This window comes from Triticum aestivum, chromosome 1A, assembly GCF_018294505.1.
Source record: "Triticum aestivum cultivar Chinese Spring chromosome 1A, IWGSC CS RefSeq v2.1, whole genome shotgun sequence".
NCBI lineage: Eukaryota > Viridiplantae > Streptophyta > Magnoliopsida > Poales > Poaceae > Triticum > Triticum aestivum.
Genome location: NC_057794.1, coordinates 199,562,500 through 199,634,588, shown reverse-complemented (window position 1 = coordinate 199,634,588; position 72,089 = coordinate 199,562,500).

The window sequence follows — 72,089 nt, the reverse complement described above, 5'->3', positions numbered from 1 at the left end:
CCCTTAGGGCGTCGTTTAGACTTTGGGTTTTGTTTAGATTAAAAGTTCGCCATAGCTGCAACTTCTCGTACTTCGTTTGTGTCCAACGACCAGACCAAGACGTCATAGAACCCCACCTTGATCAATAAAGCTTTCATCTTATATTCGCAATATCCAGATTGCAATCTCAGTTTCTTGGTTGTTCTTCGTTTGCTCACAGGAAACAAACCCTCGTGGTCAGGTTGATCGTGCTCCGGCGTGGTCAATAACCCCTCGGAAGTTGGTTTAGCGATTGCTAAGGCGCGACGTCTCGCACGTTCGTAGTCGGATCGTCAAGGTCGACTCCAACAGAAAACGATAGCCACCATCTCATCGAAACATTGGGACACCTTTGCCTCTATCAGTCAGCAATAATCAATTTAGAGATACAAAGTTGAATAAACGCTCAACGAACGTACTATGCTGGTCCTAGGCTAGACCGTGCTAGAGACGCGAGCCTAGAACACTAACAAAATCATGGCGCGGCACGTAAACAATGGAGGAGCACACGCTGAATTTTTTTCATTTTTCACTTCTTTTTGCACTTTTTTTCCTCTTTTCTTTGCTCCGCAACAATTTTTTTTCGAAAAAGTCTACTAATGGTCTAAAAACTGCCTAGCCAGAATTTTCCAGACTTAGTTTTTTTTAAGTTTGGAACTATTTTTCTTCTGCGAGTAGCATGGAATATCGGGAGTCCTACTCTGTCACGACTCGGAGTATGTCGTGATCTGGAACTCGAAAACAATGCAACAATTACTGGACTCGGACTAGGACTGGTGGCGGAGATGAATCTGGTGGAAATCGGACAGGTGGTGGATATATGTTGTAGGTGAACTCGGATTGGCGTGTTGGCGGCGGATATGTGGTGGCGTATATGGACTCGGATTGGTGGTGAATATGGTAGCGACGATGAAGTTGGGTGTGGTGGTAGTATATGGCAGGAGCGATGATGATGATGCAGTGGTGATATATGGCAGCGGCGACGTGACAACCTGTGAACAAAACTCGAAACTCTAAAGGACTTGATGCTAAGACCAGCAACTTGACACGACGATGCAACCAAAAATTCAACAAAGCAAATACAGAAAAGATTATGCAAAGGCTCAGATTGGTTTGGATAGGATGAACTAACCCTAATTTTTTGTGGCTTTTTTGTGGACTATAGGTACGAAGAATAGACTCGATCTAAACTTCAAAAAACTATAAAATCTCAACGAGCAACTTGAAAATTTGACACCACTTGATAGAGGCAAAGGTGTCCCGATGTTTCGATGAGATGGTGGCTACCGTTTTCTGTGGGAGTCGACCTTGACGATCTGACTACGAATGTGCGAGACGTCGCGCCTTAGCAATCGCTAAACCAAATTCCGAGGGTTATTGACCACGCCGGAGCACGATCAACCTCACCACGAGGGTCTATTTCCTGCAAGCAAACGAAGAACAAGCAAGAAATTGAGATTGCAATCTGGATATTGCAAATATAAGATGAAAGCTCTATTGATCAAGGTGGGGTTCTGTGATGCCTTGATCTGGTCGTTGAACACAAATGAAGTACGCAAAGTTGCAGCTATGGCGAACTTTTAATCTAAACAAAACCCAAAGCCTAAACGATGCCCTAAGGGCTGTATATATGGAGGAGAGAGGGGGAATTTCGTGGCCCTTGGTGGAGGGGTCTGAAACCAACCCTAACTCTTGTTTCCCCACACATAAAGACTCTAAAAACAGCCTATACATAAGTACTTCGAAAATACATGGGCCTGGCCCAATAATAAAGTGACGCATCACCTAAAATAGCCTCTGGACGAAATTTATGAAGTGGCATCTTGTATATTTCGTCCCATGCTTCATGCACTCATTATGGTGGCTTCAGAGTCCTGGAATCATCACTTGTAACTCCATTCTTGTTCCCCTTGCGCATGCCATCATCTCCATGCTTGAACTTGCTCCAAGGTTCATCTTTCTTGTCCAAGCTAGGCCCTTCATTTGTAAGCAAAACAAATGTATCCAATTTAGGCAGCATCATATTCTCATGAACATTAGAATCGTTACCAAGAAACGGAAGTACCTGATAATTCAATTGGCGTGCGCGAGCTCTAGTAATCGGTCCAGTATGTATTGCAGCAGGGGCTATGGGTGAAACAATGGTATTGATGTCCTCATCAATCACTGTTCGCTATAGGTACCCCATTCCACGCGCTTGATGATATGCTTGATGAGCTTAGCAGTGCCACTATATTTTCTAAAATTGATCTTAAAAGTGGTTACTATCAAATCCGCATACAAGAGGGTGATGAATGGAAAACCGCATTCAAAACAAAGTTTGGTTTGTATGAGTGGTTAGTACTGCCTATGGGTCTCTCGGAAGCACCGGGCAATTTTATGCGCCTTAGGAATCATGTCTTTCGCCCTTACATTGGTATATTTGTTGTGGTTTATTTCGATGACATTCTTGTGTTTAGCAAATCTATCCAAGAGCATGTCAACCATGTCCGCACCGTTTTGCAAACTATTAGGAAAGAGCGTCTCTATGCTAATATGGAGAAATGCCTTTATGGTGTTGATAAGCTTGTTTTCTTGGGTTTTGTGGTCTCTTCTAAGGGTGTTCATGTAGATGAGTCCAAGATCAATGCTATTAAGACTTGGCCGCAACCAACCAACTTGCATCAAGTGCGTAGTTTTCTTGGTCTTGTGGGTTTCTATCATCGCTTTCTGAAGGATTTTAGCACCATTGCTTCGCCTTTGCATGCTTTGAGCAAGAAGAATGCGCCGTTTATTTGGGGACCATCCCAAGATACTGCATTCAATGAGCTTAAGAATTTTCTTACTCATGCTCCCGTGCTTGCTTTACCCAACTTCGACAAGCCTTTTGAAATTCATTGCGATGCAAGTAGTAATGGCATAGGAGGTGTGTTAACGCAGGAGAAGCGCCCCATAGCTTACTTTAGTGAGAAACTTTCCGGAGCGCAACTCAATTATCCCATCTATGACAAAGAGCTATATGCTTTAGTCCGTGTTTTGCATGAATGGGAACACTACCTTCGTCCCCATGAGTTTATCAGTCATACCGATCATGAGACTCTCAAGTATCTTAAGGGACAAACTAAGTTGAACAAGCGTCATGCTAAATGGAGTGAATTTATTGAGTCTTTTCCCTATGTCATCAAGTACATCAAGGGTAAAGAAAACATAGTAGCGGATGCTCTTTCCCGCATTTGCATGCTTCTCACACAACTTGAGTTAGATGTCATTGGCTTCGAGCATATCAAAGACTTATATGAGCATGATACAACTTTTGCAATTCCTTATGCCAAGTGTTTGTCGAATACATCTTGGGAACGCTATTACATCAAAGATAGCTACCTTATGAGAGCTAAAAAACTTTGCATTCCCGAGTCCTCTCTTCGTTTGTTGCGTTTGCAGGAATCTCATGGAGGAGGCTTAATGGGACACTTCGGACGCGACAAGACATTCGCCACGCTCTCGAAAAGCTACTTTTGGCCTAAGATGTTTCGGGATGTCAATCGTTGCACCAACCGGTGTTCTACATGTCGCAAAGCTAAGTCCAAAGCTCAATCTCATGGTCTCTATATGCCTTTACCGATTCCATACCAACCTTGGGAAGAAATTAGCATGGACTTTGTACTTGGTTTGCCTAGAACTTGAAATGGGAAAGATTCCATATTTGTTGTTGTGGACCTTTTCTCCAAAATGGCACATTTTATTCCTTGTCACAAGATAGACGATGCTTCACATGTTGCTAATCTCTTTTGTAGGGAAATATTGCGTCTCCATGGTGTGCCAAAGACAATTGTCTCGGACAGCGACGTCAAGTTCCTTAGCTACTTTTGGAAGACCCTATGCGCCAAGCTCGGAATCAAGCTACCCTTCTCCACGGTGTACCATCCTCAAACCGACGGCCAAACGGAGGTGACAAATCGAACACTCTCCGCTCTACTTCGAGTACTCATCAAGAAGAACATCAAGGAGTGGGAGGAGTGTCTACCCATTGCTGAGTTCGCCTACAACCGAGCAAGACACTCCACAACCGGCAAGTCCCCTTTTGAGATCGTCTACGGATTCAACCCTTTGTCACCATTGGATATTCTACCTCTTCCACTCCAAGAGCGAATCAATTTCGACGCAAGTGCATGAGTGACCCATCTCAAGAAGGTGCATGAAGATACAAGACACACCATCGAGCGCCAAGTACAACGCCTTGCAACCAAGCTCAATGTCAACAGTCAACCTAAGGTCTTCAACATTGGTGATCTCGTGTGGCTACACCTTCGCAAGGAGCGCTTTCCACAAGAACGCAAGTCTAAGCTTCGACCACGAGCAGATGGACCCTTCAAGGTGCTCGCACGCTTCAACGACAACACTTACAAGATCAACCTCCCGCGCGACAAGTACAACATGAGCGACATCTTCAACATCAAAGATCTCTCTCCCTTCCATGGTGATGAAGAACTCGATCCGAGGACGGATCTTCCCCAAGGGAGGGGAGATGATGCGGAGCATCCCACGACCATCCCCATGGACGCCACATCAACTATCCAAGCTCCAAGTGGACCAATGACAAGGGCTAGGGCACGTGCTATTCAATCCGAGGTGACATCACTCCTACTTGAGTTTTCTCCCTCTTCAAGTGAGACATGGCTACTGCCTAAATTCGAGATACTATTTGTCATCAGGTACAACGCTCAAGACATGGAGCCGAGGACTGTAGATGAAGAGACAGGCGTCAACACTCTAGACAGCCCGGAACTTCGGCTAGAGCCCGGAACTTCTGGCCCCGGGACCTTCTAGCCGACCCGGAGCTTCCGGCCGCCGATGACTTCGACCAGCCCAGGCGTGCCAACTATCGGGTTAGCCCGGACCCCGTCCCGGACCTTCCGACGCCCGGAGCCTCCGGCCGGCCCGGACCTTCCGACCCCCGGATGCCAGCAAATCTCCTTCGCGCCAACTCTCTGGTTAGGCCGGACCCTCCCTGGAACCTCCGGCGCCCGGAAATTCCGGCCCTGCCTGAGCGCAGCCACTTGGGCCGAGGCTCGTGTACCCTTTCGTCACCAATATATACTCTATCCCATACAACTTTCTAGGGTTAGCATTGGTTTAGCTCATACTCAGAGATAGAGATTCGCTCATCCATCCGGATCTACTCCACGAGAGAGATGACGGCCCCTCTTCGGAGAAGATCCACTTGGATTCAAGACCTCCTTGCGGAGAAGATCCCCCCGTGGATTCAAGACCTCGTCACGAAGAAGAACCGGCTACCCTTTGTATCGTCTTTAGTTGTCCGTGGATTCGTGTATCGTTCTATGTACCCGAGGATCTAGCACATGTGTGACTTGTTCTTGTTAGTTTGAGTGTTCCTCTTGTGTTTCCCCTTGTGTTTTCCCTCGTTTCCTTCCTCGTGTTCTTCGCGTTCTTTGCGGGATCCGCTCCTTTCGTGAAAGATTGGACTATTAGGGTTCTACCCTACATCAGTTAACCCCTAGCCCATTTTGCGTTACTTGCCTATCGAGACTAGCCATTTGAGTATTGCCGGCAACGTTACTTGTGCACATTAGTGATCTACACCATACATTGCATACATACCATATCATATTGGTATCATACCATCTCGTGTGCCTCAAGTTTGTTCCTGCATATACACAATTGCTATCTTGGTTTGTGCATTGTGCAAAAGTGGCCATACAAAAAAAAGAATAAGCTTTTAAGCAAAGAAGCTTGTAAGCAAGCGCCATAGCATCATACCAATTGCATAAGATTGTCATATCCGATCATCTTGGATCATACCACCGGAACATCATACATATATAGCATACTTGGGATAGAAAGTTCATACATTTGGCATCTTATAGGTTGTGCACAACTGTCGTATCCGCCTATTGAGCAATCATGCTGGCGTCTCTCTTGAGCTGTGCGACACGAGCATTTTTCGTGGATTCCACATTTTGTTCTCATCCTTGGTTGCACGACCCCATTTAGCTATCCGTGTGTGCGTTTCCGTGTGCCACCCATATTGCTGTTGGTCTACTTGTTACACTTGCGAATTTGTGAATCTCTTTCAACATTATTGACTCTTGCTAACATTTTGCATCAAATCTTTGTGCCACTATTCTCACCGAGCTCCACCATAAGCCTTATTTGTGTAGGTGTGAGAAACCGACAAGAATTGGTACCAATTGTGCTATTTCCTTGTCCACATTGGAGTGATCAATGATCCACTTTCAACTTCGGTCAAGGTACATTTGGTATTCGTTCTTCTCTTTCTCCCACTCATATTTGCTCGCTCTTGTGATGGATAGGCAAGGAGTTTCATCTTCGGTCTTGATAGAGGCAAAGGTGTCCCGATGTTTTGATGAGATGGTGGCTATCATTTCTGTGGGAGTCGACCTTGACGATCCGACTACGAACGTGCGAGACGTCGTGCCTTAGCAATCGCTAAACCAACTTCCGAGGGGTTATTGACCACGCCGGAGCACGATCAACCTGACCACAAGGGTCTGTTTCCTACGAGCAAACGAAGAACAAGCAAGAAACTGAGATTGCAATCTGGATATTGCGAATATAAGATGATAGCTTTATTGATCAAGGTGGGGGTTTTGTGACGTCTTGGTCTGGTCGTTGGACACAAATGAAGTACGCGAAGTTGCAGCTATGGCAAACATTTAATCTAAACAAAAACCAAAGTCTAAACGATGCCCTAAGGGCTGTATATATGGAGGAGAGATGGGGAATTTCGTGGCCCCTTGGTGGAGGGGTCCGAAACCAACCCTAACTCTTGTTTCCCCACACATACGGACTCTAAAAACAGCCTATACTTAAGTACTTCGAAAATACATGGGCCTGGCCCAATAATAAGGTGGCGCAGCACCTAGAATAGCCTCTGGACGAAATTTATGAAGTGGCATCTTGTATATTTCGTCCCATGCTTCATGCACTCATTATGGTGGCTTCAAAGTCCTGGAATCATCACTTGTAACTCCGTTCTTGTTCCCCTTGCGCATGCCATCATCTCCATGCTTGAACTTGCTCCAAAGTTCATCTTTCTTGTCCAAGCTAGGCCCTTCATTTGTAAGCAAAACAAATGTATCCAATTTAGGCAACATCATATACTCATGAACATTAGAATCGTTACCAAGAAACGAAAGTACCTGATAATTCAATTGACATGCGCGAGCTCTAGTAATTGGTCTAGTATGTATAGCAGCAGGGGCTGTGAATGGTATTGATGTCCTCATGAGGTCTACAACAACAACGACGTGTTCGATGCCGCGAACAACTCCACTGACACCAAGATGCAAGCTCAAATGGAGGACATCAAAGCCCTCATCAAGTCCTATAAGCGGTCTTCCTCATCTTCGGGAAGACGTTCAAGAGCACATGCCTCCGAGCTACCATCTCCGACAAGGTCACATCGGCATCGACACCATCACCACCCTGAACGTGAAGGTCAAGGGCTCAACACCAGCAATCGCTCAACGACTTCAACATCGCCCTTGGCATCTTCGCCAAGCGACTTCAAGGCATCTTCACCTATGGACATACGACATCTTCGCCCACAAGCACCTCAAGAGAATCTCCCCAAGCTCAAGTCCGCGTATTCCACGAGCTACTATGACCTCGACATCGACCATGCAATTCCTTTTTATGGGACTCAAGAACCCGAGGAGTATCTCGAGTGGGAGGGTTTGATGGACGACTACCTCAAGCTACATCAAGTTCCTCCCGAAGATCAAGTGAAGTTCGCCACAAGGAACTTCCACGACTACGCGTCCACATGGTGGCTTCACGCACCTTCGAAGACCTACGACTTGAGTAGGCCCAAGACGAAGAGCGCTTTGCGGTGAGAGTTCGTGCCTCCAACCTACACGGAACAACTTCAACACCTATTGGAGAACACCATCCATGGATCCAAGTCCATCGACAAGTACTTCAAGGAGATGAAGAAAGCCTTGCGACGAGCCGGCGTGGACGACCCCATTTCGATGAAGTTCCACTTCATGATGGGATTGCACAACGACATCTCCAAGACGATCTTCCTCGAGAACTAAAAGTCCCTCGACGACAACTACATTGGTGCTCTCATGGCGGAACAAGAACTTGTGAAGGCCAAGGCTTCTCGACCCCAAGCACACTTCTCGAAGACCAAGCTCCAAGAAGAAGAGCATGAGGATTGTACCACAAAGATGTCCAAGCCCGACGAGCTACAAGACGATGCTCCCAAGTTCAACTTCACCACCATCCCTCTTTGTGGCATTGATGATGCCGAGTCTACTTTGACTCTTTTTCAAGATGGTGCGGCAACAAGTACGACTACGGAGAACCTCAAGGACCAAGCTTTGGAGGCGAGCGACAAGGTGGCGAGCAAGGATGATGTTTCCATCTTATGAGGCGAGAGTGATGATGTGCCATCTTCGGCCTTCATCCACGGCGACAACAACGAGATGGTTGAGCATGGGATTTTCCATTCGACCACGGTGATGTATGATGACTTGAGTGACTTGTGCCACCATATTGAGAGTGAGCGGGACTTCACCACTAGCCCGATATATGATGTCTTGCCACGATTCCCATGTGAGGAGAGTGATGCGGAGCATCCCAAGGTCATCCCCATGGACCTACCATCATCTCATCAAGTGCCTAGTGGACCCATGACTCGATCACGTGCAAGAGCTCTTGAAACCGAGGTGACATCTCTCCTCTCACAATTCCACTTCGATGCACATGAAGCATGGCTACTACCTCATATGGACACTTTGTGCATACTCAGGTACCATGGAGAAGCTATGGAGCAGGGACAAGAAGAAGAGGAAGATGGACGAGAAGACGGAGAGGAAGGAAGGCTGAAGGAAAAGTCCCAGCCACCGGACGACCGGCCGGGACCGGACATCCGGCGCCTGAAGCGTCAGCTGAGCCCCAGCGAGCGGACGTTCGGTCCAGGCCGGACGACCGGTGCCTCGACACCCGAAGCAAACGAGCGGACGTCCGGTCCGGACCGGACGACCGGTGCACCTGCATCCGAACCAACATCAGCGGAAGTCCAACGTTTCCGGATGTCCAGCACCCCCATCACAGAGCAGAACCAGCGGACATCCGGAGGACACCGGACGACCGGCCGCTCCTGAGACACTGGACGACTGGCCACCGGCGGACGTCCGATATCTGGCTGCGTCCAGATTCGGGCCCGAGGCCCATGTACCCCTACTTTCGCCCCCGTTTGCACTTAGACTATAAATAAACCTCTCCCACCTCCTTTATAGGGTTAGCAAATGTTTAGCTCATAGTTGTGAGAGAGATTTGCTCATCCACTTGGTTACCTTCTCCTCGGAGATTCGAGCCTCCACCGGATAAGATCCCCCAAGCGGATTCAAGGCCCCTTTACGGGAAAATCCCCTTGTGGATTCAAGACCTCCTCACAGAGAAGAACCGATTACCGTGTATCATCCTTAGTTGTCCATGGATTCGTGTATCTCTACCTATGTACTCGAGGATCTAGCCCATGTGTAACTTATTCGTGTCGGTTTAGTGATTGCCTCTTGTGTTTTCCCTCCATTCTTCCCCGTGTTCTTCGTGTTTTCCCCGGGATCCGCTCCCTTCGTGAAAGATCGGGCGATTAGGGTCTCTACCCTACACCATCTTGGTATCAGAGCAAGGTTGATCATGATTTCGGAGCCCCCTCTTTGTTTTCTAGCTTGATTTTGTTGTTTTTCGTCCTAATCCGAAAATCCCCACAAAAATAGCCCCAAATATATTTCTTGTGTTTTGTGAGTTTTGACGATGTTTTGTTGGTTTTGATCCGTGAATTTGTTGTGTTGCAAGTGGATCTAGCCTTTCCCCCACCATCTCCACCTCGACATCCATCCAAAATCCACGAAAGCATATCAATTTTGACCCTGACCCACCGGACGACCGCAACTTACCGGACGTCCGGAGCCGCAGGAACCACCGGACGTCCGACCTTACCGGACGACCGGAACCTCTAAACCGAGCTGAAATTAGCGGATTTCCGACCCTACCGGACGTCCGACGACTGGGCATCCGTCCTTTTCCGGACGACCGCTACTCCAAAAACTGATTTCGCACAAATTTTTGTTTAGGCTTCCACCACATCATCCGCTACACCACCACCGACTTCCGCAAACATTTCCAATATCCCAACCCACACCGCCATACCTACTCCAACGCTTTTGGTCGCCCTTGGTTTTGAGAATTTGAGTTGCGGTACCATATCCTTTTGTGTTTCGGCTATCTAGGTACGGTTCGACATCGACATAACCGCCGCTCATTTTCGCCACGGACGCGTCATCAACAACGACCTCCTCGACTACGACTTGGTATTCGTGCCACCATTTTGACACCTTACCGGAAGCAAGACCCATAACCTCATCTTGGTATTGGACATATCACTCTTGCCATTACATGGATAGCCATCATAGCCTTACTCCTTTGTATTGCTTACCCATCGAGACTAGCCATTGAGTATTGCCGGGAACGAGACTTGTGCACATTAGTGATCATACTTCCCATAGCATACATACATCATTGTTGCCTATATTGGTATCATTTCTTGTGTCACAAAGTTTTCACCGCATACTCACTCGCTATCTTGGTTCGTCAAGCAGTGCATGAGAAAAGAGCTCAAACATCAAGGAGCCAAACAAGCTTTTAAGAAAAGAGGAAAGATAAGCAAAGAGCTTTTAAGCAAGAACCATAGCATCATACAACAGATTGTCATACTTGATCATCTTGGATCATATCATAGCAACACCTTCCATAGAACATATTTGGGATACAAGTCGTTGCATTTTTGCTAAGTAGGTTGTGCACAAGTTCTTGTATCTCCCTATCGTGCAATCGTGCTAGCGTCTCTCTAGTGTTGTGCAACAAGAGCATTTTTGTGGATTCCACATTTTGGCTCACCCTTGGTTGCACAACCCCACTTATCTTTTTGCGCGTGTGTTTCCGTGTACCTTATATGTTTGGTCTACTTGTTACATTGCATCTTGCGAATCTTCCCCAACATTATTGAATCTTGCTTACATTCACATTAAAAATTGTGCCACCATCCTAACCAAGCTGCACCATAAGCTTTTACTTGTGTAGGTGTGAGAAAACGACGAGAATTCATACCAATTGGGCTATTTACTTGTCCTACATTGGAGTGATCATCGATTCACTTTCAACTTCGGTCAAGGTACATTTGGTATTCGTTCTTCTCTTTCTACCACTCACATTTGTCTTGGAATGATGGATAGGCCAAGTAGTTCTACCAACCCACTGTTCATGGAGCAAGACGACGACATGAACTCCTTCGTCACCAAGAGTCACCTCTTTGGTGCACAACGTGCTTTGCATCAAGAGCAACAAGCTATGAGTGAACGCATCGACAACCTTGCCGCTGACTTGCGACTTTCCGAGCAACGTACAAGGGACTACTTCGACAACAAGCTTGATGATCACAAGCAAGAGAATGATGCAAGGATGGACGAGATTCGTGCTTTGTTGCTCAACCGCTCTTCTTCCACTTGAAGAAGGAGCCGTTCAAGTCACCATTCCGACTTTACCCTCTCCGGCTCAAGTACCCCGTCTTCAAACACTCTTCGACGTGCCGCGCTCAACGAGCGTCAAGAAAACCTCAATCCACTTCGAGACACCGACTCGCAAGAACATCGACGACGTCAAGCCGAAGAAGCCTTTGCGCTAGCTCGAGAACGGCAACAACAACGCCAACATGAAGAGGAAGAACACGCGCGTCTACACCGAAATGCACAAGATGCCGAGGCTCAACGTCAAGAACAACAACTCTGTGACGCTCAAGCACTCGAGGCACCACGAGCTCTACGCGTTTCGGGTTGAGCCGTTGCCGACTGAGGCCGACAAGCCCGTGAACAAGAGGAAGCACTTCGCGAAGAAATTCATGAACGACGATTTCAAGCTCGCCTGCATCGTCTAGTTCCTCCTCGTGCTCAACATGCTCCTCCACAAGCTCGCCAAGACCATCAAGTTCATCATGAGCATGAAGACAATGGGAATCCTCCGCGACAAGAGCAACACGAGGTTGACAACCCTCCGCGTCAAGAGCACCACGAGTTGAACAATAATCTACAACATGGGCGTCATCATCCCCGACCCCAACACATTGAAGAGCAATGCTACCGCAAGCTCAAGTTCACCATGCCCAAGTTCAACGAAATCAATGATCCCGAAGAATACCTTTCATGGGCATTGAAAGTTGACAAAATCTTCCGTTTGCACAATTATGAAGAAGATAAGAAGATCGTGATGGCATCCCTTGAGTTGCAAGACTATGTCCTCATTTGGTGGGAACAAATCATAGAGCGCCGCGAGGCAAGAGGTGAACCACCCATCACTAATTGGGCACAAATGAAGGATGTCATGAGAGCACGCTTCGTGCCTAACTACTACAACCGCGACCTCGTCAAGAAACTCCAACAACTCAAGCAAGGAACCAAGAGCGTTGAAGAATACTACAAGGAGATAGAGATTGCAATGATAAGAGCCAATTTGACGGAAGATGATGAGCAAACAATGGCACGTTTCTTGAATGGACTCAATCATCCTATCAAAAAGATCGCTGACTTCCAACCATACTCAAATCTCATCGAGCTCGTGCACCAAGCTACCAAAGCAGAACGCCAAGTGCAAGATGATTTCAAGTATACCAAGTTCTCATCCAAGTCCTACGGTTTCTCCAATAACCAAGCTTTAACGACTCCAACACCGACTACAAGACCCTCTACTTCCAACATCGACAAGTCGACTTCCAAGAAAGCTTCGCCAACTACAAGCAATCCTAATACGAACAACTTCAAGCCGAGAGCTTCATCATCATCAAACCCTACCAATGGGACCGTCAAGACGAGCTCCTTCAAGTGTTTCACTTGCGGCGGCCGAGGCCACAAGTCCTATGAGTGCACCAACAAGCGCACCATGATCTTCAACGACGATGGCACTTATGATTCCATGAGCGAAGGAGAAATGGAAGCCCTTGAGCAAGTCGCCATGCACTTCCAAGTGAACAATGAAGAAGAACAAGTCTTTTGTGATGAAGATTCAAGTCCCGCACTTGTTGTCTCCAAAGTCTTGACTCTCCAACATCACCAAGAAGAAGACCAACGATGCCACATATTCCACACCAAGGCCGGCATCAATGGATGATCTGTCAAGGTCATCATCGATGGAGGGAGTTTTCATAATTTCGCAACTAAAGAACTTTGCTCTAAGCTCCAATTTCCCAAGACGAAGCATCCATATCCATACAAAGTGCAATGGCTTAGTGACTCCGGTACCATCCAAGTCGAGCACCGAGTGCAAGTCTCCTTCAAGATCGGCGCCTACGAAGACACCTTGGAGTGCGACGTCATCCCAATGACCGTTTGTCATCTTCTCCTTGGACGGCCATGGCAATTCGATAGGGGAGTCGTCCATAATGGGCGTACAAACCACTATAGCTTCAAGATGCAAGGAAAGGAGTTTGTGTTACGACCTATGTCCCCAAGCCAAGTGATCACCGATAAGCAAGCCACCCATCATGGAGAGAATGGTGAGAGAGTGAGCCACCAAAAAGAGAGTGAGCGCCACAAGCCCAAATTGAGTGCCTCCACGATGAGCAAAAACAAGAACCTCATTCTATTTGCCACCAAACGTGAGATGAGAGAAGTATGTGAGAACCCATCTAGTGTCCTACACTACGTCCTCGTGTGCAAGGACAATGCACCACAAACTAACACTTCTCACACTCTTCCTCTAGTGTTGTCTTCTCTCTTGTAGGAATTTCAAGATGTTTTTCCCGATGAGCTACCTCCGGGACTACCTCCACTATGAGGCAATTAGCACCGCATCGACCTCATCCCCGGAGCACCGCTTCCGAACAAAGCTCCCTACCGCATCAACCCCGAAGAAACCAAAGATATTCGAAGGCAAGTAAAGCATCCCATAGACCATGGACATGTGCGTGAAAGTTTGAGCCCTTGTGCCGTACCGGTCATTCTTGTGCCAAAAGGTGACGCTAGTTTTCGCATGTGCTCCGATTGTAGACCTATCAATGCTATCACCGTTTGCTATAGGTACCCCATTCCACGCCTAGATGATATGCTTAATGAACTTAGTGGTGCCACTATATTTTCCAAAATTGATCTTAAGAGTGGTTACTATGAAATCCGTATACAACAGGGCGATGAATGGAAAACCGCCTTCAAAACCAAGTTTGCTTTGTATGAGTGGTTAGTCATGCCTATGGGTCTCTCGGAAGCACCGGGCACTTTTATGCGCCTTATGAATCATGTCTTTTGCCCTTACATTGGTATATTTGTTGTGGTTTACTTCGATGACATTCTTGTGTTTAGCAAATCTATCAAAGAGCATGTCACCCATGTCCGCACCGTTTTGCAAACTCTTAGGAAAGAGCGTCTCTATGCTAATATGGAGAAATGCCTTTTTGGTGTTGATAAGCTCGTTTTCTTGGGTTTTGTTGTCTCTTCTAAGGGTGTTCATGTAGATGAGTCCAAGATCAATGCTATTAAGACTTAGCCGCAACCAACCAACTTGCATCAAGTGTGTAGTTTCCTTGGTCTTGCGGGTTTCTATCGTCGCTTTGTGAAGGATCTTAGCACCATTGCTTCACCTTTGCATGCTTTGAGCAAGAAGAATGTGCCGTTTGTTTGGGGACCATCCCAAGATACCGCATTCAATGGGCTTAAGAATTTGCTTACTCATGCTACCGTGCTTGCTTTACCCAACTTTGGCAAGCCTTTTGAGATTCATTGCGATGCTAGCGGTAATGGCATAGGAGGTGTGTTAACGCAAGAGTAGCGCCCCATAGCTTACTTTAGTGAGAAACTTTCCAGAGCGCAACTTAACTATCCCATCTATGACAAAGAGCTATATGCTTTAGTCCGCATTTTACATGAATGGGAACATTACCTTCGTCCCCCCATGAGTTTACCATTCATACCGATCATGAGACTCTCAAGTATCTTAAAGGTCAACCTAAGTTGAACAAGCGTCATGCTAAATGGAGTGAATTCATTGAGTCTTTTCCCTATGTCATCAAGTACATCAAGGATAAAGAAAACATTGTAGCGGATGCCCTTTCCCGCATTTGCATGCTTGTCAAGCAACTTGAGTTAGATGTTATTGGCTTCGAGCATATCAAAGAATTGTATGAGCATGATGAAACTTCTGCCACTCCTTATGTGAAGTGTTTGTTGAATACATCTTGGGAACACTATTACATCAAAGACGGCTATCTTATGAGAGCTAACAAACTTTGCATCGCCAAGTCGTCCCTTCATTTATTGCTTTTGTAGGAATCACATGGAGGAGGCTTAATGGGACATTTCGGACGCGACAAGACATTCGCCACGCTCTCGAAGAGCTACTTTTGGCCAAAGATGTTTCGGGACGTCAATCGCTTCACCAACCGATGTTCGACATGCCGCAAAGCTAAGTCCAAAGCTCAATCTCATGGCCTCTATATGCCTCTATCGGTTCCATACCAACCATGGGAAGACATTAGCATGGACTTCATACTTGGTTTGCCTAGGACTCGCAAATGGGAAAGACTCCATATTTTTCGTTGTGGACCGTTTCTCCAAAATGGCACATTTTATTCCTTGTCACAAGATAGACAATGCTTCACATTTTGCTAATCTCTTTTGTAGGTAAATATTGCGTCTCCATGGTGTGCCAAAGACAATTGTCTCGGACCGCGACATCAAGTTCCTTAGCTACTTTTGGAAGACCCTATGCGCCAAGCTCGGAATCAAGCTACTCTTCTCCACGGCGTATCATCCTCAAACCGACGGCCAAACGGAGGTGAAAACCCGCACACTCTCCGCTCTACTTCGAGTACTCATCAAGAAGAACATCAAGGAGTGGGAGGAGTGCCTACCTATCGCCAAGTTCTCCTACAACCGAGCAAGACACTCAACAACTGGCAAGTCTCCTTTCGAGGTCATTTATGGATTCAACCCATTGTCACCATTGATCATTCTTCCTCTACCACTCCAAGAGCGCATCAATTTGGACGCAAGTGCGCATGTGACACATCTCAAGAAGGTGCATGAAGATACAAGAAACACCATCGAGCGCCAAGTTCAATGCCTTGCGACCAAGCTCAACTTCAACAAGCAACCTATGGTCCTCAACATTGGTGATCTCGTGTGGCTACACCTTCGCAAGGACCGCTTTCCACAAGAACGCAAGTCCGAGCTTCGACCACGAGCGGATGGACCCTTCAAGGTGCTTGCACGCTACAACAACAACGCATACAAGATCGACATCCCACGTGACAAGTACTCTGTGAGCGACATCTTCAATGTCAACGATCTCTCCCCATACCATGGTGATGAGGATTTCGATCCGAGGTCGGATCTTCCCCATGGGAGGGGAGATGATGCAGAGCATCCCAAGGTCATCCCCATGGACCTAACATCATCTCATCAAGTGCCTAGTGGACCCATGACTTGATCATGTGCAAGAGCTCTTGAAACCGAGGTGACATCTCTCCTCTCACAATTCCACTTCGATGCACATGAAGCATGGCTACTACCTCATATGGACACTTTGTGCATACTAAGGTACCATGGAGAAGCTAAGGAGCAGGGACAAGAAGAAGAGGAAGATGGACGAGAAGACGGAGAGGAAGGAAGGTTGAAGGAAAAGTCCCAGCCACTGGACGACCGGCCGGGACTGGACGTCCGGCGCCTGAAGCGTCAGCCGAGCCCCAGCGAGCGGACGTCCGGTCCAGACCGGACGACCGGTGCCCCGGCACCTGAAGCAAACGACCGGACGTCCGGTCCGGACCGGACGACCAGCGCACCTACATCTGAACCAACATCAGCGGAAGTCCGATGTTTCCGGACGTCCGGCACCCCCATCATAGAGCAGAACTAGCGGATGTCCGGAGGACACCGGACGACTGGCCGCTCTTGAGACACCGGACGACCGGCCACCAGCGGACGTCCGGTACCGAGGCCCATGTACCCCTACTTTCTCCCCCATTTGCACTTAGACTATAAATATACCTCTCCCACCTCCTTTCTGGGGTTAGCAAATGTTTAGCTCATAGATGTGAGAGTGCTTTGCTCATCCACTTGGTTACCTTCTCCTCGGAGATTCGAGCCTCCACCGGAGAAGATCCCCCAAGCGGATTCAAGGCCCCTTTACGGGAAGATCCCCTTGTGGATTCAAGACATCCTCACGGAGAAGAACCGGTTACCGTGTATTGTACTTAGTTGTCCATGGATTCGTGTATCTCTACCTATGTACTCGAGGATCTAGCCCATGTGTGACTTATTCCTGTCGGTTTAGTGATTTCCTCTTGTGTTTTCCCTCCGTTCTTCCCCGTGTTCTTCGTGTTTTCCCCGGGATCCGCTTCTTTCATGAAAGATCGGGCGATTAGGGTCTCTACCCTACACCAGAGAGCCACAACCCCCACCACTTGAGTGAGATGAGTGATTCCACCATATGTGACATTGAGTGCACCTACCTTGAGCGAGTGAGTGAACCACCACATAGAGAGAGTGAGAGAGTTGATAGGTCATGTGAGGCAACTTTCAACACTAACGACTTGACCTCTACCTCTATTGTGTCTTCTCATTTGGTGCTAGGTCCCATCTATGATGACGCACCGATTCGCGATGACTTCGTCCTCCCTTTGGACAAGATGATGGCCATGGTGGAATATGATGCACCCCCCACATGGTTCCATCAAGATGAAGATTACCACCATTTGGTCTTTCCCACCTCACCTACAACACTTGAGTGGAATGAAAACGGTAACATATGTGACGGTGATGCTCTAGTCCCACTAGTGGACATTCTTGACATTGATTGCTTGCATGATGTTGATCAACCTATTTCCATGCTTCATGCTAGTGTGACTTCCCCATGCGATGATTTACTCATTTATGATGAGTATGATGATTGCCATGTGGAGTCTATTAGTTGTGATGCCATGTTACATAGGATTTCTTGTGCTAATTCTCTCGGTCACATAATGTTTGCCAATCCGCTTGACTTATCATATGCTATGCATGAGATCAATCATATGTCATATTTGCAATCTCTTCGTAGTGAGACTATGCAAATGCCATTAAAATTAACCCAATTTGCACATATGACATAGATGACAAGCCTATGGTTATTGGCATTTGTTTCTCTTCGCACATTTCCTCTACATGACCCTCACTTGGCTATGGGTTATTGTCCATTATATATCATTCTATGCCCATCTTGCCATGTTCACTTTGCATGATATGCTTATTCCTATGCCTTTGCCATGCATTTGTGACCCATGCTTTGCATTACACCTGATGATTGATTTTCATACTTGTATATGTATTTGCAAGCTTGGTGGAGATATTCCTTGCTGTTGCCATGTTTGCTTTGTGCCCCATGCCTATAATGATACTATGATCTTGCTTTGTGTTCGTGCTTGCGATATGTCATGTGCATTGTTTATGCCTATTATTTGCACACATGACATGATTGTCATGATTTCCTCTAGTATGGTGCATCTTCGCACTACTAGCTTGCACAACTTGATTACTATGATTGCTTATGTTGCATCTCCGATGTCTCAAACTTGCTCGTTTCATGTGGTTGATGACAACCATCTTCATGCTTTGCACATGTGATAGATGCGAAGGTGTCCTGATGTTTCGATGAGATGGTGGCTATCGTTTTCTGTGGGAGTCGACCTTGATGATCCGACTATGAATGTAAGAGACGTCGCGCCTTAGCAATAGCTAAACCAACTTCCGAGGGTTATTGACCACGCCGGAGCACGATCAACCTGCCCACGAGGGTTTGTTTCCTGCGAGCAAACGAAGAACAAGCAAGAAACTGAGATTGCAATCTGGATATTGCGAATATAAGATAAAAGCTTTATTGATCAAGGTGGGGTTCTGTGACGTCTTGGTCTGGTCGTTGGACACAAACGAAGTACGCGAAGTTGCAGCTATGGCGAACTTTTAATCTAAACAAAACCCAAAGTCTAAACGACGCCCTAAGGGCTATATATATGGAGGAAGAGGGGGGGAATTTCGTGGCCCTTGGAGGAGGGGTCCAAAACCAACCCTAACTCTTGTTTCCCCACACATACGGACTCTAAAAATAGCCTATACTTAAGTATTTCGAAAATACATGGGCCTGGCCCAATAATAAGGTGATGCAACACCTAAAATAGCCTCTGGACGAATATTATGAAGTGGCATCTTGTATATTTCGTCCAAGGCTTCATGCACTCCTGATGGTGGCTTCAAAGTCCTGAAATCATCACTTGTAACTTCGTTTTGGATCCCCTTGCGCATGCCATCAACTCCACGCTTGAACTTGTTCCAAGGTTCATCTTTCTTGATGCGGAGCATCCTATGGACATCACCATGTCAAGAGTTCATTCGGCAAGTGACACGTGCGACATCTACTTCACATACATAAAGGTGAATCCTCTCCTTTACACGTGCTCACTTGACCACTTCAAGGATGGTATACTACTTGACCCTCCATCGTGGATGCATAGGTATTGTTGGAGCTTCACGGATGACGAGGAGTGCAAGCGCCAAGGATCACCTGGAAGCGTGGAAGAGAAGGAAGAAGAAGCTTGGACAAGTTTCTGGAAAGCCCGGAACTTCCGGCCACCGGAACGTCCGGCCATCCCGGAGCTTCCGGCCCTGCTGCAACGAAGCCGTCCGAGAGTGTGCCAACTCTCTGGATAGCCCGGACCCTACCCGGACCTTCGCCTGGAACCTCCGGCGCCCGGACCTTCCGGCCGTCCCCGGAACTTCCGTCCCTGCCTGCACGCAGACACTCAAGCTGAAGCCCATGTACCCTTTCGCCCCTCACTTACCCCTTCGTGGACCTAGACTATATATACTCCTCCACCTCCTCCTTTCTAGGGTAGCGTTGTGATAGCTCATTTGAGAGATAGAGCTACGCTCATCCATATCGGATCTACTCCTTGAGAGAGACCGCGGCCCCTCTTCGGAGAAGATCCACCTTGGATTCAAGACCTCCTTGCGGAGAAGATCCCCTTGTGGGTTCAAGACCTCCGCATAGAGAAGAACCGGCTACCTCTTGTATCGTCCGTTGTTGACTTTGGATCTTGTATCTCCCTTTGTTATCATGGATCTAGCGCATGTGTGATCATTCTTGTTGGTTTGAGTGTTCTCTTGTCTTCCCCTCGTGATTTTCCCCTCGTTTCCCTCCTCGTGTTCTTCGCGTTCTTCGCGGGATCCGCTCCTTTCGTGAAAGATCGGGCCACTAGGGTTCTATGCTACATGATCTTGGTATCATGAGCCACATTGATCACGAATTTAGAGCCTCCCCTCTTTGTTTGCTAGCCTAATTTTGTTGATTTCGTCCTATATTCGATAGTCCCCACCAAAAATGGCCCCAAATATTTTTGTGATTTGTTGGTTTTGATGATGTTTTGTTGATTTTGATCCATGGATTCGTTGTGTCTCAAGTGGATCTAGCATTCCCCATCTTTTCCCCCATTTATATCCATGAAATCTTCCCAATTTTGACCCTGTAAATCGAGTTTTTCTGCCCACATTCTCAGATCTGGAATTTAGGGTTCGTCCCGGAAGAAATTCCACGACCCCCGGAACTTCCGTCCCAGCCCCGGAACTTCCGGGCTAAACAGAGAGTTTACCCAAAATCCCCCGGCTTCCCCGAGACTTTTTCCGCGACCCCCAGAACTTCCGGCCACCCCCCGGAACTTCCGGAGCCCGGAACTTCCGGCCAACCCCCGGAACATCCGGCCCTAGGCCCGGAACTTCCGGCCTAACCAGAAACATTCCCCGAAATTTCAGCATCAGGCTCTTTCACCGTTTTGGTCACAACTTTTCGCTCCGAACTTCGATTTGAGTGTTCTTTGGCTCGTTTTGAAGCTATCGACGTGCCTGAGGACCTCACCTTGGTTTAATGACCTTTTGACACCATCAAATTTTGTGCATTTTGGCATCTTTGCCTAGGGTTTCATCCGCTACACCTCCGCAGACTTCCGCAACCTAACCAATTTTGTTCCCCGTCGCATATGTGGTTGCTTGAGGAGTGATTTGAGTCTCCTAAGGTGTCTAGGCTACTTAGGGACGGTTGCTTCTTCATCAACCACCACCACCACCATAACTTCCGCATAGGCTTACCAACCATACACTTCTTCCACCCCAACTTAACCCAATTTTGTTTGTGTTGTGAGTTGTGTCTCCTAAGGTGTTTCGGCTACTTAGGGACCGTGCTTCCAACTCCGACTCACATAACCCAATAACCCTCCACTTCCGCATTGCCTACTCTCATAACCCATCATTGCATTGTCGCAATCCCATTGAGCTTCCGCAACACCACCACCGCATCCCACTACCACCATTTTGACATTTCAGATTTTGTGTTCGCGGTTTTTCCGTTTCCTAAGGTGTTTCAGCTACTTAGGGACGAGTCTCCATCATCTTGATATCTCCATCAAGATCACCACCACTCATCATCGACAAGGACGGTAACCTCCATATCATCTTGGTATCGTGGTATCCCTCCATTGTATATTCCCTTACAATTGCATTGATAACCCCTAGACCATTTTGCGTCACTTGCCTATCAAGACTAGCCATTTGAGTATTGCCGGCAACGTTACTTGTGCACATTAGTGGTCTACGCCTTCCATTGCATACATACCATACAATAGGTATCATCTTGTTATCATATCATCTCGTGTGCCTCAAGTTTGTTCCCGCATATACACAATAGCTATCTTGGTTTGTGCATCGTGCAAAAGTGGCCATACAAAAAAACAATAAGCTTTTAAGAAAAGAAAAGGAGAGAGCAAGAAGCTTTTAAGCAAGTGCCATAGCATCATACCACGTTGCATAAGATTTTCATATCCGATCATCTTGGATCATACCACCGGAACATCATATACATAGCAAACTTGGGATAGAAGTCGTTGCATTTTTGTCTCCTATAGGTTGTGCACAAGTGTCGTATCCGCCTATTGAGCAATCGTGCTAGCGTCTCTCTAGAATTGTGCAACAAGAGCATTTTCCGTGGATTCCACATTTTGAGCTCATCCTTGGTTGCACGACCCCATTTATCTATCCGTGTGTGTGTGATGAGGACATCAATACCATTGTTACATCCACATCCCCTACGGTTACATATACTGGACCAATTACTAGAGCTCGTGCACGCCAATTAAATTACAAGGTACTTTCGTTTCTTGGTAATGATTCTAATGTTCATGAGAATATGATGCTGCCTAAATTGGATACATTTGTTTTGCTTACAAATGAAGGGCCTAGCTTGGAGAAGGATGGACATTGGAGCAAGAACATGCATGGAGTTGATGACATGCGCAAGGGGATCAAGAACGTAGTTACAAGTGATGATTTCAGGACTTTGAAGCCACCATAAGGAGCGCATGAAGCCTTGGACGAAATATACAAGATGCCACTTCATAATATTCGTCCATAGGCTATTCTAGGTGCTGTGTCACCTTATTATTGGGCCAGGCCCATGTAATTTCGAAATACTTAAGTATAGGCTATTTTTAGAGTCCGTATGTGTGGGGAAACAAGAGTTAGGGTTGGTTTCGGACCCCACCCTCAAGGGCCACGAAATTCCCCGCCCTCTTCCTCCATATATACAGCCCTCAGGGCGTCGTTTAGACTTTGGGTTTTGTTTAGATTAAAAGTTCACCATAGCTGCAACTTCTCATACTTCGTTTGTGTCCAACGACCAGACGAAGACGTCACCGAACCCCACCTTGATCAATAAAGCTTTCATCCTATATTCGCAATATCCAGATTGCAATCTCAGTTTCTTGCTTGTTCTTCGTTTGCTTGCAGGAAACAGACCCTCGTGGTCAGGTTGATCGTGCTCCGGCATGGTCAACAACCCCTCGGAAGTTGGTTTAGCGATTGCTAAGGCGCGACGTCTTGCATGTTCGTAGTCGGATCGTCAAGGTCGACTCCCACAGCAACGATAGCCACCATCTCATCGAAACATCGGGACACCTTTGCCTCTATCAAGTGGTATCAGATTTCCAGGTTGCTCTGTGAGATTTTACAGTTTTTCGTAGATTAGATCGAGTTTGTTCTTCATACCTACAATCCACGAAAAAGCCACAAAAAAAATAGGGTTAGTTCATCATATCCGAACTAATGTGAGCCTTTGCATAATCTTTTTAGGGTTTTTGCTTTCTTGAATTTGCGGTTGCATCGTCGTGTCAAGTTGCTGGTCTTAGAATCTAGTCTTTTAGAGTTTCGAGTTCTGGTCACAAGTTGTCACGCCGCCGCCGCACCATCATCATCGCCTTGCCATCTACCACCATTGCTTATCCGCCACTGCTCTGAATCCGTATCCATATACCACCACCAATCCGTATCCGTATACCACCACCAATCTGTATCCATATACCACCACTGCTACCATATACCACCACCGCTGCCATATACCACAACCATATATCCACCACCAATCCGAGTTCTTCTCATATTAGGTTTGTTTTTGAGATCAATCTAAATTACGATTCGTGTTTCCTTGCCTGCGTAGGTCTCGGAAAAAAAACGAGTCTGGAGACCCCCGGGCAGTTTTTAGGCCAAAATTTCGGCGACCAAAAATATTTTTCCCTATCCTATTTTTAGGCTTTTCTGAGTCTTTTGAGCCACGTGCCATTATAGTGATTTTTTGTCGCACTTTTTCGTCGTCGCTGCCCTGATTTCCGGAAAAAAAAGTCGAAAAAAAAATTTTGTGCCCATCCTATCAGTTTGACGAGGGAAGAGTTTTGAGACACTCTCCATTATAGTGATTTGTCGCAAAAAGAAGAGAGGAGCGCAAAAAAAGAGCGAATTTTTTTTCATAGTGTAATTTTCCCTTTGTTTACGTGCAGCGCCGTCATTTTGTTAGTGTTCTAGGCTCGCGTCTCTAGCACGGTCTAGTCTAGGACTAGCACAGTACCGTCGTTGAGCATTTATTCAACTTTGCATCTCTGAATTAATTATTGCTGACCCTTTTTGCTACCATACTATAAGCCTTCCCAGCTCCACATACATCTACGTCGTGCGTTTGACTCTCCCTGGCAATCGCTCTATCCAAGCTTTTGAGAGTTTTGACTACAAAGGTTGCTGATCAACGCCTGCTGCTGGGTAAGAACTGGTAAGAATTTGAGATTTGCTTGATGGATTTGTGACACCCGCCACCACCATATTCTCGTGTGTAGTCTGTAGGATCATATTCTTGTGTGTTTCTATTGCTGCTAACCATGCCAAGATCACAAGCCGACGAGACTGACTAGGAGAACTTGACGAACAAGGATCTTCATGATAAGTTTCAGCAAATGATGAGTGGACAGGTGCAAGATGTGCTAAACAGATTTGAAGAGGCCATGGAGAAGACGTTTGAAACAAAGCTCGATAACAAGTTTGCTGAATTGCTTTTGCGTTTTCCACCACCACCACCAGCTGCTCCTGCCGCACCTCTGCAACAACAGCAACAACACCGACTACCTCCACGTCCGGAAACAGCCCTCCACCGAGCGAGCCGTGTCCCTCTTCAGCTGGGCCAAACTGCTGATGTGGAGGAGGATGATTATGTGGGAGATTACGAGGATGAGGTTGATCAAAATCAGAACTACGTGCCACCACGATCACAGCAACCACCAGGTCATCCACATGCAAATAATGGCAATGGTAGGGCTCACCCTCAGGTACGAGATCATGACCATCTCCCTAAACTAAAATTGAATATTCCACCATTTGAGGGTAGATATGTTCATGATATATATTTACTTGGGAGTTAGAAACTGAACAACGATTTACATGTTTACAATATCCCGAGGAGAGACGTGTTCCTGCTGCTGTTTGTGCATTCACTAGTTTTGCATGTGTTTGGTGGTCTGAGCATTGTAGATTATATCCTATTCCAGCTACTTGGGCTGCTTTGAAAACTGCTATGCGTACTCGTTGGGTTCCACCATATTATCAACGTGAATTACTTCAAAAATTGGAGCGATTAAGACAATGAAAAAATTCTGTAGAAGAATATTATCAGGAATTGCAAACTGGCATGATTAGATGTGGTATTGTTGAGGAGAATGAAGCTATGCTTGCACGTTCTATGGGTGGATTAAATAGAGAGATTTAGACCATTCTAGAGTATAAGGAGTATACTAATATCACTCGTTTATTCCATCTTGCTTGTAAAGCTGAACGTGAAGTGCAGGATCGACAGGCATTGGCGCGTACTAACTTTTCTGCAGGTCGACCTTCATCCTAGACACCACGTGCAACATCTACTTCCACACGTTCAGCTACACCGGCACCTCTGTCGGCTGCCACCCCCAACCATGATACAATAAAGCAGGCACAATCACCACTATGTGCCAAGAGCACACCTTCTGGGCCTGCAAAGAGCTCTTCTTCATCCATGGCATCAACAGGGCAAACACATGATATTATTTGTCGACGTTGCAAGGGTGGAGGTCATTATGCGAGAGAATGCCCATCTAAGCGTGTGATGATTGTTACTGAGGATGGTGGGTATGAGTCCGCTAGTGACTATGATGAGGAGACTTTGGCTCTTATTACACATGACGAACACGGTGGAGACGATTCTGATCATGAGACGCAATACATGGTTCCTGAAGATGCTGACAGGTATGAATGTTTAGTTGCTCAACGTGTTTTGAGTGTGCAGGTTACACAAGCTGAGCAAAATCGGAGGCATAATTTGTTCCATACCAAGGGAGTTGTGAAGGAATGTTTTGTTCGCGTGATCATAGATGGAGGGAGTTGCAACAACTTGGCTAGCGTGGAGATGGTGGAGAAGCTATCTCTCACCACAAGACCACATCCACATCCTTACTACATCCAATGGTTCAACAACAGCGGCAAGGTTAAGGTAACATGTACTATTCGTGTGCATTTTAGTATCTCTACATATGCTGATTATGTTGATTGTGATGTGGTACCTATGCAAGCATGTTCCTTATTACTTGGTAGACCATGGCAATTTGATAAAAATTCTGTACACCATGGTAGAAACAATCAGTATACTGTTTTTCATAACGATAAAAATATTACTTTGCTTCCTACGACTCCTGATTCCATTTTGAAAGATGATATTAATAGAGCTAATAAAGCAAAACAGGAGACAAATAAGAGTGAAAATCAGATTGTGGCAAAAGTATTTGAGCACCAAATGAAGCCTAATAATAAACCATCTACTGTTGTTTCTGAAATTAAATTGAAAAGTGCATGTTTACTTGCCACCAAATCTGATAATGATGAGCTAGATTTTAGCAAATCTGTTTGCTATGCTTTTGTGTGCAAAGAGGCATTATTTTCATTCGAGGACGTGCCTTCCTCTTTTCCCCCTGCTGTCACTAACATTTTCCAGGAGTTCGCTGACGTCTTTCCACAAGACGTGCCATCGGGATTACCACCTATTCGAGGGATTGAGCATCAAATTGACTTAATTTCCCGGTGCTTCGCTACCCAACCGTGCACCATACCGTACCAATCCAGAGGAGACGAAGGAGATTATGTGTCAAGTACAGGAGCTGCTCGACAAAGTTTATATACGTGAATCTCTTAGTCCTTTTGTTGTTCCTATTATACTAGTGCCTAAAAAGGATGGTACGTCGCGTATGTGTGTTGATTGTAGAGTCATTAATAATATTACTATTCGTTATCGTCATCCTATTCCTATGCTTGATGATATGCTTGATGAATTTAGTGGCTCTACAATATTCTCCAAAGTTGATTTGCGTAGTGGATACCATGAAATTCGTACGAAATTGGGAGATGAATGGAAAACAGCATTTAAAACTAAGTTTGGTTTATATGAGTGGTTAGTCATGCCTTTTGGGTTAACTAATGCGCCTAGTACTTTTATGAGACTAATGAACGAAGTTTTACGTGCTTTCATTGGACGATTTGTGGTAGTCTATTTTGATGATATACTGATTTATATCAAATCTTTGGAAGAACATTTGGAACATTTACGTGTTGTTTTTATCGCTCTACGTGATGCATGTTTGTTTGGTAACCTTGGGAAGTGCACCTTTTGCACCGATCGAGTATCTTTTCTTGGCTATGTTGTTACTCCACAGGGAATTGAAGTTGATAAAGCCAAGATTGAAGCTATTGAGAGTTGGCCGCAGCCCAAAATGGTCACACAAGTGAGGAGTTTCCTTGGCCTCGCTAGTTTCTATAGGCATCTTGTGAGAGATTTCAGCACCATTGCTGCACCTCTCAACGAGCTTACAAAGAAGGATGTGCCTTTTGTTTGGGGTACCTCATAGGAAGAAGCCTTCACGGTATTGAAAGATAAGTTGACACATGCTCCTTTACTCCAACTTCCTGATTTTCATAAGACTTTTGAGCTTGAATGTGATGCTAGTGGAATTGGATTAGGAGGTGTGTTATTACAAGATGGCAAACCTGTTGCATACTTTTCAGAAAAATTGGGTGGGCCTAGTCTGAACTATTCTACTTATGATAAAGAATTATATGCTCTTGTTCGGACTTTAGAAACATGGCAACATTATTTATGGCCCTAAGAATTTGTTATACATTCTGATCATGAATCTTTGAAACACATTAAAAGTCAAGCAAAACTGAACCGTAGACATGCTAAATGGGTTGAATTCATTGAGGCTTTCCCTTATGTCATTAAACACAAGAAGGGTAAAGAAAATGTTATTGCTGATGCATTGTCTCGTCGTTATACTATGCTTTCACAACTTGACTTTAAAATATTTGGTTTGGAGACCATCAAAGATCAATATGTGCATGATGCTGAATTTCAAGATGTATTGCAGAATTGTAAAGAAGGTAGAACAAGGAACAAGTTCGTTGTTAATAATGGACTAGTGTTTCGTTCTAACAAGCTATGCATTCCAGCTAGCTCCATTCGTCTTTTGTGGTTGCAGGAGGCGCATGGAGGAGGAATAATGGGACACTTTGGCGTGAAGAAGACGGAGGACGTACCTGCTACACATTTCTTTTGGCCAAAGATGAGACGGGATGTTGAGCGTTTTGTTGCTCGCTGCACTACATGTCAAAAAGCTAAGTCACGACTCAATCCTCATGGTTTATATATGCCTTTGCCTGTACCTAGTATTCCTTGGGAGCATATATCTATGGACTTTGTTTTAGGTTTACCTTGAACAAAGAAGGGGAGGGACAGCATATTGGTTGTCGTGGATAGTTTCTTGAAAATGGCACACTTTATACCATGTCATAAAAGCGATGATGATGTTAATGTTGCTGATTTGTTCTTTCGTGAAATTATTCGCTTGCATGGTGTGCCAAATACTATTGTTTCAGATCGTGATACTAAATTTCTTAGCCACTTTTGGAGATGTTTATGGGCTAAGTTGGGGACTAAACTGCTTTTTAGTACTACTTGTCACCCCCAAACTGATGGAAAACTGAAGTAGTCGATAGAACATTGTCTACTCTGCTTAGGGCTGTTTTTGAAGAATAATAAGAAAATGTGGGAAGAATGCTTGCCTCATATTGAATTTTCTTATAATAGTTCATTGCATTCTACTACTAAGATGTGCCCTTTTGAAATTGTGTATGGTTTCCTACCTCGTGCACCTATTGATTTGTTGCCTCTTCCATCTTCGGAGAAGGTTAATTTTGATGCTAAAGAATGTTCTGAATTGATTTTAAAAATGCATGAGTTAACTAAGGAAAACATTGAGCGTATGAATGCTAAATATAAACTTGCTGGAGATAAGGGTAGAAAACATGTTGTGTTTGCACCTGGAGATCTTGTTTGGTTACATTTGCGTAAAGATAGATTTCCTAATTTGCGCAAATCAAAGCTAATACCACGTGCTGATGGTCCTTTTAAGGTGTTAGAGAAAATAAATGATAATGCATATAAACTTGAGCTACCTGTAGATTTTGGGGTTAGTCCCACTTTTAACATTGCAGATTTGAAGCCTTATTTGGGTGAGGAAGATGAGCTTCCGTCGAGGACGACTTCATTTCAAGAAGGGGAGGATGATGAGGACATCAATACCATTGTTACATCCACATCCCCTATTGTTACATATACTGGACCAATTACTAGAGCTCGCGCATGCCAATTAAATTACCAGGTACTTTCGTTTCTTGGTAATGATTCTATTGTTCATGAGAATATGATGCTGCCTAAATTGGATACATTTGTTTTGCTTACAAATGAAGGGCCTAGCTTGGAGAAGGATGAACATTGGAGCAAGAACACGCATGGAGTTGATGGCATGTGCAAGGGGATCAAGAACGGAGTTACAAGTGATGATTTCAGGACTTTGAAGCCACCATAAGGAGTGCATGAAGCCTTGGATGAAATATACAAGATGCCACTTCATAATATTCGTCCATAGGCTATTCTAGGTGTTGCGTCACCTTATTATTGGGCCAGGCCCATGTAATTTCGAAATACTTAGGCTATTTTTAGAGTCCGTATGTGTGGGGAAACATGAGTTAGGGTTGGTTTCGGACCCCACCCTCAAGGGCCACGAAATCCCCCCCCCCCTCTTCCTCCATATATACAACCCTTAGGGCGTTGTTTAGACTTCGGGTTTTGTTTAGATTAAAAGTTCACCATAGCTGCAACTTCTCGTACTTCGTTTGTGTCCAACGACCAGACGAAGACGTCACAGAACCCCACCTTGATCAATAAAGCTTTCATCCTATATTCGCAATATCCAGATTGCAATCTCAGTTTCTTGCTTGTTCTTCGTTTGCTTGCAGGAAACAGACCCTCGTGGTCAGGTTGATCGTGCTCTGGCGTGGTCAATAACCCCTCGGAAGTTGGTTTAGCGATTGTTAAGGCGCGACGTCTCGCACGTTCGTAGTCGGATCGTCAAGGTTGACTCCCACAGAAACGATAGCCACCATCTCATCGAAACATCGGGACACCTTTGCCTCTATCAGTGTGTTTCCGTGTGCCACATATTGCTATTGGTCTACTTGTTTCAATTGCGAATTTTTGAATCTCTTTCAACATTATTGACTCTTGTTAACATTTTGCATAAATTTTTTTGTGCCACTATCCTCACCAAGCTCCACCATAAGCCTTATTTATGTAGGTGTGAGAAACCGACAAGAATTGGTACCAATTGTGCTATTTCCTTGTCCACATTGGAGTGATCATTGATCCACTTTCAACTTCGGTCAAGGTACATTTGGTATTCGTTCTTCTCTTTCTACCACTCACACTTTCCTCTTGGAGTGATGGATAGGCAAGGCATTTCATCTCCGGTCTTCAACAACAACGACGGCGTGAACAACTACATCACCAAAGCGTCAATCTTTGATCTACAATGACAAATGCAAGGCACACAATCAAGATTGCGAGAGCGCATCGAGAACCACTCCATTGACATTCGCCACTCCGAAGCGAGGAAAAGGGACTACATCGACAATAAGCTTTCCACACAAAAGGAGGAGCAAGATGCAAGGATGGAGGAGATTCGGGCCTTGATCAAGTCTACTTCTCCTTCGTCATCTTCAAGGCAGTGACAAGCACATCGATCCTCTTCGGAGCACCCAAGCGACACAAGCGCAAGTCGTCCACGTCCACAACTCCATGGCGACCACCATCACATTCGTGATCCATCTCGTCATGAAGGGCATGTCATCTCCAAGCAACATGTACACGATGATGACGAACGGCATCTACTACGAGGTCAAGTGCGACAACGTATCCATCAACATGAAGATGCTCGAGATGCGCCTACCTACAATTCCCAACAAGCCCTACTTCACGCCAAGTCCAAACTTCATGACCACAAGAGAAGACCGCGAGACAAGCACCACCAAGAGCACGCTACGGCTACAACAACCACTTCGGCATCTTCGCCAAGTGCTATCAAGGCATCTTTGCCTTTGGATGTACGGCATCTTCGCATACTTCCCACGAGTACGCCTACATTGACTTCATGAAGTCCAAGGTGACCACCTACAAGTGAGGGTGACACTTCCATCTTCGGAAGCCCCTCAAGGAAGATGGCCGAGCATGGGAATTTCCCTTCGGTCATGGAGACGAGCTATGAGGTGCCACATCATATGGACCTCCTACAACAAGACGGCGACAAGAAGGTCGACCTAGGGCCATCCCCTTCGACCACGGCGATGAGCACGAACCTCTTCAGCAACATGAAGACGGCGCGCATATTAGACTCATACTCCAAGTCAAGCTACGAGACCGCTCATGAGACCTTATGATGCGGAGCATCCCATGACCATCCTCATGGACGCCACCTCAACTATCCAAGCTCCAAGTGGACCAATGACAAGGGCTAGGGCACGTGCTATTCAATCTGAGGTGACATCACTCCTACTTGAGTTTTCTCCCTCTTCAAGTGAGACATGGCTACTGCCTAAGTCCGAGATACTATGTGTCATCAGGTACAACGCTCAAGACTCGGAGCCGAGGACTGTAGAAGAAGAGGCAGGCGTCAACACTCTGGACAGCCTGGAACTTCTAGCCCCCGGACCTTTCGGCCGACCCGGAGCTTCCGGCCGCCGATGACTTCGACCAGCCCAGGCGTGCCAACTCTTGGGTTAGCCCGGACCCCGTCCCGGACCTTCCGGCGCCCGAAACCTCCGGCAGGCCCGGACCTTCCAGCCCCCGGATGCCAGCACATCTCCTCCGCGCCAACTCTCTGGTTAGGCCGGACCCTCCCCGGAACCTCCGGCGCCCGGAACTTCCGGCCCTGCCTGCGCGCATCCACTTGGGCCGAGGCCCGTGTACCCTTTCGTCACCTAGACTATATATACTCTATCCCGTACAACTTTCTAGGGTTAGCGTTGGTTTAGCTCATACTTAGAGATAGAGCTTCGCTCATCCACACCAGATCTACTCCTCGTGAGAGACAGCGGCCTCTTTGGAGAAGATCCCTTCAAATTCAAGACCTCCTCGCGGAGAAGATCCCCTCGTGGAGACAGACCTCCTCAGGGAGAAGAACCGGCTACCCTTTTGTACCATTCTTAGTTGTCCATGGATTCGTGTATCGTTCTATGTATTCGAGGATCTAGCGTACGTGTAACTTGTTCTTGTTGGTTGAGTGATTTTCTTGTGTTTCCCGTTGTGTTTCCCTCGTTTCCCCCTCGTGTTCCTCGTGTTCTTCGCGGGATTCGCTCTTTTCATGAATGATCGGGTGATTAGGGTTCTACCCTACATCATCTTGGTATCGGAGCAAGGTTGATCACGATTTCGGAGCCTCCCCGTTGTGTTTCTAGCCTAATTTTGTTGTTTTTCGTCCTAATCCGAAAATCCCCACCAAAAATAGCCCCAAATTTTTTTGTGATTTGTTCGTGTGTTGAGATTTTGTTGGTTTTGATCCGTGAATTTTGTGTGTGGCTCATAGATCTAGCCTCCCCACCCTTCTTTTCCTCCAATTTCTTCTTTTTCCCCTTCGGATTTGGGCTTTTTCCCCAAGTTTTTCCGCCCAAGTCCATGATCCCAAAGTCTCTGTATTGGAGGATCTAGAGCATGTGTAACTTCCGGTCCAGCCCGGACATTCCGGCCCCCAGACCATCCGGCATTCCCCGGAACCTTTGGACCCCGGACCCTCCGTCTTGCCCGAAACTTCTGGCTTCGACAGAAAGTTCGCACTACTTCCACAACTCCGCCCAAATTCCACCAAATTTTGTTCCGGTGTTCACCTTATACCATATATACTTCCTCATACCTCCTCCACTTCCGCATAACCCAACTATTTTTAGACCGTTTCGCTCTCCGACACAATTGCTACTTTGAAGTTTGAGAATTTGAGTTGTGGTACCGTATCCTTTTGTGTTTCGGCTATCTAGGTACGGTTCGACATTGACATCACCGCTGCTCATCTCCGCCACGGACGCATCATCAAGAACGACCACCTCGACTATGACTTTGTATTCGTGCCACCATTTTGACACCATACCGGAAGCAAGACCGGTAACCTCATCTTGGTATTGGACATATCACTCTTACCACTACATTGATAGCCATCATAGCCTTACTCCTTTGCGTTGCTTACCCATCGAGACTAGCCATTGAGTATTGCCGGCAACGAGACTTGTGCACATTAACGATCATACTTCCCATAACATACATACATCATTGTTGCCTATATAGGTATCATCTCTTGTGTCACAAAGTTGTCATCGCATAATCACTTGCTATCTTGGTTCGTCAAGCATTGCATGAGAAAAGAGCTCAAACATCAAAGTGCCAACCAAGCTTTTAAGCAAGAACCATAGCATCATACAACATTAAGATTGTCATACTCGATCATCTTGGATCATATCATAGCAACACCTTGCATTCAAATATTTGGGATAGAAGTCGTTGCATTTTTGCTAAGTAGGTTGTGCACAAGTTCTTGTATCTGCCTATCGTGCAATCGTGCTAGAGTCTCTCTCGTGTTGTGCAACAAGAGCATTTTTTTGGATTCCACATTTTGGCTCACCCTTGGTTGCACAACCCCACTTATCTTTTTGCGTGTGTGTTTCCGTGTACCTTATATGCTTGGTCTCCTTGTTACACTGCATCTTGCGGATCTTATCCAACATTATTGAAGCTCACTTACAATTGCATCAAATTTTGTGCCACCATCCTAACCAAGTTCCACCCAAAAGCTTTTACGTGTTTAGGTGTGAGAAACCGACAAGAACTCGTACCAATTGTGCTATTTCCTTGTCCTACATTGGAGTGATCCTCAATCCACTTTCAACTTCGGTCAAGGTACATTTGGTACTCGTTCCTCTCTTTCTACCACTCACATTTGTCTTGGTATGATGGATAGTCCAATTACTTCTACCAACCCACTCCTCATGGAGCAAGACGACGACATGAACTCTTTTGTCACCAAGAGTCACCTCTTTGGTGCACAACGTTCTTTGCATCAAGAGCAACAAGCTATGAGTGAACGCATCGACAACCTTGCCACCGACTTGCAACTTTACGAGCAACGTACAAGGGACTAATTTGACCACAAGCTCGACGATCACAAGCAAGAGAATGACGCAAGGATGGACGAGATTCACGCTTTGTTGCTCAACCGCTCTTCTTCCACTTCAAGAAGGAGCCATTCAAGTCGCCATTCCGACTCAAGTACACCGACATCGAACACTCTTCGTCAAGTTGCGTGCACCGACTGTCAAGCAAACCTCAATCCGCTTCAGGATACCGACTCTCAAGAGCGCCGACAACGTCAAGCCAAAGAAGCCTTTGCGCTGGCTCGCGAACGACAACAACAATGCCAACATGAAGAGGAAGAACGCGCGCGTCTACACCAAAATGCACACGAGGCCGAGGCTCAACGTCAAGCACAACAACTCCGTGACGCTCAAGCACTTGAGGCGCAACAAGCTCTACGCGATGCGAGTCGAGCCGTTTCCGACTAAGGCCGACAAGCCTGTGAAGAAGAGGAAGCACTTCGCGAAGAAATTCACGAGTGGCGATTTCAAGCTCGCAGGCACCATCTAGTGCCCCCTCGAGCTCGACACGTTCCTCCACAAGCTCGCCAAGACCATCAAGTTCATCAAGAGCATGAAAACAATGGGAATCCTCCACGACAAGATCAACACGAGGTTGACTACCCTCCGCATCAAGAGCACCACGAGTTGGACAATCATCTTCAACATGGGCGTCATCATCCCCGAGCCCAACACAATGAAGAGCAACGCTACGGCCAGATCAAGTTCACCATGCCCAAGTTCAACGGAAGAAACGATCCTGAAGAATACCTTTCATGGGCATTGAAAGTTGACCAGACCTTCTGTTTGCACAATTATGAAGAAGAGAAGAAGATCGCGATAGCATCCTTGAGTTCCAAGAATACGTCCTCATTTGGTGGGAACAAGTCATTGAGCGCCGCAAGGCAAGAGGAGATCCACCCATCACTACTTGGGCACAAAGGAGGGATGTCATGAGAGCACGCTTCGTGCTTACCTTCTATAACCGCGACCTCTTCAAGAAACTCCAACAACTCAAGCAAGGAACCAAGAGCGTTCAAGAATACGACAAAGAGATGGAGATTGCAATGATAAGGGCCAATGTGACGGAAGGTGATGAGCAAACTATGGCACGTTTCTTGAATGGACTCAATCATCCTATCAAGAAGATCGCCGACTTCCAGCCATACTGAAATCTCATCGAGCTCGTGCACCAAGCTACCAAAGCGGAACGCCAAGTGCAAGATGATTTCAAGTATGCCAAGTTCTCATCCAAGTCCTACGGTTTCTCCAATAACCAAGCTTCAACGACTCCAACAGCGACTACAAGACCGTCTACTTCCAACATCGACAAGTCGACTTCCAAGAAAGCTTCGCCTACTACAAGGAACTTCAAGACGAGAGCTTCATCATCATCAACCCCTACCGATGAGACCGTCAAGATGAGCTCCCTCAAGTGTTTCACTTGCGGAGGCCGAGGCCACAAGTCCTATGAGTACACCAACAAGCGCACCATGATCTCCAACGACGATGGCACTTATGATTCCATGAGCGAAGGAGAAATGGAAGCCCTTGAGCAAGTTGCCATGCACCGCCAAGTGAACAATGAAGAAGACCAAGTCTTTTGTGATGAAGACTCAAGCCCCGCACTTGTTGTCTCCGAAGTCTTGACTCTCCAACATCACTGATGCGAAGCATCCCACGACCATCCACATGGACGCCACCTCAACTATCCAAGCTCCAAGTGGACCAATAACAATGGCTAGGGCACGTGCTATTCAATCCGAGGTGACATCAATCCTACTTGAGTTTTCCCCCTCTTCAAGTGAGACGTGGCTACTGCCTAACTCTGAGATACTATGTGTCATTAGGTACAACGCTCAAGACTCGGAGTTGAGGACTGTAGAAGAAGAGACAGGCGTCAACACTCTGGACAACCCGGAACTTCCGGCCAGAGCCCGGAACTTCCAGCTCCCGAACCTTCCGGCCGACCCGGAGCATCCGGCCGCCGATGACTTCGACCAGCCCAGGCGTGCCAACTCTCGGGTTAGCCCGGATCCTGATGCGGACCATCCCACGACCATCCCCATGGACGCCACCTCAACTATCCAAGCTCCAAGTGGACCAATGACAAGGGCTAGGACACGTGCTATTCAATCCGAGGTGACATCACTCCTACATGAGTTTTCTCCCTCTTCAATTGAGACATGGCTACTGCCTAAGTCCGAGATACTATGTGTCATCAGGTACAACGCTCAAGACTCGAAGCTGAGGACTGTAGATGAAGAGACATGCGTCAACACTCTGGACAGCCCGGAACTTCCGGCCAGAGCCCGGAACATCCGGCCGCCGATGACTTCGACCAGCCCAGGCATGCCAACTCTCAGGTTAGCCTGAACCCCGTCCCGGACCTTCCGGCGCCCGGAACCTCCGGCCGGCCCGGACCTTCCGGCCCCCGGATGCTAGCACATCTCCTCCGCGCCAACTCTCTGGTTAGGCCGGACCCTCCCCGGAACCTCCGGCGCCCGGAACTTCCGGCCCTGCCTGCGCGCAGCCACCTGGGCCGAGGCCCGTGTACCCTTTCGTCACCTAGACTATATATACTCTATCCCGTACAACTTTCTAGGGTTGGCGTTGTGATAGCTCATTTGAGAGATAGAGCTTCGCTCATCCATATCGGATCTACTCCTTGAGAGAGACCGTGGCCCCTCTTCGGAGAAGATCCACCTTGGATTCAAGACCCCTTTACGGGAAGATCCCCTTGTGGATTCAAGACCTCCTCATGGAGAAGAACCAGTTACCCTATGTATTGTCCTTTGTTGGATTTGGATCATGTATCTCTTTGTGTTTCGAGGATCTAGCACATGTGTGACTATTTCTTGTTGGTTGAGTGATTCTCTCGTGTTTTACCTCGTGATTTCCCTCGTTTTCCTCCTCGTGTTCTTCGTGTTCTTCACGGGATCTGCTCCTTTCGTAAAAAATCGAGCGATTAGGGTTCTACCCTACATCATCTTGGTATCTACAGCAAGGTTGATCACGATTTCGGAGCCTCCCCGTTGTGTTTCTAGCCTAATTTTTTTGTTTTTCATCCTAATCCAAAAATCCCCACCAAAAATAGCCCCAATTTTTTTTGTGATTTGTTCGTGTGTTGAGATTTTGTTGGTTTTGATACGTGAATTTTGTGTGTGGCTCGTAGATCTAGCCTCCCCACCCTTCTTTTCCTCCAATTTCTTCTTTCTCCCCTTCGAATTTGGGCTTTTCCCCCAAGTTTTTCCGCCCAAACCCACGTTCTCCAAGTCTCTGTTCTTGGCAGAATCCCGACCACCGGAACATCCGGTCCAGCCCGGACATTCCGGCTCCCGGACCTTCCGGCCTTCCCCGGAACCTTCGGACCCCGGACCCTCCGTCTTGCCCGGAACTTCCGGCTTCGACAGAAAGTTTGCACTACTTCCACATCTCCGCCCAAATTCCACCAAATTTTGTTTCGGTGCTCACCATATACCATATATACTTCCGCATACCTCCACCATTTCCGCATAACCCAACTATTTTTGGACGCTCTCCGACACAATTGCTACTTTGAGGTTTGAGAATTTGAGTTGCGGTACCGTATCCTTTTGTGTTTCGGCTATCTAGGTACGGTTCGACATCGACATCACCACTGCTCATTTTCGCCACGGACACGTCATCAACAATGACCACCTCGACTACGACTTGGTATTCGTGCCACCATTTTGACACCATACCGGAAGCAAGACCGGTAACCTCATCTTGGTATTGCACATATCACTCTTGCCATTACATTGATAGCCATCATAGCCTTACTCCTTTTTGTTGCTTACCCATCGAGACTAGCCATTGAGTATTGCCGGCAACAAGACTTGTGCACATTAGTGATCATACTTCCCATAGCATACATACATCATTGTTGCCTATATTTTGTACCATCTCTTGTGTCACAAAGTTGTCATTGCATACTCACTTGCTATGTTGGTTCGTCAAGCATTGCATGAGAAAAGAGCTCAAACATCAAAGAGCCAAAAAAGCTTTTAAGCAAAGAGGAAAGATAAGCAAAGAGCTTTTAAGCAAGAAGCATAGCATCATACAACATTATGATTGTCATACTCGATCCTCTTGGATCATATCATAACAACACCTTGCATACAAAGTATTTGGGATAGAAGTCGTTACATTTTTGCTAAGTAGGTTGTGCACAAGTTCTTGTATCCGCCTATCGTGCAATCGTGCTAGCATCTCTCTAGTGTTGTGCAACAAGTGCATTTTCGTGGATTCCACATTTTGGCTCACCCTTGGTTGCACAACCCCACTTATCTTTTTGCGTGTGTGTTTCCGTGTACCTTATATGCTTGGTCTACTTGTTACATTGCATCTTGCGAATCTTTTCCAACATTATTGAAGCTCACTTACAATTACATCAAATTTTGTGCCACCATCCTAACCAAGCTCCACCAAAAGCTTTTACATGTGTAGGTGTGAGAAACCGACAAGAACTCGTACCAATTGTGCTATTTCCTTGTCCTACATCGGAGTGATCCTTGATCCACTTTCAACTTTGGTCAAGGTACATTTGGTACTCGTTCTTCTCTTTCTACCACTCTGATAGAGGCAAAGGTGTCCCGATGTTTTGATGAGATGGTGGCTATCATTTTCTGTGGGAGTCGACCTTGACGATCCGACTACGAACGTGCGAGACGTCGCGCCTTAGCAATCGCTAAACCAACTTCCGAGGGTTATTGACCACGCCGGAGCACGATCAACCTGCCCGCGAGGGTATGTTTCCTACCAGCAAACAAAGAACAAGCAAGAAACTGAGATTGCAATCTGGATATTGCGAATATAAGATGAAAGCTTTATTGATCAAGGTGGGGTTCTGTGACGCCTTGGTCTGGTCGTTGAACACAAACGAAGTACGCGAAGTTGCAGCTATGGCGAACTTTTAATCTAAACAAAACCCAAAGCCTAAATGATTCCCTAAGGGATGTATATATGGAGGAGAGAGGGGGAATTTCGTGGCCCTTGGTGGAGGGGTCCAAAACCAACCCTAACTCTTGTTTCCCCACACATACGGACTCTAAAAACAGCATAAACTGTGGGTGTAACAATGGTATTGATGTCCTCATCATCCTCCCCTTCTTGAAATGAAGTCGTCCTCGACGAAAGTTTATCGTCCTCACCCAAATAAGGCTTCAAATCTGCAATGTTAAAAGTGGGACTAACCCCAAAATCTGCAGGTAGCTCAAGTTTATATGCATTATCATTTATTTTCTCTAACACCTTAAAAGGACCATCAGCACGTGGCATTAGCTTTGATTTGCGCAAATTAGGAAATCTATCCTTACGCAAATGTAACCAAACAAGATATCCAGGTGTAAACACATGTTTTCTACCCTTATCTCCAGCAAGTTTATATTTAGCATTCATTCGCTCAATGTTTTCCTTAGTTAATTCATGCATTTTTAGAATCAATGCAGCACGATTTTTAGCATCAAAATTAACCTTCTCCGAAGATGGAAGATGATGCGGAGCATCCCAAGGTCATCCCCATGGACCTACCATCATCTCACCAAGTGGCTACCGGGCCCATGACTCGATCACGTGCAAGAGCCCTTGAAACCGAGGTGACATCTCTCCTCTCACAATTCTACTCCGATGCACATGAAGCATGGCTACTACCTCATATGGATACATTATGCATACTCAGTTACAATGGAGAATCTAAGGAGCAAGGACAAGAAGAAGAGGAAGATGGACGACAAGACGGAGAAGAAGAAGAGTTGCAGGAAATTTCCCAGCCACCGGACGACCGGCCGGGACCGGACGTCCGACGCCTGAAGCGTCAGCCGAGCTCCAGCCAGCGGACGTCCGGCCTAGACCGGACGATCGGCGCCCCTGCACCCGAAGCGAACGAGCGGACGTCCGGTCTAGACCGGACGACCGGCGCCCTAGCACCCGAGCCAACATCAGCGGAAGTCCGGAGCCTCCGGACGTCCGGCACCCCCATCATAGAGCAGAACCAGCGGACGACCGGAGGACACCGGACGTCCGGTAGCTCCTGAGACACCGGACGACCGGCCCCCAGCGGACGTCCGGTACCTGGCTGTGTCCAGATTCGGGCCCGAGGCCCATGTACCCCTTCACTTCGCCCCTTTTTGCACTTAGACTATAAATAGACCCCCCATTCATCCTAGCTAAGGTTAGCGTTGGTTTAGCTCATACTTCGAGATAGAGCTTCGCTCATCCATACCGATCTCCTCCTCGAGAGAGACTGCGGCCCCTCTTCGGAGAAGATCAACTTGGATTCAAGACCCCCTCTTGGGCGGCCCCATCAAGACCTCCTTCTAGGAGAAGATCCGGTTACTTGTATCGTCCTTTGTTGACCTTGGATCATCATGTATCTATTTGTGTTTCGGGGATCTAGCACATGTGTGATCTATTTCTTGTTGGTTGAGTGTTTCTCTTGTGTTTCCCCTTGTTTTCCCCCTCGTGTTCATCGTGTTCCTCGTAGGTATCCGCTCCTACATTTTTGCTAAGTAGGTTGTGCACAAGTTCTTGTATCCGCCTATCGTGCAATCGTGCTAGCGTCTCTCTAGTGTTGTGGAACAAGAGCATTTTTGTGGATTCCACATTTTGGGTCACCCTTGGTTGCTCAACCCTGCTTATCTTTTTGCGTGTGTGTTTCCGTGTACCGTATATGCTTGGTCTACTTGTTACATTGCATCTTGCGAATCTTTTCCAACATTCTTGACTATTGCTTACATTCACATTAAAAATTGTGCCACCATCCTAACCAAGCTCCACCAGAAGTTTTTACTTGTGTAGGTGTGAGAACCGACAAGAATTGGTACCAATTGTGCTATTTCCTTGTTACACATTGGAGTCATCTTTGATCCATTGTCAACATCGGTCAAGGTACATTTGATATTGGTTCTTCCCTTTCTTCCACTCACACTTGTCTTGGAATGATGGATAGGCCAAGTACTTCTACCAACCCACTCTTCGTGGAGCAAGACGATGACATGAACTCCTTCGTCACCAAGAGTCACCTCTTTGGTGCAAAACGTTCTTTGCATCAAGAGCAACAAGTTATGAGTGAACGCATCGACAACCTTGCCACCGACTTGCGACTTTCCGAGCAACATACAAGGGACTACTTTGACAACAAGCTCGACGATCACAAGCAAGAGAATGATGCAAGGATGGACGAGATTCGCGCTTTGTTGCTCAACCGTTCTTCTTCCACTTCAAGAAGGAGCCATTCAAGTCGACACTCCAACGACACCATCTCCGGTTCAAGTACACTGACATCGAACACTCTTCGACGAGCCGCGCGCAACGAGCGTCAAGCAAACCTCAATCCACTTCGAGACACCGACTCGCAAGAACATCGACGACGTCAAGCCGGACAAGCCTTTGTGCTAGCCCGAGAACGGCATCGCCAACGTCAACACGAACAAGAGGAGCGAGCACGACAACATCAAGATGCACAAGACGCCGAGGCGGAACGCCAAGAACAACAACTACGTGAAGCTCAATCACTTGAAGCGCAACGAGCCCTTCATGAATCAAGTCGTGCCGTAGCTGACCGAGGCCGACAAGCTCGACTACATCGAGAAGCACTTCGCGATGAAGCTCAAGAAAGAATTTACCAAAGACATGTGCGTCAACAAGCTCCTCATCAAGATACACAAGCACCTCGTCAAGATAGACAAGCTCCCCCTCAAGCTCGCCAAGACCATCAAGTTCACCAAGACCATGAAAACAATGGGAATCCTCCGCGGCAAGAGCAACACGAGGTTGACAACCCTCCGCGTCAAGAGTACCACGAGTTGGACAATCATCTACAACATGGGCATCATCATCCCCGACCCCAACACAATGAAGAGCAATGCTACGGCAAGCTCAAGTTCACCATGCCCAAGTTCAATGGAAGCAACGATCCTGAAGAATACCTTTCATGGGCATTGAAAGTTGACAAGATCTTCCATTTGCACCATTATGAAGAAGATAAGAAGATCGCGATGGCATCCCTTGAGTTCCAAGATTATGTCCTCATTTGGTGGGAACAAGTCATTGAGCGCCACGAGGAAAGAGGTGATCCACCCGTCACTACTTGGGCACAAATGAAGGATGTCATGAGAGCACGCTTCATGCCTACCTACTACAACCGCGAACTCTTCAAGAAACTCCAACAACTCAAGCAAGGAATCAAGAGTGTTGAAGAGTACTACAAGGAAATGGAGATTGCCATGATACGAGCCAATGTCAAAGAAGATGATGAGCAAACTATGGCAAGGTTATTGAATGGACTCAATCATCCTATCAAGAAGATCGCCGACTTCCAACCATACTCGAACCTCATCGAACTAGTGCATCAAGATACCAAAGTGGAACGGCAAGTACAAGACAACTTCAAGTATGACAAGTTCTCATCCAAGTCCTATGGCCTCTCCAACAATCAAGCTTCGACGACTCCAACACCTTCTACCTCAACCAAGCCTTCTATAAGCAATGGCGACAAGTCAAGTTACAAGAAAGCTTCGACAAGCTCAAGTCGTCCTCCTACTACAAGCAACTTCAAGAAAGCTCCATCATCATCTACTCCACCCGATGAGACCATCAAAACAAGTTCTAACAAATGCTTCACATGCGGCGGCCGAGGCCACAAGTCCTTCGAGTGCACCAACAAACGCACAATGATCTTCAACGATGATGGCACTTATGATTCCATGAGCGAAGGAGAAATGGAAGCCCTTGAGCAAGTGACCATGCACCGCCAAGTGAACAATGAAGAAGAACAAGTATTTTGTGATGAAGACTCAAGTCCCGCACTTGTTGTCTCAAAAGTCTTGACTCTCCAACATCAACAAGAAGAAGACCAAAGATGCACCATATTCCACACAAAGCCCGGCATCAATGGACGATCCGTCACGGTCATCATCGATGGAGGGAGTTGCCACAACTTAGCAAGTGAAGAACTATGCTCCAAGCTCCAATTGGTCAAGATGAAGCACCCTCACCCCTACAAGGTTCAATGGCTAAGCGACACCGGCACCATACAAGTCGAGCATAGAGTACAAGTCTCTTTCAAGATCGGCGCCTATGTAGACACATTGGAATGTGATGTCCTTCCGATGACCGTTTGCCACCTCCTCCTTGTACGGCCATGGCAATTTGACCGAGGTGTCATTCACAATGGGCGTACAAATCACTATAGCTTCAAGATGAAAGGGAAAGAGTTCGTGCTACGTCCTATGTCTCCAAGCCAAGTGCTCGCCGACAAGCAAGCCATCCATCATGGAGAAAATAGTGAGAGAGCGATCCACCAAAAAGAGAGTGAGCACCACAAGCCCAAATTGAGTGACTCCACGATGAACGACAAGAAAAACTTCATTCTCTTTGCCACCAAACATGAGATGAGAGAAGTGTGTGAGAACCCATCAAGTGTCCTACATTATGTCCTATTGTGCAAGGATGTGGTCACACAAACTAACAACTCTCACGATCTACCTTTGGTGTTATCTTCTCTATTGCAGGAATTCCAAGATGTTTTCCTTGATGAGCTACCTCCGGGTCTCCCACCACTACGAGGCATTGAGAACCGAATTGATCTCAGCCCCGGAGCGCCGCTTCCCAACAAAGCTCCATACCGCGTCAACCCCGAAGAAACCGAAGAAATACAAAGGAAAGTAAAGCATCTCATAGACCATGGTCATGTGCGTGAAAGTTTGAGTCCTTGTGCCGTACCGGTCATTCTTGTGGTAAAACGTGACGGTAGCTTTCGCATGTGCTCCGATTGTAGAACTATCAATGCTATCACCGTTAGATATAGGTACCCCATTCCACGCCTTGATGATATGCTTGATGAACTTAGCGGTCCCACTATATTTTCCAAAATTGATCTTAAGAGTGGTTACTATCAAATCCGCATACAAGAGGGTGATGAATGGAAAACTTCCTTCAAAACCAAGTTTGGTTTGTATGAGTGGTTAGTCATGCCTATGGGTCTCTCGGAAGCACCGAGCACTTTTATGCGCCTTATGAATCATGTCTTTCGCCCTTACATTGGTATATTTGTTGTGGTTTACTTCGATGACATTCTTGTGTTTAGCAAATCTATCCAAGAACATGTCACCCATGTTCGCACTATTTTGCAAACTCTTAGAAAAGAGCGTCTCTATGCTAATATGGAGAAATGCCTATTTGGTGTTGATAAGCTCATTTTCTTCGGTTTTGTGGTCTCTTCTAAGGGTGTTCATGTTGATGAATCTAATATCAATGCTATTAAAACATGGCCCCAACCATCCAATTTGCAACAAGTGCGTAGTTTTCTTGGTTTAGCCAGTTTCTACCATAGATTTGTGAAGGATTTTAGCACCATTGCATCACCTTTGCATGCTTTGAGCAAGAAGAACGCGCCTTTTGTTTGGGGACCATCTCAAGATATTGCTTTCAATGAGCTTAAGAATTTGCTTACTCATGCTCCTGTGCTTGCTTTACCCAACTTCGAAAAGCCTTTTGAAATTCATTGCGATGCTAGCGGTAATGGCATAGGAGGTGTGTTAACGCAAGAGAAGCGCCCCATAGCTTACTTTAGTGAGAAACTTTTCGGAGCACAACTCAACTATCCCATCTATGACAAAGAGCTATATGCTTTAGTCCGCGTTTTACATGAATGGGAACATTACCTCCGCCCACATGAGTTCATCATCCATACCGACCATGAAACACTTAAATACCTTAAGGGTCAAACTAAGTTGAACAAGCGTCATGCTAAATGGAGTGAATTTATTGAGTCTTTTCCTTATGTCATCAAGTACATTAAGGGTAAAGAAAATGTTGTGGCGGATGCGCTTTCCCGTATATGCGTGCTAGTCACGCAACTTGAGTTAGATGTCATTGGCCTCGAGCATATCAAAGAATTGTATGCGCATGATGAGACTTTTCCCATTCCTTATGCCAAGTGTTTGTCGCATACATCGTGGGAACGCTATTACATCAAAGACGGCTACCTTATGAGAGCTAACAAACTTTGCATCCCCAAGTCGTCCCTTCGTTTATTGCTTTTGCAGGAATCGCATGGAGGAGGATTAATGGGACACTTTGGAAGCGATAAGACGTTCGCCACGCTCTCGAAGAGCAACTTTTGGCCAAAGATGTTTCGGGACGTCAATCGATTCACCAACCGATGTTCGACATGCCGCAAAGCTAAGTCCAAAGCTCAATCTCATGGCCTCTATATCCCTCTACCAATTCCATACCAACCATGGGAAGATATTAGCATGGACTTTGTGCTTGGTTTACCTAAAACTCGAAATGGCAAGGATTCAGTTTTTGTTGTCATGGATCGTTTCTCCAAAATGGCTCATTTCATTCCTTGCAACAAGATAGACGATGCTTCACATATTGCAAATTTTTTTTGTAGGGAAATCTTGCGCCTTCATGGAGTGGCAAAGACTATCGTCTCGGACCGGAACGTCAAGTTCCTTAGCTACTTTTGGAAGACTCTATGCGCAAAGCTCGGAATCAAGCTACTCTTCTCCACGGCATACCATCCTCAAATCGACGGCCAAACGGAGGTGACCAACCGCACACTCTCTGCTCTACTTCGAGTACTCATCAAGAAGAACATCAAGGAGTGGGAGGAATGTCTACCCATCGCCGAGTTCGCCTACAACCGAGCAAGACACTCATCAACCGGCAAGTCCCCTTTCGAGGTCGTCTACGGATTTAACCCTTTGTCACCATTGGATATTCTTCCTCTACCACTCCAAGAGCGCATCAATTTGGACGCAAGTGCGCGTGTGACACATCTCAAGAAGATGCATAAAGATACAAGAAACACCATCGAGCGCCAAGTTCAACGCCTTGCGACCAAGCTCAACTTCAACAAGCAACCTATGGTCTTCAACATTGGTGATCAAGTGTGGCTACACCTTCGCAAGGACCGCTTCCCACAAGAACACAAATCCAAGCTTCGTCCACGAGCGGATGGACCCTTCAAGGTGCTTACATGCTACAACAACAACGCTTACAAGATCGAACTTCCACGCGACAAGTACAACGTGAGCGACATCTTCAATGTCAAAGATCTCTCTCCTTTCCATGGTGATGAAGATTTTGATCCGAGGACGGATCTTCCCCAAGGGAGGGGAGATGATGCGGAGCATCCCAAGGTCATCCCCATGGACCTACCATCGTCTCACCAAGTGTCTACCGGGCCCAAGACTCAATCACGTGCAAGAGCCCTTGAAACCGAGGTGACATCTCTCCTCTCACAATTCTACTCCGATGCATATGAAGCATGGCTACTACCTCATATGGATACATTATGCATACTCAGGTACAATGGAGAATTTAAGGATCAAGGACAAGAAGAAGAGGAAGATGGACGAGAAGACGGAGAAGAAGAAGAGTTGCAGGAAATTTCCCAGCCACCGGACGACCGGCTGGGACCGGACGTCCGGCGCCTGAAACGTCAGCGGAGCTCCAGCCAGCGGATGTCCGGCCTAGACCGGACGACCGGTGCCCCTACACCCGAAGCGAATGAGCGAACGTCCGCTCTGCACCGGACGACCGGTGCCCCAGCATCCGAGCCAACATCAGCGGAAGTCCGGAGCCTCCAGACGTCTGGCATCCCCATCACAGAGCAGAACCAGCGGACGACCGGAGGACATGGGACGTCCGGCAGCTCCTGAGACACCGGACGACCGGCCCCCAGCAGATGTCCGGTACCTGGCTGCGTTCAGATTCGGGCCCGAGCCCATGTACCCCTTCACTTCGCCCATTTTTGCACTTAGACTATAAATAAACCCCCCATTCATCCTAGCTAGGGTTAGCATTGGTTTAGCTCATACTTCGAGATAGAGCTTCGCTCATCCATACCGATCTCCTCCTCGAGAGAGACTACGGCCCCTCTTCGGAGAAGATCAACTTGGATTTAGGACCCCCTCTTGGGCGGCCCCATCAAGACCTCCTTCTAGGAGAAGAACCGGTTACTTGTATCGTCCTTTGTTGACCTTGGATCATCGTGTATCTGTTTGTGTTTCAGGGATCTAGCACATGTGTGATCTATTTCTTGTTGGTTGAGTGTTTCTCTTGTGTTTCCCCTCGTTTCCCCCCTCATGTTTATCGTGTTCCTCGTAGGGATCCGCTCCTTTCGTGAAAGATCGGCCATCTACGGTTCCACCCTACATCAGAAGAGGCAACAAATCAATAGGTGCACGAGGTAGGAAACCATACACAATTTCAAAAGGGCACATCTTAGTAGTAGAATGCGATGAACGATTATAAGCAAATTCAATATGAGGTAAACATTCTTCCCACATTTTCTTGTTATTCTTCAAAACAGCCCTAAGCATAGTAGACAATGTTCTATTGACTACTTCAGTTTGTCCATCAGTTTGGGGTTGACAAGTAGTACTAAAAAGCAGCTTAGTCCCCAACTTAGCCCATAAACATCTCCAAAAGTGGCTAAGAAATTTAGTATCACAATCTGAAACAATAGTATTTGGCACACCATGCAAGCTATTAATTTCACGAAAGAACAAATCAGCAACATTAACAGCATCATCGCTCTTATGACATGGTATAAAGTGTGCCATTTTCGAGAACCTATCCAGGACACAAATATGCTATCCCTCCCCTTCTTCGTTCGAGGTAAACCTAAAACAAAGTCCATAGATATATCCTCCCAAGGAACACTAGGTACAGGAAAAGGCATATATAAACCATGAGGATTGAGTCGTGACTTAGCTTTTTGACATGTAGTGTAGCGAGCAACAAAACGCTCAACATCCCGTCTCATCTTTGGCCAAAATAAATGTGTAGCAAGTATATCCTCCGTCTTCTTGACGCCAAAGTGTCCCATTAATCCTCCTCCATGCACCTCCTGCAACAACAAAAGACGAACGGGGCTAGCTGTAATGCACAGCTTGTTAGCACGAAACACAAATCCATCGTTAAGAACGAACTTGTTCCAAGTTCTCCCTTCCTTACAATTCTGCAATACATCTTTAAATTCAGCATCATGAACATATTGATCTTTAATGGTCTCCAAACCAAATATTTTAAAGTCAAGTTGTGAAAGCATAGTATAACAACGAGACAATGCATCAGCAATAACATTTTCTTTACCCTTCTTGTGTTCAGTTTTGCTTGACTTTTAATGTGTTTCAAAGATTCATGATCAGAATGTATAACAAATTCCTTGGGCCATAAATAATGTTGCCATGTTTCTAAGGTCCGAACAAGAGCATATAATTCTTTCTCATAAGTAGAATAGTTCAGACTAGGCCCACTCAATTTTTCAGAAAAGTATGCAACAGGTTTGCCATCTTGTAATAACACACCTCCTAATCCAATTCCACTAGCATCACATTCAAGCTCAAAAGTCTTATTGAAATTAAGTAGTTGGAGTAAAGGAGCATGTGTCAACTTATCTTTCAATACCGTGAAGGCTTCTTCCTGTGCGGTACCCCAAACAAAAGGCACATCCTTCTTTGTAAGCTCGTTGAGAGGTGCAGCAATGGTGCTGAAATCTCTCACAAAACGCCTATAGAAACCAGCGAGGCCAAGGAAACTCCTCACTTGTGTGACCGTTTTGGGCTGCGGCCAACTCTCAATAGCTTCAATCTTGGCTTTATCAACTTCAATTCCCTGTGGAGTAACAACATAGCCAAGAAAAGATACTCGGTTGGTGCAAAAGGTGCACTTTCCAAGGTTGCCAAACAAACGTGCATCACGTAGAGCAATAAAAACATCACGTAAATGTTCCAAATGTTCCTCCAAAGATTTGCTATAAATCAATATGTCATCAAAGTAAACTACCACAAATCGTCCAATGAAAGCACGTAAAACTTCATTCATTAACCTCATGAAAGTACTAGGTGCATTAGTTAACCCAAAAGGCATGACTAACCACTCATATAATCCAAACTTAGTTTTAAATGTTGTTTTACATTCATCTCCCAATTTCATACGAATTTGCTGGTATCCACTATGCAAATCAACTTTGGAGAATATTGTAGAGCCACTCAATTCATCAAGCATATCATCTAGCCTAGGAATAGGATGACGATAATGAATAGTAATATTATTAATGCCTCTACAATCAATGCACATACGCGACGTACTATCCTTTTTCAGCACTAAAATGATAGGAACATCACAAGGACTAAGGGATTCTCATATATAATCTTTGTCGAGCAGTTCTTGTACTTGGCGCATAATCTCCTTCGTCTCCTCTGGATTGGTACGGTATGGTGCACGGTTGGGTAATGATGCACCGAGAATTAAGTCAATTTGATGCTCAATCCCTCGAGTAGGTGGTAATCCCGGTGGCACGTCTTGTGGAAAGACGTCAGCGAACTCCTGCAAAATGTTAGTGACAGCAGGAGGCAAAGAGGAAGGCACGTCCTCGAATGAACATAATGCCTCCTGCAACATATTTGCTAAAATCTAGATCATCAATATCAGATTTGGTGGCAAGTAAACATGCACTTTTCAATTTAATTTCAGAAGCAACTCTAGATTGTTTATTATTAGGCTGCATTCGTTGCTCAAATTCTTTTGCCACAATCTGATTTTCACTCTTTTTTTCTCCTGTTTTGCTTTATTAGCACTATTAATATCATCTTTCAAAATGGAATTTGGAGTCATAGGAAGCAAAGTAATATTTTTATCCTTATGAACAAGAGTATACTGATTGTTTCTACCATGATGTACAGAATTTTTATCTAATTGCCATGGTCTACCAAGTAATAAGGAACATGCTTGCATAGGTACCACATCACAATCAACATAATCAGCATATGTAGAGATACTAAAATGTACATGAACAGTACGTGTTACCTTAACCTTGGCGTTGTTGTTGAACCATTGGATGTAGTAAGGATGTGGATGTGGTCTTGTGGTCAGAGATAGGTTCTCCACCATCTCCATGGTAGCCAAGTTATTGTAGCTCCCTCCATCTATGATGACGCGAACAGAACGTTCCTTCACAACTCCCTTTGTATGGAACAAATTATGCCTCTGATTTTGCTCAGCTTGTGTAACCTGCACACTCAAAACACGTTGAGCAACTAAACATTCATACCTGTCAGCACCTTCAGCAGCCATGTACTGCGTCTCATGATCAGAATCATCTCCACCGTGTTCTTCACGTGTAATAAGAGCTAAAGTCTCCTCATCATAGTCACTAGCAGACTCATACCCACCATCCTCAGTAGCAATCATCACACGCTGAGATTGGCATTCTCTCGCAAAATGTCCTCTTCCCTTACAACAACGACAAATAATATCACTTGTGTGCCCTGTTGATGCCATGGAAGAAGAAGAGATCTGCGCAGGTCCAGCAGGTGTGCTCTTGGCAGATAGTGGTGGTTGTGCCTGCTTTCTTGTATCATGGCTGGAGGTGCTGGTGGAGTGGAAGTAGAGGATGCACGTGGTGTCCATGATGATGATCGACCTGCAGAAAAGTTAGTTCGCGCTAATGCCTGTCGATCCTGCACTTCACGTTCAACTTTACAAGCAAGATGGAATAAACGAGTGATATTATTATACTCCTTATACTCTAGGATGGTCTGAATCTCTCTATTTAATCCACCCATAAAACGTGCAAGCATAGCTTCATTCTCCTCAACAATACCACATCTAATCATGCCAGTTTGTAATTCTTGATAATATTATTGTACAAAATTTTTTCCTTGTCTTAAACGCTGCAATTTTTGAAGTAATTCACATTGATAATATGGTGGAACCCAACGAGTACGCATAGCAGTTTTCAAAGCAGCCCAAGTAGCTGGAATAGGATATAATCTACAATGCTCAGACCACCAAACACATGCAAAACTAGTGAATGCATAAACAACAGTAGGAACACGTCTCTCCTCGGGATATTGTAAACATGTAAATCGTTGTTCAGTTTCTAACTCCCAAGTAAGATATATATCAGGAACATATCTAACCTCAAATGGTGGAATATTCAATTTTAGTTTAGGAAGATGGTCATGATCTCGTACCTGAGGGTGAGCCCTACCATTGCCATTATTTACATGTGGACGACCTGGTGGTTGCTGTGCTGGTGGTGGCTCGTAGTTCTGATTTTGATCAACCTCATCCTCGTAATCTCCGGCAAAATCCTCCTCCTCTGCATCAGCAGCAGGAGCCACAGAAGTATCAACAGCAGCACCAACAGTTTGGGCAGGTGCAAGAGGGAGACGGCTCGCTCGGTGGAGGGCTGTTTCACGATGTGTAGGTAGTCGTTGTTGTTGTTGTTGTTGTAGAGGTGCGTTAGGTGCAGCCGGTGGTGGTGGTGGAAGACGCGCGAGCAATTCATTAAACCTGTTATCGAGCTTTGTTTCGAACGTCTTCTCCATGCCATCTATCTTCTCCATGGCCTCTTCAAATCTGTTTAGCACATCCTACACCTGTCCACTCATCATTTCCTGAAATTTATCATGCAACTCCTTATTCGTCATGTTCTCCCAGTCAGTCTCGTCAGCTTGTGATCCTGCCATGGTTAGCAACAATAGAAACACACAAGAATATGATCCTATAGACTAATAACAAGAGGTGGTGGTGGTGTCACAAATCCGTCAAGCAAATCTCAAATTCTTACCAGTTCTTATCCAGCAGCATGCGGTGATCGGCAACCGTCGTAGTGAAAACTCTCAAAGCTTGGATAGAGCGATTACTAGGGAGAGTCAAACACATGATGTAGATGTATGTGGAGCTGGGAAGGCTTATAATATGGTAGCAAAAAGGGTCAGCAATAATCAATTCAGAGATGCAAAGTTGAATAAACGCTCAACGTTGGTATTGTGTTGGTCCTAGGCTAGACGTGCTAGACACGCGAGCCTAGAACACTAACAAAATCACGGCGCTGCACGTAAACAATGGAGGAGCACACTCTGAATTTTTTTTCCTTTTTTTTACTTTTTTTGCACTTTTTTCCCTTTTTTTTGCTCCGCAACAATTTTTTTTTAAAAAGTCTACAAATGGTCTAAAAACTGCCTAGCCAGATTTTTTTTTTTGAGTTTTGAACTATTTTTCTTCTGCGGGTAGCACGGAATCTCGGGAGTCCTACTCTGTCATGACTCAGAGTATGGCGTGATCTGGAACTCGAAAACAATGCAACAATTACTGGACTCGGACTAGGACTGGTGGCAGAGAAGAATCTGGTGGAATCTCGGACTGGTGGCGGCGATGAATCTGGTGGAAATCGGACTGGTGGCCGATATATGTTGCAGGTGAACATGGAATGGCGTGATGGCGGCGGATATGTGGTGGCATATATGGACTCGGATTGGTGGTGAATATGGCAGCAACTATGAAGTTGGTGTGGTGGTGGTATATGGCAGCAGCGATGATGATTATGCGGTGGTGATATATGGCAGCGACGACGTGACAACCTGTGAACAGAACTCGAAATTCTAAAGGACTAGATGCTAAGACCAGCAACTTGACACGATGATGCAACCGCAAATTCAACAAAGCAAATACAGAAAAGATTATGCAAAGTCTCACATTGGTTCGGATAGGATGAACTAACCTAATTTTTTGGCTTTTTCGTGGACTATAGTTACAAAGAATAGACTCGATCTAAACTACGAAAAACTGTAAAATCTCACCGAGCAACCTGAAAATCTGATTCCACTTGATAGAGGCAAAGGTGTCCCGATGTTTCGATGAGATGGTGGCTAACGTTTTCTATGGGAGTCGACCTTGACGATCCGACTACGAACGTGCGAGACGTCACGCCTTAGCAATCGCTAAACCAACTTTCGAGGGTTATTGACCACGCCGGAGCATGATCAACCTGACCACGAGGGTCTGTTTCCTGCAAGCAAACGAAGAACAGGCAAGAAACTGAGATTTCAATCTGGACATTGCGAATATAAGATGAAAGCTTTATTGATCAAGGTGGGGTTCTGTGACGCCTTGGTCTGGTCGTTGAACACAAATGAAGTACGCGAAGTTGCAGCTATGGCGAACTTTTAATCTAAACAAAACCCAAAGCCTAAACGATGCCCTAAGGGCTGTATATATGGAGGAGAGAGGGGGAATTTTGTGGCCCTTGGTGGAGGGGTCCGAAACCAACCCTAACTCTTGTTTCCCCACACATACGGACTCTAAAAACAGCCTATACTTAAGTACTTCGAAAATACATGGGCCTGGCCCAATAATAAGGTGACGCGGCACCTAAAATAGCCTCTGGAGGAAATTTATGAAGTGGCATCTTGTATATTTCGTCCCATGCTTCATGCACTCATTATGGTGGCTTCAGAGTCCTAGAATCAAATGTATCCCCTTGCGCATGCCATCATCTCCATGCTTGAACTTGCTCCAAGGTTCATCTTTCTTGTCCAAGCTAGGCCCTTCATTTTTAAGCAAAACAAATGTATCCAATTTAGGCAGCATCATATTCTCATGAACATTAGAATCGTTACCAAGCAACAAAAGTACCTGATAATTCAATTGGCGTGCGCGAGCTCTAGTAATCAGTCCAGTATGTATAGCAGCAGGGGCTTGGGTGTAACAATGGTATTGATGTCCTCATCACACTCACATTTGTCTTGGAATGATGGATAGGCCAAGTACTTCTACCAACCCACTCTTCATGGAGCAATACGACGACATGAACTCCTTCGTCACCAAGAGTCACCTCTTTGGTGCACAACGTGCTTTGCATCAAGAGCAACAAGCTATGAGTGAATTCATCGACAACCTTGCCGCTGACTTGCGACTTTCCGAGCAACATACAAGGGACTACTTTGACCACAAGCTCGACGATTACAAGCAAGGGAATGACACAAGGATGGACGAGATTCGCGCTTTGTTCCTCAACCGCTCTTCTTCCACTTCATGAAGGAGCCGTTCAAGTCGCCATTCCGACTCAAGTACACCGACATCGAACACTCTTCGTCGAGCTGCGTGCACCGACCGTCAATCAAACATCAATCTGCTTCGGGATACCGACTCTCAAGAGCGCCGACGACGTCAAGCCGAAGAAGCCTTTGCGCTGGCTCGTGAACGACAACAAAAACGCCAACATGAAGAGGAAGAACGCGCACGTCTACACCAAAATGCACACGATGCCGAGGCTCAACTTCAAGCACAACAACTCTGTGACGCTCAAGCACTTGAGGCGCAACAAGCTCTACGCGATGCGAGTCCAGCCATTGATGACCGAGGCCGACAAGCCCGTGAAGAAGAGGAAGCACTTCGCGAAGAAATTCACGAGCGACGGTTTCAAGCTCACATGCATCATCTAGTGCCCCCTCAAGCTCGACGCGTTCCTCCACAAGCTCGCCAAGACCATCAAGTTCATCAAGAGCATGAAAATAATGGGAATCCTCTGCGACAAGATCAACACGGGGTTGACAACCCTCCACATCAAGAGCACAACGAGTTGGACAATCATCTTCAACATGGGCGTCATCATCCCCGACCCCAACACAATGAAAAGCAACGCTACGTCAAGATCAAGTTCACCATGCCCAAGTTCAACGGAAGCAACGATCCGAAGAATACCTTTCTTGGGCATTGGAAGTTGACAAGATCTTCTGTTTGCACAATTATGAAGAAGAGAAGAAGATCGCGATGGCATCCCTTGAGTTCCAAGACTATGTCCTCATTTGGTGGGAACAAATCATAGAGCGCCGGGAGGCAAGAGGTGAACCACCCATCACTACTTGGGCACAAATGAAGGATGTCTTGAGAGCACGCTTCGTGCCTACCTACTACAACCGCGACCTCTTCAAGAAAGTCCAACAACTCAAGCAAGGAACCAAGAGCGTTAAAGAGTACTACAAGGAGATGGAGATTGCCATGATGCGAGCCAATGTCACGGAAGATGATGAGCAAACAATGGCACGTTTCTTGAATGGACTCAATCATCCTATCAAGAAGATCGCCGACTTCCAACCATACTCAAATCTCATCGAGCTAGTGCACCAAGCTACCAAAGCGGAACGCCAAGTGCAAGATGATTTCAAGTACGCCAAGTTCTCATCCAAGTCCTACGGCTTCTCCAATAACCAAGCTTCAACGACTCCAACACCGACTACAAGACCTTCTACTTCCAACATCGACAAGTCGACTTCCAAGAAAGCTTCGCCAACTACAAGCAACCCTACTACGGGCAACTTCAAGCTGAGAGCTTCATCATCATCAACCCCAACCGATGAGACCGTCAAGACGAGTTCCTTCAAGTGTTTCACTTGCGGAGGCCGAGGCCACAAGTCCTACGAGTGCACCAACAAGCGGACCATGGTCCTCAACGACGATGACACTTATGACTCCATGAGTGAAGGTGAAATGGAAGCACTTGAGCAAGTCGCGACGCACCGCCAAGTCAACAATGAAGAAGAACAAGTCTTTTGTGATGAAGACTCAAGTCCCGCACTTGTTGTCTCAAAAGTCTTGACTCTCCAACATCACCTAGAAGAAGACCAACGATGCCACATATTCCACACCAAGGCCGGCATCAATGGACGATCTGTCAAGGTCATCATCGATGGAGGGAGTTGTCACAATCTCGCAAGTGAAGAACTTTGCTCCAAGCTCCAATTGCCCAAGACGAAGCATCCACATCCATACAAACTGCAATGGCTTAGTGACTCCGGCACCATCCAAGTCGAGCACCGAGTACAAGTCTCCTTCAAGATCGGCGCCTACGCAGACACCTTGGAGTGCGACGTCGTTCCAATGACCGTTTGTCATCTTCTCCTTGGACGGCCATGGCAATTCGATAGAGGAGTCGTCCACAACGGTCGAACGAACCACTACATCTTCAAGATGAAGGGCAAGGAGTACGTCCTCCATCCAATGTCGCCAAGTCAAGTGATCGCCGACAAGCATACCACCCATCATGGAGAGAATGGTGAGAGAGTGAGCCACCAAAAAGAGAGTGAGCGCCACAAGCCCAAATTGAGTGCCTCCACGATGATCGAAAACAAGAACCTAGTTCTATTTTCCACCAAACGTGAGATGAGAGAAGTGTGTGAGAACCCATCTAGTGTCCTACACTACGTCATCGTGTGCAAGGACAATGCACCACAAACTAACACCTCTCACACTCTTCCTCTAGTGTTGTCTTCTCTTTTGCAGGAATTTCAAGATGTTTTCCCCGATGAGCTACCTCCGGGACTACCTGCACTTTGACGCATTGAGCACCGCATCGACCTCATCCCCGGAGCACCGCTTCCGAACAAAGCTCCCTACCGCATCAACCCCGAAGAAACCAAAGAAATACAAAGGCAAGTAAAGCACCTCATAGACCATGGACATGTGCGTGAAAGTTTGAGCCCTTGTGCCAAAACGTGACGGTACCTTTCGCATGTGCTCCGATTGTAGACCTATCAATGCTATCACCGTTCGCTATAGGTACCCCATTCCACGCCTAGATGATATGCTTGATGAGCTTAGCGGTGCCACTATATTTTCTAAAATTGATCTTAAAAGTGGTTATGATAGAGGCAAAGGTGTCCGATGTTTTGATGAGATGGTGGCTATCGTTTCTGTGGGAGTCGACCTTGACGATCCGACTACGAATGTGCGAGATGTTGCGCCTTAGCAATTGCTAAACCAACTTCCGAGGGGTTGTTGACCACGCCGGAGCACGATCAACCTGACCACGAGGGTTTGTTTCCTGCAAGCAAATGAACAACAAGCAAGAAACTGAGATTGCAATCTGGATATTGCGAATATAAGATGAAAGCTTTATTGATCAAGGTGGGGTTCTGTGACGTCTTGGTCTGGTCATTGGACACAAACGAAGTACGAGAAGTTGCAGCTATGGCGAACTTTTAATCTAAACAAAACCCCAAAGTCTAAACGACGCCCTAAGGGCTGTATATATGGAGGAAGAGGGGGGAATTTCGTGGCCCTTGAGCGTGGGGTCCGAAACCAACCCTAACTCTTGTTTCCCCACACATACGGACTCTAAAAATAGCCTATACTTAAGTATTTCGAAATTACATGGGCCTGGCCCAATAATAAGGTGACGCAGCACCTAGAATAGCCTATGGACGAATATTATGAAGTGGCATCTTGTATATTTCGTCCAAGGCTTCATGCACTCCTTATGGTGGCTTGAAAGTCCTGAAATCATCACTTGTAACTCCATTCTTGATCCCCTTGCGCATGCCATCAACTCCATGCGTGTTCTTGCTCCAATGTTCATCCTTCTCCAAGCTAGGCCCTTCATTTGTAAGAAAAACAAATGTATCCAATTTAGGCAGCATCATATTCTCATGAACATTAGAATCATTACCAAGAAACGAAAGTACCTGGTAATTTAATTGGCGTGCGCGAGCTCTAGTAATTGGTCCAGTATATGTAACAGTAGGGGCTGTGGGTGTAACAATGGTATTGATGTCCTCGTCAGGTTACTATCAAATCCGCATACAAGAGGGTGATGAACGGAAAACCGCCTTCAAAACCAAGTTTGGTTTGTATGAGTGGTTAGTCATGCCTATGGGTCTCTCGGAAGCACCGGGCACTTTTATGCGCCTTATGAATCATGTCTTTCACCCTTAGATTGGTATATTTATTGTGGTTTACTTTGATGATATTCTTGTGTTTAGCAAATCTATTAAAGAGCATGTCACCCATGTCCGCACCGTTTTGCAAACTCTTCAAAAAGAGCGCCTCTATGCTAATATGGAGAAATGCCTTTTTGGTGTTGATAAGCTCGTTTTCTTGGGTTTTGTTTTTTCTTCTAAGGGTGTTCATGTTGATGAGTCCAAGATTAATGCTATTAAGACTTCGCCGCAACCAACCAACTTGCATCAAGTTCGTAGTTTTCTTGGTCTTGCGGGTTTCTATCGTCACTTTGTGAAGGATTTTAGCACCATTGCTTCGCCTTTGCATGCTTTGAGCAAGAAGAATGCGTCATTTATTTGGGGACCATGCCAAGATACCGCATTCAATTAGCTTAAGAATTTGCTTACTCATGCCCCCGTGCTTGCTTTACCCATCTTCGACAAACCTTTTGAAATTCATTGCGATGCTAATGGTAATGGCATAGGTGGTGTGTTAACACAAGACAAGCGCCCCATAGCTTACTTTAGTGAGAAACTTTCCAGAGCGCAACTCAATTATCCCATCTATGACAAAGAGCTATATGCTTTAGTCCGCGTTTTGCATGAATGGGAACACTACCTTCGTCCCCATGAGTTTATCATTCATACCGATCATGAGACTCTCAAGTATCTTAAGGGACAAACTAAGTTGAAAAAGCGTCATGCTAAATGGAGTAAATTTATTGAGTCTTTTCCCTATGTCATCAAGTACATCAAGGGTAAAGAAAACATAGTAGCGGATGCTCTTTCCTGCATTTGATTGCTTGTCATGCAACTTGAGTTAGATGTCATTGGCTTCGAGCATATCAAAGACTTATATGAGCATGATGCAACTTTTGCCAGTCCTTATGCAAAGTGTTTGTCGAATACATCTTGGGAACGCTATTAAATCAAAGATGGCTACCTTATGAGAGCTAACAAACTTTGCATTCCCGAGTCCTCGCTTGTTGCTTTTGCAGAAATCTCATGGAGGAGGCTTAATGGGACACTTCGGACGCGACAAGATGTTCTCCACGCTCTCGAAGAGCTACTTTTGGCCTAAGATGTTTCGGGATGTCAATCGTTTCACCAACCGGTGTTCTACATGTCGCAAAGCAAAGTCCAAAGCTCAATCTCATGGTCTCTATATGCCTTTACCTATTCCATACCAACCTTGGGAAGACATTAGCATGGAATTTGTCCTTGGTTTGCCTAGAACTCGAAATGGGAAAGATTCTATATTTGTCGTCGTGGACCATTTCTCAAAAATGGCACATTTTATTCCTTGCCACAAGATAGACGATGCTTCACATGTTGCTAATGTCTTTTGTAGGGAAATATTGCGTCTACATGGTGTGCCAAAAACCATTGTCTCGGACCACGACGTCAAGTTCCTTAGCTACTTCTAGAAGACCCTATGCGCCAAGCTCGGAATCAAGCTACTCTTCTCCATGGCTTACCATCCTCAAACCGACGGCCAAATGGAGGTGACAAACCGCAAACTCTCCACTCTACTTCGAGTACGTATCAAGAAGAACATCAAGGAGTGGGAGGAGTGTCTACCCATCGCCGAGTTCGCCTACAACCGAGCAAAACACTCAACAACCGGCAAGTCCCCTTTCGAGGTCATCTACGGATTCAACCCTTTGTCACCATTGGATATTCTACCTCTACCACTCCAAGAGCGAATCAATTTGGACGCAAGTGCACGAGCGACCCATATCAAGAAGTTGCATGAAGATACAAGAAACAACATCGAGCACCAAGTACAACGCCTTGCGACCAAGCTCAACGTCAACAAGAAACCTATGGTCTTCAACATTGGTGATCTCGTGTGGCTACACCTTCGCAAGGAGCGCTTCCCACAAGCACGCAAGTCTAAGCTTCGACCTCGAGCCGATGGACTCTTCAAGGTGCTCGCACGCTACAATGACAACGCTTACAAGATTGACCTCCCACGGGACAAATACAACATGAGTGACATCTTCAACATCAAAGATCTCTCTCCCTTCCATGGTGATGAAGAACTCGATCCGAGGACGGATCTACCCAAAGGGAGGGGAGATGATGCGGAGCATCCCACGACCATCCACATGGATGCCACCTCAACTATCCATGCTCCAAGTGGACCAATGACAAGGGCTAGGGCACGTGCTATTCTATCCGAGGTGACATCACTCCTACTTGAGTTTTCCCCCTCTTCAAGTGAGACATGGCTACTGCCTAAGTCCGAGATACTATGTGTCATCAGGTACAACGCTCAAGACTCGGAGCTGAGGACTGTAGAAGAAGAGACATGCGTCAACACTCTGGACAGCCCGGAACTTCCGGCCAGAGCCCGGAACTTCCGGCTCTCGGACCTTCCGGCCGACCCGGAGCTTCCGGCCGCCGATGACTTCGACCAGCCCAGGCGTGCCAACTCTCGGGTTAGCCCGGATCCCGTCCCGGACCTTCCGGCGCCTGGAACCTCCGGCCTTCCCGGACCTTCCGCCCCCCGGATGCCAGCACATCTCCACCGCACCAACTCTCTGGTTAGGCCGGACCCTCCCCGGAACCTCCGGCGCCCGGAACTTCCGTCCTAGCCCGGAACTTCCGGCCCTGCATGCGCGCAGCCACTTGGGCCGAGGCCCGTGTACCCTTTCGTCACCTAGACTATATATACTCTGTCCCGTACAACTTTCTAGGGTTAGCATTGGTTTAGCTCATTGAGAGATAGAGCATTGCTCATCCATATCGGATCTAATCCACGAGAGAGACCACGGCCCCTCTACGGAGAAGATCCACCTTGGATCCAAGACCCCTTTACGGGAAGATCCCCTTGTGGATTCAAGACCTCCTCACGGAGAAGACCCGGCTACCCTTTTGTATCATCCTTAGTTGTCCGTGGATTCGTGTATCGTTCTATGTACCCGAGGATCTAGCACATGTGTGACTTGTTCTTGTTAGTTTAAGTGTTCCTCTTGTGTTTCCCCTTGTGTTTTCCCCTGTTTTTCCTCGTTCCCCTCTTCGAGTTCATCGTGTTCTTCGTGGGATCCGCTCCTTTCGTGAAAGATTGGGCCACTAGGGTTCTACCCTTCATCAATCACCAAGATGAAGACCAAAGATGCACCATATTTCCACACCAAGGCCGGCATCAATAGATGATCCGTCAAGGTCATCATCGATGGAGGGAGTTGTCACAATCTCGCAAGTGAAGGACTTTTCTCCAAGCTCCATTTGCCCAAGACGAAGCATCCACATCCATAAAAGTGCAATTGCTTAGTGACTCCGGCACTATCCAGGTCGAGCACCGAGTACAAGTCTCCTTCAAAATCGGCGCCTACGAAGACACCTTAGAGTGCGACGTCATCCCAATGACAGTTTGCCATCTTCTCCTTGGACGGCCATGGCAATTCGATAGAGGAGTCGTCCAAAACAGCCAAACGAACCACTACATCTTCAAGATGAAGGGAAAGGAGTACGTCCTCCGTCCAATGTCGCCAAGTCAAGTGATCGCTGACAAGCATACCACCCATCATCGAGATCATAGTGAGAGAGCGAGCCACCAAAAAGAGAGTGAGCGCCACAAGCCAAATTTGAGTGCCTCCACGATGAGCGAAAACAAGAACCTAGTTCTATTTGCCACCAAACGTGAGATGAGCGAAGTGTGTGAGAACCCATCTAGTGTCCTACACTACGTCCTCGTGTGCAAGGACAATGCACCACAAACTAACACTTCTCACACTCTTCCTCTAGTGTTGTCTTCTCTTTTGCAGGAATTTCAAGATGTTTTCCCCGATGAGCTACCTCCGGGACTACATCCACTTCGAGGCATTGAGCACCGCATGGACCTCATCCCCGGAGCATCACTTCCAAACAAAGCTCCCTACCGCGTCAACCCCGACGAAACAAAAGAAATACAAAGGCAAGTAAAGCATCTCATAGACCATGGACATGTGCACGAAAGTTTGAGCCCTTGTGTTGTTCCGGTCATTCTTCTGCCAAAACGTGATGGTAGTTTTCGCATGTGCTCTGATTGTAGACCTATCAATGCTATCACCATTCTCTATAGGTATCCCATTCCACGCCTAGATGATATGCTTGATGAGCTTAGCGATGCCACTATATTTTCTAAAATTGATCTTAAAAGTGGTTACTATCAAATCCGCATACAAGAGGGTGATGAATGGAAAACTGCCTTCAAAACCAAGTTTGGTTTGTATGAGTGGTTTGTCATGCCTATGGGTCTCTCGGAAGCACCGGGCACTTTTATGCGCCTTATGAATCATGTCTTTCGCCCTTACATTGGTATATTTGTTGTGGTTTACTTCGATGACATTCTTGTGTTTAGCAAATCTATCCAAGAGCATGTCACCCATGTCCGCACCGTTTTGCAAACTCTTAGGAAAGAGCGTCTCCATGCTAATATGGAGAAATGCCTTTTTGGTGTTGATAAGCTCATTTTCTTGGGTTTTGTGGTCTCTTCTAAGGGTGTACATGTAGATGAGTCCAAGATCAATGCTATTAAGACTTGGCCGCAACCAACCAACTTGCATCAAGTTCGTAGTTTTCTTGGTCTTGCGGGTTTCTATCGTCGCTTTGCGAAGGATTTTAGCACCATTGCTTTGCCTTTGCATGCTTTGAGCAAGAAGAATGCGTTGTTTATTTGGGGACCATTCCAAGATACCGCATTCAATGAGCTTAAGAATTTGCTTAGTCATGCTCCCATGCTTGCTTTACCCAACTTCGACAAGCCTTTTGAAATTCATTGCGATGCTAGTGGTAATGGCATAGGAGGTGTGTTAACGCAAGAGAAGCGCCCCATAGCTTACTTTAGTGAGAAACTTTCCAGAGTGCAACTCAATTATCCCATCTATGACAAAGAGCTATATGCTTTAATCCGCGTTTTGCATGAATGGGAACACTACCTTCGTCCCCATGAGTTTATCATTCATACCGATCATGAGACTCTCAAGTATCTTCAGGGACAAACTAAGTTGAACAAGCGTCATGCTAAATGGAGTGAATTTATTCAGTCTTTTCCCTATGTCATCAAGTACCTCAAGGGTAAAGAAAACATAGTAACGGATGCTCTTTCCCACATTTGCATGCTTGTCACGCAACTTGAGTTAGATGTCATTGGCTTCGAGCATATCAAAGATTTATATGAGCATGATACAACTTTCGCCATTCCTTAAGCTAAGTGTTTGTCGAATACATCTTGGCAACGCTATTACATCAAATATGGCTACCTTATGAGAGCTAACAAACTTTGCATTCATGAGTCCTCGCTTCATTTGTTGCTTTTGCAGGAATCTCATGGAGGAGGCTTAATGGGACACTTCGGACGCGACAAGACGTTCTTCACGCTCTCGAAGATCTACTTTTGGCCTAAGATGTTTCGAGATGTCAATCGTTTCACCAACCGGTGTTCTACATGTCGCAACGCTAAGTCCAAAGCTCAATCTCATGGTCTCTATATGCCTTTACCTATTCCATACCAACCTTGGGAAGACATTAGCATGGACTTTGTCCTTGGTTTGCCTAGAACTCGAAATGGGAAAGATTCTATATTTGTCATTGTGGACCATTTCTCAAAAATGGCACATTTTATTCCTTGCCACAAGATAGACGATGCTTCACATGTTGCTAATCTCTTCTGTAGGGAAATTTTGCATCTCCATGGTGTGCCCAAAACCATCTTCTCGGACTGCGACGTCAAGTTCCTTAGCTACTTTTGGAAGACCCTATGCGCCAAGCTCGGAATCAAGCTACTCTTCTCCACGGCTTACCATCCTCAAACCGACGGCCAAACGGAGATGACAAACCGCACACTCTCCGCTCTACTTCGAGTACTCATCAAGAAGAATATCAAGGAGTGGGAAGAGTGTCTACCCATCGCCGAGTTCGCCTACAACCAAGCAAGACACTCAACAACCGGCAAGTCCCCTTTCGAGGTCGTCTACGGATTCAACCCTTTGTCACCATTGGATATTCTACCTCTACCACTCCAAGGGCGAATCAACTTGGATGCAAGTGCAAGAGTGACCCATATCAAGAAGGTGCATGAAGATACAAGAAACACCACCGAGCGCCAAGTACAACGCCTTGCGACCAAGCTCAACATCAACAAGCAACCTATGGTCTTCAACATTGGTGATCTCATGTGGCTACACCTTCGCAAGGAGCGCTTTCCACAAGAACGCAAGTCTAAGCTTCGACCTTGAGCAGATGGACCCTTCATGGTGCTCGCACGATACAATGACAATGCCTACAAGATCGACCTCCCGTGTGACAAATACAACGTGAGCAACATCTTCAACAGCAAAGATCTTTCTCCTTTCCATGGTGATGAAGAACTCGATCCGAGGATGGATCTTCCCCAAGGGAGGGGAGATGATGCGGAGCATCCCACGACCATCCCCATGGACGCCACCTCAACTATCCAAGCTCCAAGTGGACCAATCACAAGGGCTAGGGCACGTGCTATTCAATCCGAGGTGACATCACTCCTACTTGAGTTTTCTCCCTCTTCAAGTAAGACATGGCTACTGCCTAAGTCCGAGATACTATGTGCCATCAAGTACAACGCTCAAGACTTGGAGCCAAGGACTGTAGAAGAAGAGACAGGCGTCAACACTCTCGACAGCCCGGAACTTCCGGCCAAAGCCTTGAACTTCCGGTCCCCGGACCTTCCGGCCGCCCCGAAGCTTCTGGCCGCCGATGAATTCGACCAGCCCAGGCGTGCCAACTCTCGGGTTAGCACAGACCCCGTCCCGGACCTTCCGGCGCCCGAAACCTCCGGCCGGCCCGGACCTTCCGGCCCCCGGATGCCAGCACATCTCCTCCGTGCCAACTCTTTGGTTAGGCCGGACCCTCCCTGGAACCTCCGACGCCCGGAACTTCGGCCTAGCCCGGAACTTACGGCCCTGCCTGCGCGCAGCCACTTGGGCCGAGGCCCGTGTACCCTTTCGTCACCTAGACTATATATACTCTATCCCGTACAACTTTCTAGGGTTAGCATTGGTTTAGCTCATACTTAGAGATAGAGCTTCGCTCATCCACATCGGATCTACTCCTCGTGAGAGACCGCAGCCTCTACAGAGAAGATACCTTTGGATTCAAGACCTCCTCACAGAGAAGATCCCCTCGTGGATACAAGACCTCCTCACGGAGAAGAATCGGCTACCCTTTTGTACCATCCTTAGTTGTCCGTGGATTCGTGTATCGTTCTATGTATTCGAGGATCTAGCGCATGTGTAACTTGTTCTTGTTGGTTGAGTGATTCTCTTGTGTTTCCCCTTGTCTTGCCCTCATTTCCCCCTCGTTTTCCTCGTGTTCTTCGCGGGATCCGCTCCTTTCGTGAAAGATCAGGCGATTAGGGTTCTACCCTACATCACCTTATCTTTGGTATTCGAGGAGAGTGATGATGTGCCATCTTCCGCCTTCATCCACGGCTACGACCATGACATGATTGAGCATGGAGACGTTTGCACCAACATCTCTCCGACAACGACATGTGATGACTTGAGTGACTTTAGCCACCATATTGAGAGTGAGAGTGATTTCACCACTAGCCCCATATATGATGTGTTTCCACTATTCCCATGTGAGCAGAGCCACAACCCCCACCTCTTGAGTGGTATGAGTGACTCCACCATATGTGAGTTTGAGTGCACCTATTTTGAGGGAGTGAGTGAATGACCACATGGAGAGAGAGTGATAGTTGTTAGGTCATGTGACGCCACTATGATTTCTAATGACATAACCTCTACCTCTATTGTGTCTTCTCATTTGGTGCTAGGTCCCATCTATGATGACGCGCCGATTCGCGATGACTTCGTCCTCCCCTTGGACAAGACGATGGCCATGGTGGAATATGTTGCACCACTGACATGGTTCCATCAAGATGAAGATGACCACCATTTGGTCTTTCCCACCTCACCTACACCACTAGAGTGGAATGAACATCGTGACATAGGTGAAGGTGATGCTCTAGTCCCACTAGTGGACATTCATGACATTGATTGCTTGCATGATGTTGAGCCCCCTATTGACATGCTTCATGGTCGTATGATTTCCCCATGTGATGATTTACCCATTTATGATGAGTATGATGATTGCCATGTGGAGTCTATTAGTTGTGATGCCATGTTACATAGGATTTCTTGTGCTAATTCTCTCGGTCACATCATGTTTGCCAATCCGCTTGACTTGTCATATGCTATGCATGAGATCAATCATATGTCATATTTGCAATCTCTTCGTAGTGACTATGCATATGCCATTCAAATTAACCCAATTTGCACTTATGGCATAGATGACAAGCCCATGGTTATTGGCATTTGTTTCTCTTGTGATGATATTGATATGCTCCCTTTGCATCATTTATCTCATATGCCATGCCATGACCACCTAGCTTCGGATATACATTGTTTTGGATGTTGTCCATTTTCTCCATGTGATGTTTACAATATTGCTCAGGAGGAGACCCCCATAGTTTCCTCATACATTTTAGGAGATTTTGATTCATCCCATCCATTGCATGATCCTTATACTTGTATGCTCAATTTGCATCCCCATCGTGTCATACACAATAACTATTCTTTCATGATGGATGACATGTTCTTATACCATGCATCAAATTTCTTTGAGCGATGCTTATCTTGTGCTAACTCTCACGTGCACATACACATCATGATGGATGACGTGTACATTTACCACACACACAATCTCTTTCGTTTGTGTTTCTTTTGTGTAGGTACCCATGAATACTTGTCAACCTCGCAATCCCACGAGTTGACCAAACGAGCTCTAGAGAGCAACGATGACTTGGGATCCCATGGATTGTCTTTCCCACCGCTCTCTTCGCGCAAAGACTTCGCGCAATTCTTCTACATGACCCTCACTTGGCTATGGGTTATTGTCCACTACATACTCTATGCCCATCTTGCCATGTTCACTTTGCATGATATGCTCATTACTATGCCTTTGCCATGCATTTGTGACCCACGCTTTGCATTACACATGATGATTGATTCTCATACTTGTATGTGTATTTGCAAGCTTGGTGGAGATATTGCTTACTATTTCTATGTTTGCTTTGTACCCCATGCCTATGATGATACTTTCATCTTGCTTTGTGTTCGTGCTTGCGATATGTCATGTGCATTGCATATGCCTATTATTTGCTCACATGACATGATTGCCATGATTTACTCTAGTATGTTGCATCTTCGCTCTACTAGCTTGCATGACTTGATTACTATGCTTGACTTGATTGCCTCACACATGATGAACAATTGCTCTTTCTATTGTGTTGAGTGCCACACTATATTCACTACACCCCATGCACATTATGCTTGGATTGTCTTGCACTTGACCCATGTGTTTAGACACTTCATTTTACTTGATGTTGTGAATGATTCACATGCCTACCATCGACCTTACATTGAGCAATTTGTGAATGATTGCTATGAACTTGAGGTAGATGCTTCTTCTCTTGTCACACATATTTGCATCACTACCTCACATTCACATGCTTGTGTCCATGATGCCCTTCTTTGTGCTCAATTTATGTGCTTAGATGCCATGTCACAATCCTTTGTTACACCATATGCTATGCTTGATGACAACACTTGTTGGGTGAATCACCTCTTGAATGCTTGGTTTTGCACTAATGCTAACCGCATTTGTTTTTCCAAGTGTTTGTTCTCCTTGCTCCTTTCGAAGGAATCACGAGACGGTGCGACATTGGAGAGTTCCCATTTCAAGCTTCAACATGACGAGAACTCGGTGATCGACCACTACTACACGGCGACACCATCTCTTTCCCATGGTGATTTGGATTTCGATCCAAGGTCGGATCTTTCCCAAGGGGGAGGGGATGATGTGGAGCATCCTATGGACATCACCATGTCAAGAGTTCATGTGCGACATCTACTTCACATACATAAAGGTGAATCCTCTCCTTTACACGTGCTCACTTGACCCCTTCAAGGATGGTATACTACTTGACCCTCCATCGTGCATGCATAGGTATTGTCGGAGCTTCACGAATGACGGCGAGGAGTGCAAGCGCCAAGGATCACCTACACCATCCGCGAGCGAAGTGTGGAAGAGATGGAAGAAGAAGCTTGGACAAGTTTCTGGAAAGCCCGGAACTTCCAGCCACCGGAACCTCCGGCCATCCCGGAGCTTCCGGCCCTGCTGCACCGAAGCCGTCCAAGAGTGTGCCAACTCTCTGGATAGCCCGGACCCTACCCGGACCTTCGCCCGGAACCTCCGGCGTCCGGACCTTCCGGCCGTCCCCAGAACTTCTAGCCCTGCCTGCGCGCAGACACTCGGGCTGAAGCCCATGTACCCTTTCGCCCCTCATTTACCCCTTCGTGGACCTAGACTATATATACTCCTGCAGCTCCTCCATTCTAGGGTAGCGTTGTGATAGCTCATTTGAGAGATAGAGCTACGCTCATCCATATCGGATCTACTCCTTGAGAGAGACCGCGGCCCCTCTTCGGAGAAGATCCACCTTGGATTCAAGACCTCCTTGCGGAGAAGATCCCCTTGTGGATTCAAGACCTCCTCACGGAGAAGAACCGGCTACCTCTTGTATCGTCCGTTGTTGACTTTGGATCTTCTATCTCCCTTTGTGATCATGGATCTAGCGCATGTGTGATCATTCTTGTTGGTTTGAGTGTTCTCTTGTCTTCCCCTTGTGATTTTCCCCTCGTTTCCCTCCTCGTGTTCTTCGCGTTCTTCGCGGGATCCGCTCCTTTCGTGAAAGATCGGGACACTAGGATTCTACCCTACATCATTTTTTGTCCAAGCTAGGCCCTTCATTAGTAAACAAGACAAATGTATCCAATTTAGGCAGCATAATATTCTCATGAACATTAGAATCGTTACCAAGAAACGAAAGTACATGATAATTTAATTGGCGTGCGCGAGCTTTAGTAATTGGTCCAGTATGTATAGCAGTAGGGACTGTGGGTGTAATAATGGTATTGATGTCCTCATCATCCTCCCCTTCTTGAAATGAAGTCGTCCTCCACGAAAGTTCATCATCCTCACCCAAATAAGGCTTCAAATCTGCAATGTTAAAAGTGGGACTAACCCCAAAATCTGCAGGCAACTCAAGTTTATATGCATTATCATTTATTTTCTCTAACACCTTAAAAGGACCATCAGCACGTGGCATTAGCTTTGATTTGCGCAAATTAGGAAATCTATCCTTACGCAAATGTAACCATGCAAGCGAATAATTTCACAAAAGAACAAACCAACAACATTAACAACATCATCTCTTTTATGACATGGTATAAAGTGTGCCATTTTCGAGAACCTATCCACGACAACAAATATGCTATCCCTCCCCTTCTTTGTTCGAGGTAAACCTAAAACAAAGTCCATAGATATATCCTTCCAAGGAACACAAGGTACAGGCAAAGGCATATATAAAACATGAGGATTGAGTCACGACTTAGCTTTTTGACATGTAGTGCAGCGAGCAACGAAACGCTCAACATCCCGTCTCATCTTTCGCCAAAAGAAATGTGTAGCAAGTATATCCTCCATCTTCTTGATGCCAAAGTGTCCCATTAATCCTCCTCCATGCGCCTCCTGCAACAACAAAAGACGAACGGAGCTAGCTGGAATGCATAGCTTGTTAGCATGAAACACAAATCCATCGTTAAGAACGAACTTGTTCCAAGTTCTCCCTTCCTTACAATTCTGCAATACATCTTTAAATTCAGCATCATGCATATATTGATCTTTGATGGTCTCCAAACCAAATATTTTAAAGTCATGTTGTGAAAGCATAGTATAACGACGAGACAATGCATCAGCAATAACATTTTCTTTACCCTTCTTGTGTTTAATGACATAAGGGAAAGTCTCAATGAATTCAACCCATTTAGCATGTCTACGGTTCAGTTTTGCTTGACTTTTAATGTGTTTCAATGATTCATGATCAAAATGTGATGAGGACATCAATACCATTGTTACACCCACAGCCCCTGTTGCTATACATACTGGAGCAATTACTAGGGCTCGCGCACGCCAATTGAATTATCAGGTACTTTCGTTTCTTGGTAATGATTCTAATGTTCATGAGAATATGATGCTGCCTAAATTGGATACATTTGTTTTGCTTAAAAATGAAGGGCCTAGCTTGGACAAGAAAGATGAACCTTGGAGTAAGATCAAGTATGGAGATGATGGCATGCGCAAGGGAATCAAGAACGGAGTTACAAATGATGATTTCAGGACTTTGAAGCCACCATAAGGAGTGCATGAAGCCTTGGACGAAATATACAAGATGCCACTTCATAAGTTTCGTCCAGAGGCTATTTTAGGTGTTGCGTCACCTTATTATTGGGCCAGGCCCATGTATTTTCGAAATACTTAAGTATAGGCTGTTTTTAGAGTCCGTATGTGTGGGGAAACAAGAGTTAGGGTTGGTTTCGGACCCCTCCTCCAAGGGCCACGAAATTCCCCCCTCTTCCTCCATATGTACAGCCCTTAGGGCATCGTTTAGACTTTGGGTCTTGTTTAGATGAAAAGTTCGCCATAGCTGCAACTTCGCGTACTTCGTTTGTGTCCAACGACCAGACCAAGACGTCACAGAACCCCACCTTGATCAATAAAGCTTTCATCTTATATTCGCAATATCCAGATTGCAATCTCAATTTCTTGCTTGTTCTTTGTTTTCCTGCAGGAAACATACCTTCGTGGTCAGGTTGATCATGCTCCGGCGTGGTCAATAACCTCTCGGATTTGGTTTAGCGATTGCTAAGGCGTGACGTCCTCGCACGTTCGTAGTCGGATCGTCAAAGTCGACTTCCTCCAAAATGATAGCCACCATCTCATCGAAAGACGGGATACCTTTGCCCCTATCAAGTGGTATCAGATTTCCAGGTTGCTCGGTGAGATTTTATAGTTTTTCGTAGTTTAGATCGAGTCTGTTCTTCGTACCTATAGTCCATGAAAAAGCCAAAAAAATAGGGTTAGTTCATCCTATCGGAACCAATCTGAGCCTTTGCATAATCTTTTCTGTATTTGCTTTGTTGAATTTGCGGTTAAATCGTCGTGTCAAGTTGCTGGTCTTAGCATCTAGTCCTTTAGAGTTTTGAGTTCTGTTCACAGGTTGTCACGTCGCCGCAGCCATATATCACCACCGCATCATCATCATTGCTGCTGCCATATTCACCACCAATCCAAGTCCATATACGCCACCACATATCCGCCGCCATCACGCCAATCCGAGTCCACCTGCAACATGTATCCGCCACCAGTCTAATTTCCACCAGATTCATCGCCGCCACTAGTTTGAGATTCCACCAGATTCATCTCCGCCACCAGTTCTAGTCCGAGTCCAGTAATTGTTGCATTGTTTTTGATTTCTGGATCACGCGATACTCCGAGTCGTGATAGAGTAGGACTCCCCAACTTTCGAGCCACCCGCAGAAGAAAAATAGTTCCATTCTCAAAAAAACTAAGTCTGGAAAATTCTGGCTAGGCAGTTTTTAGGACATTTGTAGACTTTTTCAAAAAAAATTGTTGCGGAGGAAAAAAAGAGGAAAGAAGTGAAAATATAATTAAAAGTGTTCTCCTCCCTTGTTTACGTGAAGCGCCGTGATTTTGTTAGTGTTCTAGGCTCGCGTCTCTAGTACGGTCTAGCCTAGGACCAGCACAGTACCGTCGTTGAGCATTTATTCAACTTTGCATCTCTGAATTGATTATTGCTGACCCTTTTTGCTACCATATTATAAACCTTTCCGGCTCCACATACATCTACGTCGTGCATTTGACTCTCCCTAGTAATCACTCTATCCAAGCTTTGAGAGTTTTGACTATGACGGTTGCCGATCACCGCTTGCTGCTGGGTAAGGGCTGGTAAGAATTTGAGATTTGCTTGATGGATTTGTGATTGTCCACCATTTACTAGTAGTCTGTAGGATTATATTCTTGTGTGTTTCTATTGCTGCTAACCATGGCAGGATCACAAGCCGATGAGACTGACTGGGAGAACAAGATGAACAAAGAGTTACATGATAAGTTTCAGCAAATGATGAGTGGACAGGTGGAAGATGTGCTAAAAAGATTTGAAGAGGACATGGAGAAGATAGATCGCATTGAGAAGGCGTTCGAAACAAAGCTCGATCACAAGTTTAATGAATTGCTCGCGCGTCTTCCACCGCCCGCTGCACCTGTCGCACCTCTACAACAACAACAACAACATCGTCTTCCAAATCACGTGGGACGAGCACAACGCGTTCCCATTGAGCCTGGTCAAACTTCTGGTGCTGCTATACCTACTGTTGGTGCTTCTGTCGCTCCAGCTGCTACTGCCGAGGTGGAAGACCATTATGATGATGAGGTTGATCAAAATCAGAACTACGTGCAACCACCAGCACCAGCACCACCAGGTCGTCCTCATGCATATCATCGCAACAGTAGGGCTGCACCACCACCTGAGGTACAAGACCATCTCCCTAAACTAAAATTGAATATTCCACCATTTGAGGGTAGA